Below are 72,089 nucleotides of genomic sequence, written 5' to 3'. Positions count from 1 at the left end.
TAAATGTGATTTTCCCTTAACAAATCTGTGCTGGTTTTCCTTGATTAAGCTGCATTTGTCCATGTAGCTATTAATCTTGACCTACATTATTTTTTTCTAGAATTTTCCGCACTGCTAAAGTTACACTGATTGGCCTGGAGTGGCTTATCTTTACACCCTTTTTTGAACAAGTGTGTAACATTTGTTTTTATTCATTTACAGGATGTAAATGCCAGCACTTATTGCCCATCCCCAACTGCCCTTGGAAAGGTGGTGATGAGCTGCCTTCTTGAACCGCTGCAGTCCATGTGGTGTAAGTACACCCTCAGTGCAGTTAGGGCAGGAATTCCAGGATTTTGACCCAGTGACAGTAAAGGAACAGCAATATATTTCCAAGTCAAGATAGTGAGTGACTTGGAGGGGAACTTCCAGGTGGTGATGTTCCCATGTATCCACTGCCCTTGTCCTTTTAGATGACAGTAGTCGTGGATTTGAAAGGTGCTGCCTAAGGAGCCTTGGTGAGTTTCTCCAGCACAACTTTTAGATGGTACACACTGCTGCCCCCATTTGCCGGTGGTGGAGGGAGTGAATATTTGTGGATATGGTGCCAATCAAGCAGGCTGCTTTGTCCTAAATGGTGTCAAGCTTCTTGAGTGTAGTTGGAGCTACACTCATCTAGGCAAGTGGAGAGTATTCCATCACACTCCTGACTTGTGCCTTGTAGATGGTGGGCAGGCTTTGGCGAGTCAGGAAGTGAGTTACTTGCCACAGGATTCCTAGCCTTTGATCTGCTCTTGTAGCCTAAGTATTTATATGGCTAGTCCAGTTCAGTTTCTGATCAATGGTAACCCCCCCACAGAACGTTGAAATTGGGGGATTCAGCAATGGTAATTCCATTGAATGTCAAGGGGTGATGGTTAGATTCTCTTTTGTTGGAGATGGTTATTGCCATCTTATGTGGCGTGAATGTTGCTCAGCATTTGTCAACCCAAGCCTGGATATTGTTCAGATCTTGCTGCATTGGGACATGGACTACTTCAGTATCTGAGGAGTCATGAATAATGCGAACCTGGCGCAATCATCAGTGAACATCCCAACTTCTGACCTTACAATGGAAGGAAGGTCGTTGATGAAGCAGCTGAAGATGGTTGGGCCTAGGACACTACCCTGAGGAACTCCTGCACTGATGTCCTGGAACTGAGATGATTGACATCCAACAACCACAGCTATATTCCTTTGTGCTAGGTGTGACTCCAACGAGCAGGGAATTTTCCCCTTGATTCCCATTAACTCCAGTTTTGCTAGGGCTCCTTGATGCCACACTCGGCCAAATGCTGCCTTGATATCAAGGGCAGTCACTCTCACCTCACCTCTTGAATTCAGCTCTCTTGTTCATGTTTGAACCAAGGCTGTAATGAGGTCAGGAGCTGAATGATCCTGCAGAACCCAAACTGAGCATCAGTGAGCAGGTTATTGCTAAGCAAATGCCGCTTGATAGCACTATTGATGACCCCTTCCATCACTTTACTGACCATCGAGAAGTGTGTGCTAGGGGCGGTAATTGACCGGGTTGGATTTGTCCTGCTTTTTGTGTATAGTTCATTCCTGTGCAATTTTCCACATTGCTAGGTAGATGCAATTCTCTAGTCCTCTGTCACCACCCCTGAGTCCAAGGAAGACTGGAAAATTATGGTTAGTGCCTCTGCTATTTGCACTCTCACTTCCCTCAGTATCCTTGAAAGCATCTCATCCAGACTTGGTGTCTTATCAACTTTAAATATAGGCAGCTTATTTATACCTCCTTATCATTTCTAAACCCTTCTAGTGTATTAATTACCTTCTCTTTCACTGTGGTCAGGCTAGCATCTTCTTCCTTTTTAAAGAGAGATGCAAAGTACTCATATAATATCTTAGCTATTCCATCTGCCTCCATCTGTAAATCCCCTTTTTGTCCCTAATTGTCCACACTCCTTTTACCACCATTTTACTATTTATAAGCCTCTGGAACACTTTGGGATTCCTTTTTATGTTATCTGCCAGTCTCTTTGCATACTTATTTCTCTTATTTGCTTTTGCACTTTCCCTCCAAACCTTCTATATTCAGCATGGTTCTCTATTGTATTATCCACCTGACATCTGACATAAGCATACTTTTTCTTCTTCATTCTAATCTCTATCCCTTCTTTGATCCAGGGTGCTCTGGATTTGTTTACCTTACCTTTCCTTTTCGAGGGAATATACCATCACTGTGCCTCAATTATCCCTTCTTTCAAGGTAGCCCAATGTTCAGTTACTGTTTTTCCTGCCATTCTTTGATTCCAATTTATTTGGCCCAGATCCATTCCTATTGTAAAAACAAAAAAACTGCGCATGCTGGAAATCCAAAACAAAAACATAATTACCTGGAAAAACTCAGCAGGTCTGGCAGCATCAGCGGAGAAGAAAAAAGTTGACGTTTCGAGTCCTCATGACTCTTCGACAGAACTTGAGTTCGAGTCCAAGACAGAGTTGAAATATAAGCTGGTTTAAGGTGTGTGTGTGTGTGTGTGTGTGTGTGGGGGGGGGGGGGGTGCGGGGGAGAGAGAGAGAGAGAGAGAAGTGGAGGGGGTTGGTGTGGTTGTAGGGACAAACAAGCAGTGATAGAAGCAGATCATCAAAAGATGTCAACAACAATAGAACAAAAGAACACATAGGTGTTAAAGTTGGTGATATTATCTAAATGAATGTGCTAATTAAGAATGGATGGTAGGGCACTCAAGGTATAGCTCTAGTGGGGGTGGGGAGAGCATAAAAGATTTAAAAATATTTAAAAATAATGGAAATAGGTGGGAAAAGAAAAATCTATATAATTTATTGGGAAAAAAAGGAAGGGGGAAACAGAAAGGGGGTGGGGATGGGGGAGGGGGGAGCTCACGACCTAAAGTTGTTGAATTCAATATTCAGTCCGGAAGGCTGTAAAGTGCCTAGTCGGAAGATGAGCTGTTGTTCCTCCAGTTTGCGTTGGGCTTCACTGGAACAATGCAGCAAGCCAAGGACAGACATGTGGGCAAGAGAGCAGGGTGGAGTGTTAAAATGGCAAGCGACAGGGAGGTTTGGGTCATTCTTGCGGACAGACCGCAGGTGTTCTGCAAAGCGGTCGCCCAGTTTACGTTTGGTCGCTCCAATGTAGAGGAGACCACATTGGGAGCAACGAATGCAGTAGACTAAGTAGGGGGTAATGCAAAAGATGTAACACCTGCCCCTTCACTTCCTCTCTCCTCACCGTCCAAGGGCCCAAACACTCCTTTCAAGTGAAGCAGCATTTCACTTGCATTTCCCCCAACTTAGCCTACTGCATTCGTTGCTCCCAATGTGGTCTCCTCTACATTGGAGAGACCAAAGGTAAACTGGGCGACCGCTTTGCAGAACACCTGCGGTCTGTCTGCAAGAATGACCCAAACCTCCCTGTCACTTGCCATTTTAACACTCCACCCTGCTCCCAGCTTATATTTCAACTCTTTCTTGGACTCGAACTTGGAGTTCCCCACTCGAACTCAAGTTCTGTCGAAGGGTCATGAGGACTCGAAACGTCAACTCTTTTCTTCTCCGCCGATGCTGCCAGACCTGCTGAGTTTTTCCAGGTAATTCTGTTTTTGTTTTGGATTTCCAGCATCCGCAGTTTTTTTGTTTTTACAGCACACAATAATGTCGAGCGGCTGCGGACTGGTGGAGGGCAGCCCCACCTTCTCATCAACACCAGATATGAGCAGGAGGGTCTCAAGCTGGAGAGGCTCCATGCGCCCAGATCAAGGGGCCGCAGTGAGGTTGGGGTGCCACTGGGAGGTAAGCGTGCAGTGCACTGACGTCACAATGTCTGTCAGTGCAAACCTTCCACTGTTGACTGTTTATTGATTTTAGCCTCCAACATGGGATCCCATTGATAATGGAAGGAGGAGCATATCCTGATCTGGGTGCCAGGCATGTACATTAACAGTGTAACGACTTCTACTAATCAAAAGTCCTTGTTCTTCCTTTCAGCCTCACCAGAGCAGGCCCGGACTCAGGAGGCTGAGGGAGCACCGCTGACCCCTGAGGGCACAGAAGACATTAACGCACCAGCATCACATCCTCTCAGCCAGGCAGAGCATCTGTTTCTACATGAGGACAGACCGAAACTGTTCCACAAAGCAGTCGCCCAGTCTGCGTTTGGTCTCTCCGATGTAGGGGAAACCACATTGGGAGCAGCGAATGCAGTAGACTAAATTGAGGGAATTACAAGTGAAATGCTGCTTCACTTGAAAGGAGTGTTTGGGCCCTTGGACGGTGAGGAGAGGGGAAGTAAAGGGGCAGGTGTTGCACCTTCTGCGGTTGCATGGGAAGGTGCCATGGGAGGGGGTTGAGTTGTAGAGGGTGATGGAGGAGTGGACCAGAGAGTCTCGGAGGGAACGATCCCTGTGGAATGCCACCGGGGGGGTGAAGGGAAGATGTGTTTGGTGGTGGCATCATGCTGGATTGGCGGAAATGGCGGAGGATGATCCTTTGAATGCGGAGGCTGATGGGGTGAAAAGTGAGGATAAGGGGGACCCTATCATGGTTCTTGGAGGGAGAGAAAGGTATGAGCGTTACCCAGACCTCCCTGTCGCTTGCCATTTCAACACTGCACCCTGCTCTCATGCCCACATGTCCATCCTTGGCCTGCTGCATTGTTCCAGTGAAGCTCAATGCAAACTGGAGGAACAGCACCTCATCTTCCGACTAGGCACTTTCCAGCCTTCCGGGCTGAATATTGAGTTCAACAATCTTAGATCATGAACTCTCTCCTCCATCCCCGCCCCCTTTCTGATCCCCCTTTTTTCTAATAATTTATATCAATTTTTCTTTTCCCACCTATTTCCATTATTTTTAAATGTATTTCCATCCATTGTTTTATCCCCACCTTTTAGCCCATTTCGATCCCTTCCCCCCACCCCATCCCCACTAGGGCTATCTGTACCTTGCTCGTCCTCCTTTCTACCCTTAATGTCACATATTAGCACATTCCTTAGATAATATCACCACCTTCAACACCGCTTTGTCCTTTTGTCTATGACATCTTTTGGTTATCTCCACCTATCACTGGTCCTCTATCCAGCTCTACCTATCTCACCCCCCCTTAAACCAGCTTATATTTCACTTCTTTTCTATTTTTCCTTAGTTCTGTTGAAGAGTCATACGGATTCGAAACATTAACTGTGTTCCTCTCCGCAGATGCTGTCAGACCTGCTGAGTTTTTCCAGGTATTTTTATTTTTGTTTTGGATTTACAGCATCCGCAGTTTTTTGCTTTTATCATTCCTGGTATTAGTCTAGTAAACCTTCTCTGAACTGTTTCTAACATATTTACATGTTTCCTTAAATAAGGAGATCAATACTGTACACACTACTCTTGATGTGGTCTCACTAGTGCCCTGTACAACTGAAGCATAACCTCCCTACTTTTTTATCTAATTCCCCTCCCAATAAATGATAACATTCTATTAGCTTTCCTAATTACTTGCTGTAGCTGCATACTAGCCTTTTGTGATTTACACACTCGGGCACCCAGATCCCTCTGAATCTCAGAGCTCTGCAATCTCTCACCATTTAGATAATAAGCTTTTTTTCTCTTCTTCCTGCCAAAATGGATAATTTCATATTTGCCCAAATTATACTCCATTTGCCAGGTCTTTGCCCACTCACTTAACCTACCTATATCACTTTGTGGGCTCTTTACTTCCTTTTTACAATTTACTTTCCTACCTATCTTTGTGTCATCAGCAAATTTACCAACTATACCACGTGTTCCTTCATCCAAATCATTTGTAAATAGTTGGGGCCCCTGTACTGATCCTTATGGCACACCACTTGTTGCATCCCGTCAACCAGAAAAAGACCCATTTATGACTCCCTCTGTTTCCTGTTAGGTCAGCAATCTTCTATCCATGCCCATATGTTATCCTCTACACCATGAGCTTTCATTTTCCGCAATAACCTTTGATGTGGCACCTTATCAAATGCCTTCTGGATATCTAATTACATTACATCCACTGTCTGTCTCCTGTCTCCAGTCTCTCCAAAGCCTGTCCAATGCCTACAAAGCACAAGTCAGGAGTTTGATGGAATACTCTCCACATTCCTGGATGGGTGCTGCTCCAACAATACTCAAGCATTTCCACACAATCCAGGACAAAGCAGCCCACTTGATCGGCACCTCATCCACCACCTTAAACATTAATTCCCTCACCATCAACACACAATGGCAGCAGCATGTACCATATACAAGATGCGCTGCAGCATCTCACCAAGTCTCCTTCAACAGCACCTACCAAACCACAAATTCTACCACCAAGAAAGACAAGGGCAGCAGATTCATGGGAATAACACTTCCTTCAAGTTGCCTCCAAGCCACACACAGAATCACAGAATCATACAGAAGAGGCCCTTCGGCCCATCAAGTCTGCACCAACATGTGAGAAACACCTGACCTACCTACCTAATCCCATTTACCAGCATTTGGCCCATAGCCTTGTATGTTATGAATTGCCAAGTGCTTATCCAGGTACTTTTTAAAGGATGTGAGGCAACCCACCTCCACCACCCTCCCAGGCAGCGCATTCCAGACGTTCACCACCCTCTGGGTAAAAAAAAATTTTTTCACATCTCCCCTAAACCTCCTGCCCCTCACCTTGAACTTATGTCCCATCATGATTGACCCTTCAACTAAGGGGAACAGCTGCTCCCTATCCACCCTAGCAATGCCCCTCATAATCTTGTACACCTCGATCAGGTCGCCCCTCAGTCTTCTCTGCTCCAACGAAAACAACCCAAGTCTATCCAACCTCTCTTCATAATTTAAATGTTTCATGCCAGGCAACATCCTGGTGAATCTCCTCTGCACCCCCTCCAGTGCAATCACATCCTTCCTATAATGTGGTGACCAGAACTGCACACAATCTTCCTCATCAAGGTTCTATACAACTCCAACATGACCTCCCTACTTTTGAAATCTATGCCTCGATTGATAAAGGCAAGTATCCCATTTGCCTTTTTCAACACCCCACTAACATGCCCCTCCGCCTTCAGAGATCTATGGACACACGCGCCAAGGTCCCTTTGTTCCTCGGAGCTTCCTAGTGTCATGCCATTAATTGAATACTTCCTTGTCAAATTACTCCTTCCAAAATGTATCACCTCACACTTTTCAGGGTTAAATTCCATCTGCCACTTATCTGCCCATTTGCCCATCCCGTCTATATCTTCCTGTAGCCCAAGACACTCAACCTCACTGTTAACAACCCGGCCAATCTTTGTGTCATCCGCAAACTTACTAATCCTACCTCCCACATAGTCATCTATGTCATTTATATAAATGACGAATAATAGGGGACCCAGCACAGATCCCTGTGGTATGCCACTGGACACTGGCTTCCAGACACTAAAGCATCCTTCGGTCATCACCCTCTGTCTCCTACAATTATGCCATCCTGACTTGGAATTATATCACTATCCCTTTACTGTCACTGGGTCAAAATTCTGGAACTCTGTCCCGAACAGCACTGTAGGTGTACTTTCGCCCCATGGATTGCAATATGGTACAAAAAGAAAGCTCATCACCTTCTCAAGTATAATTATGGATGAGTAATAAATACTGGCCTTGCCAATGATGCACATATCCCCAGAGTTCATCGATTAAAAAATATTCCCAGTGCAAATTAATTTTTATTATTTCTTTCACACAGTTAGCAAGTTTCATTACCATGGGTTATGTACTGATTCATACATCTTGTGAAATTATTTTTCACTGCATTTCCAGAGAGGTATTACCCTCTTTGCAAAATTTTTTTCTAATACTACACAAAGGGATTTCAGATGAAAGCATTAACCAATGTGCCAGCAGAGAAAATTAACCCCTGAAAACCATTGCCATTTACTAGATAATAGTCATGAATACCTTAGGGTGCGTTTATGCAGTGAGAGATAAATCAACATTAAAACTATGTCGTACGGTAAATCTGTGAGTAAAAGCAAAACACTGCTTCCTTCAAAAAATCTGAAACAAAAGCGAAATGATGCTGGAGTTCTTCAACAGGTCAGGCAGGATTTGTGCAAAGAGAGACAGATTTAACTCTTCAGGTTGATAAACCTGGAATTAGGACTAACCAGATACTGAAGTGAAGCAGAATAAGACTCCTTGGATGAGAGAGTTCAGAAATTGTGGGCCAGTATGTATGAAACATATTAGAAGCTTGCAACTTAATCTTTTGTAACTTTGTTCCAGAATCAAGATTGCCCTTGGCTCAGAATATTTTATTTGACTACTTAGCATTCACTTTACCATTATAACATGAGAGCATCCTTAAGGAAATTGTTTTCAGCCTCTTGTCAACAGATTTCAATCTCACCTAGCTGTAAAGTCATAAAGAAAATTCAAACTGTTAATTTAAGAGGTTATTTCATCTTGAGTACAGTTATCTCAGAGGCTTGTGTGGTCGGAGGAGGGGCAAGGCCATGGAGGGATTTGAAAACGAAGATAAGAATTTTAAAATCAAAGCATTGCTTAGCTGGAAACCAATGTAGGTCAGCATGCACAGGAACACAAGTTAATGGGATTTGGTGTGTTAGGACAGGGACAGTGGAGTTTTGGGTGATCTCAACTTTACAAAGTGTAGAATGTAGGAGGGGGTAGTTGGGTGGGGGGGTTGGGGGGGGCAGGGTGGGGGGGGTGGGGGAGCGGGGGGGGTGGTGTGGTGAGGCGGTAGTCAGTGTAGGTGGATATGATGCCCCAGAGCTCAGAAGTTATGGGCCAGCATGTTTGAAACATATTAGAAGCTTGCAACTTATGGAGTCATATTTTAAAATACTTTAAAGTTTGGTTATATGCAACTTATTTCTCCATCACAAACTGAACCTTTTTATTTTACCCTTGAAGATTGGAACTCCTGGTACTGTCTGATCATTAGTTCACTATAGGTTGGCATTGGCTTATCTTCTGTGAATGCAATGAGCTTAATCTGCATCTGAAGATCACAGCAGGTACAACGCTGTGCACTGCTGGATAATCCTCTCCACCAAATCATGAAGAAATGTGAATGTTCCTGTCCCAATTCATGGAATTCTCTATTGGATCATTTTGCATGATTGATGATTACTGCCCCTTTGTGATTGTGAAATAAACAACACAGTTAAAGGATGAATTCAAAGTATTTCTGCATCATAGCAGGTTTAATCCATTTTACTAGGTGTGATACTCTTAATAGGAACTTCTGTACTGGATATTGCTTTTGCCTTAAGCAACAATAACATAGTCATTGTAGTAAGATGTACCAAGGCACTTCATAGGAAGGTTCTGAAAAAAATTGAATTAGTGAAATTCTGGTCACTTAAAAATGCTGACAGCAGAAGGTGATAGCAAGGAATATTTTTTTTTAAATTAAGTACTGATTATTTTTGTATGAAATTGATTAGAAGTGAAAATATATCAATTTAGCAATCAATTGTCAGCTTTTATATTGACAAGCTGTACCAATTGACCAGAAGCAGCACTAAACCCATCAGCCATTTTAAACCAAAGCAGTCATGAAGAAGAAAATTATTTGTAGCAAGATGTAGTTCAGTAAAAAAATTTACTCTCGTTCATCAAACACTTCTGTACAACCATTCAATCGGGAAAGATGTGTTATCTGATAATCACATACGCACCTGCTTCAATCAGCACAATTTCCCATGTCCCCATCATTCTTTTTCACTTCCTTACACCAGTCCGTTGCTTTCTTTCTATTTACTGTTTCCTTCTACTTTCTCTATTTAATCACTATTCTATTTCAAGCCGTCTTCCTTATGTAGTCAACATTATTTTCTATTTTTTTTAACCTCTCTTTTCTCTCCTCTATTTCCTATTATTTAGTACAATTGACACGGTTTTCCCATTTCCCATGAAACATCGCATATGGGCCTCTTGGGAAGTTTCTTTCACTGAACACTTGAAGTAACTGGTGTAAAAAGATCATAAATCATAAAGCAATATCATTTCACTTACCAGCTGCTTAATGAGATTTGTTTGGCCTGTTAGACACTGTTAGACTGCAGTTGTAAACCTTTAAACTACCGTTAGAGGAGAAGTGGCTCCCGTTACCTATAAAATTAACCAAAGTATTACAGGTTACGAAAGATGCTACCAAATAAATAACAAACAAATGCAATCTACGAAATGGTCAATAGTTAGTAAAATTAACAAACATACGATGGAATGAAAATCATTTTAGCTGTTATACAGTGAATATAATGGGAAACCCAATGTAGTTTCTCCAATGTGTTGACGTGTTCCAAATGGGGGCACCAGTAATACCTCAATGGAAATTAAGCACAACTATCTGGCCATATTTGTTTCCGTCCTATGTTTCATAACTGAAAAAAATTTGGGTATGGTTTTCCATCCATAATAAAAGGAATACTGTGAGAAGTATGTACTGTACCCAAATTCCTGATATACAAGCAAAGCTGTGCATGCAAATTCATAGTATCTCCCATTCTGTGTTTTTTAAATTTACTGATCTATCTACCACATTCAAAAACAGCAAAAAAAAACAACTTGCATTCATATAGTATCTTTAATGCAATAAAATGTCCCATGTGCTTTACAGGAGTATTATCAAAAAAATTGACACTGAGCCACTTAAGGAGAAATTAGGATAGAAGACCAAAACTTGGTCAGAAAGATAGGTTTTCTGGTGTGTCTTAAAGGAGGAGAGAGAGAGGGAGGTAGGGGGCAATGATGTTCCAGGAAAGAATTTCCAAGTTTTGGGCCTTGGCAGCTGAAGGAACAACCGTCAATAACAAAGCAAAAAAAATCAGGAAAGTGCAAGAGGCCAGAATGGAGGAGTGGAGAAATCTTGGAGTTTTGTAGGGCTGAAGATGGTTACATGGGAGAGGTGATACCATGAGAGGATAAGAAAATAAAGATGAGAATTTTATAATAGAGGTGTTGCTGGACTGGGAGCTTATATAGGTCAGTGAGCAGAGAGAGTGATGAGTGAATGGGACTTGGTGAAAGTTAGGATATGGACAGCTGTGTTTAGATGCAGGTACATTTTCCTCTATTAATATTTATCCATTTTTCTTCATGATTATAACCCTCCCATCAAACAGGTCAGTGTGTCTAGACTTCCCATCAATTGGATTTATAATTTCAATAACCTCACGCAACAGAACCAGACAATCAACACATGGCTGCACTGACTTTCATTTTCACACTTCTTAAACAGTTGATAAGATGTTAGTCATCAGCACTTCCACATAAGCCAGAAATTCAGCTGTGTATTGAGGAATTCAGAGTGCTCAAGAAACTGTAGCCTGCATTTTTCACCAATCGCAATTTTCTATGATATCACTGTCACCCTTGAAAGGATCTATGAAAAGCAAGATCATCTTTTTGGGGCCAGGCAAAGTTGGCCAATGGTTGAATATTGAGTCTCGCAATGCTACGCCAGAAGCCAAACATCCAGGAAGGATGATCATTTGAGTCTACTTGAGTTTTTTAGTGATTCTCTCAGGGGAGAATTTTCCCCATATCAGGTGGGGTGTGCAGATGCAGGGAAAGGACACACCAGGCATATTAGTGTGAGTGCTAGCCACCAGCGGGGGAAGGATGCACTTATCATTTACCATTGCAATTTTTTCATTTGCAGGAGAAGAATTCTTATAATAGCGCCGGGTGGCTGAGGACTGGCAGTGGGCCAGCCCAGATATTGATGCTCAGCCGCTTTGAGCAGGACGCACAGGACCTGGAGAGGCAGCTCCAGGGACAGGATCAGGGGTTCTGGACCACTCATCTGGTCAGTGCTCGTGTGGGCGGTGGTTTGGCCACCAGGTATCCCACCTCGGTGCCCAGCCATCTACGGTGAGCAGTGAGGGCCAAATGGACCTCATGTCGGCGGAGCAGCTGCCTGCCATCTCTGCTGGTGCCTCTCAGGGCACTCCGGATGAGGGCAGCAGTTCCTCCACCCCTCTGCCAGTGACCGAGGCACCCAATGAGGCTGAGACGACTGGGGAGATGCCAGCTGCGGGGCTGGCAGCTCCCTCCTATGCGGGCCCATCACAGGCTCCACAGGCCAGAGGACGTCCGCCAAGATCATCGAGGTCAACAGGACATCAGAGGCAGCAGGCTGTCTCAGATGCCACTGCCAGCGGCTAGGCACCACAAAGGCGTAGCACCCGCAAACAAAAGACGAAGGCACCTTAGGCACACCCCGGATTCATCGCTGGTGGTTTTCTGTTGGCACCTCTCCACCGCCCCCCGCCCAAGAGTTGAGCAGAACTTTGTGTGAAGTCCAACACATTTTTATTTCTGTAATTTGACGAGACTTTGGTAACAATATTAAATTAATGTTGTCCCAAATCGTGGTGGGTGCCTCTTTATGTGCGTGGATTTCTGAGATTTGATGACTGATTTGTGTGTCTTTTAGATTTATTCACAGCGCCCAGCGCCTATCCTCCTATTCATACAGATGAGGTCTCCAGCCTGGAGGATATATGCCTGGCTTGTGTTGCAGATCCATATGTGCTGTGCTAGTTAAAGGCTCTTTGAATTAGAGCATCCCAGGTATCCCTGCCTCCCTGGAGCATGCCCGGGTCAGCCTGTGCCCCCTCAGCATTTCCCTGTGCGTGCTTATCGTTGAACTCACTGCTGGACTCATCGTGCTCATCCCCAGCCACTCTGTCTACATCTTCTCCTTCCAAAGCGTCCCCCCTTTGCAGAGCTAGATTATGCAGAACGCAGCGTACAACCACTATAAACGACACTCGATCTGGGTGGTACTGGAGTGCACCCCCCGAACGGTCCAGGCATCTGAAGTGCATTTTCAGAAGACCAATGGCTCTCTCCACCACGGCCCTTGTGGAGGCATGGGTCCTATTATACCGCTGCTCAGCTTCTGCTCTTGGATGGCAGAGAGGCAAAATGAGCCACCTTCTGAGGGGATAGCGCTTGTCACCCAGCAGCCAACCACCCAGCTGGGCTGGAGCACTGAAAAGCCTCAGCACCTGGGAGTGTCTGAGGATGTAGGCGTCGTGGGAGGTGCCTGGGTACCTTGCACAGACTTGCAGAATCTGCATCCTGTGATCACACACTATCTGCACGTTCATGGAGTGGAAGCCCTTCCTGTTGACGAAGGCACCGGGCTCACCTGCTGGCGCCTTGATAGCCACATGTGTACAGTCTATTGCACCCTGGACGCGGGGGATACCTCTCCCCCGCCCGCCCCCACACCCCTGTATCCCAGGGTACACCTTCCTCTCCCACTCTCAGCTGGACCTTCCTTTCCCTGCCCCCGCTGATCATCCATAACTGCCCATGTCCAAGATTGTGATGTTCCATAGCAGACCCCAGACATCAAAGGAGACCCCTGGTCTCTGGCTCGCTCTGTCTGGCTTGCCTTGTCCCAGCGACTGTGGATGAGGGTCAATGCATACCTGAACAGAGCGTTTGTCACCTGCTGTCACACAAAGTGTGGACAGCTGATTGGGAGACACTGCAGAGATCATCCACCAAGCCCTGGAAAGAGCCGGAGGCATGGAAGTTGAGGGCAGCTATGACCTTTAGCAAGACGGGCATGGGTTGTCCACCCACTCAGTTAGCTGATATCTCTGGACCAATCATCTGACAGGTAATGTTGACTGTCTCCCTTGACAGATGGAGCCTCCTTCGGCACTGCACCTCAGGCATATTGAGGTAGGTAGTTCGCACTCTGTATACCCTGGCAGCAGGATAGTGGCGTCTTCTGCGGCCCCTTGCGCCTTGGACTACCTCTTGGCCCTGTACCCCTTGTGCCTGTGCCTGTCCTCCTGAAGGTGGCTCCCCTGGAGGCTAAATGTGCACTCCTCACCTCTTCCCCATTCTAGCCCTCCCTTCCTCCTCAGATGAGGTGCCTCCAGTGGAGAGATCACCTCCCATTCCCAGGCTAAGGGAGGCTTCCAGAAACCTACAAGCCCCAAAACAAATCCTCACTGAAAAGTGCTGACCTGAAGGTAATGAGTGCAGTCCAAGCAGCTGGTACGCGTTTGAGACTTCTCCACCTCACACATGCAACTTCTAAGTGCTAACTGTTAAACGTCTGGATTCGCAAAAACAATGATCCCTCTTTCCTGCCCGTGGATGAGGATCATTAAAGTTTCAGATAGCCGCAAGCCCGTTGCACCTGTGCGATGAGCCGAGTATCGCACGGGCACCTTAAACCCAGGACAATTGAAGCCATAACTACCTTAATTGACCCGGTAATGAATGGCGGCCGTGCAACGGACATCATCACAGTCCCGCCCAGCGAAATATCGCGATGGCGCAGGGTGATGTCAGGACGCTCACCCGACTTCACCGCGCATCATTTTACACGTCCCGCCCCCTGTGCACACTGACGGAAAAATTCTGCCCTCAGTTTCTAAGCGATATGTAACTATGGCTAGAATTTTCTAGCCCCATTGGTTTCGGGCATAGTGGTAGGTGGGGCACGGGGCGGGGGCACAATATGGCAAGAAGGCTAAAAATTGGTTTCCCACAAGTGTGAAAGCACAGCTGGATCATCCAATGGTGCCTGCCATGGCAGAGCGCCAATCCTGCTGGAGGCCGCTTTGCATCCTGCTAATGGGATGCAAAGTAAGGCCCGACTGGAATCGTACCCCCACGCCAGATTTACTGTTATGCCGGTGGCAAAACACGCAGGCCCAGAACATGTCTGGACAAGTGTGACGTGCAGAGGTCGGGGCTTACCATTAGGGCGCTGCATAGAACACGGACATCCAAGGGGAAGAAGATGCTGGAGCCCTTAAGCTACCAGTCCCTGGAGGAACACACACATTGCATGCTGGGTGGATTCTTATGGACATGCCTCTGTGGGAGGTCTCCTTTGACGTCTGGGGCCTGCTATGGAACATCACAATCTTGGACATGGGCAGTTATGGATGATCAGCAGGGGCAGGGAGAGGAAGATCCAGCTGAGAGTGTGAGGGGAAGATGAACCAGCAAGGGGTGGGGGCTGTCATGGGAGAGGAAGGTCTAGGTTTGACTGGGAGAGGGAGGTGTATTTGGGGTGGAGTGGGTGTTGGGGTGTGAGGTTGGGAGGGGGGACAAAGGTGTTGTGGATGTGAGGTTGGGAGGAGGCAGTAGAGAATGCAGCAAGCGGGGAGGTAGGTGGAAGGAGGGAGGAAATTGTAAGGGAAGAAGTTCAGAAGGGCGAAGGAGCTTAGTGGGGGAAGGAGTCCAGAAGGAGGAAGGAGTCTGAGGTGGAGGTAAGGAGTCTGGGAAGGGGGGAAGGAGTTCAGAAGGAGGAATGAGTCTGAGGTGGAGGTAAGGAGTCTGGGAAGGGGGGAAGGAGTTCAGAAGGAGGAAGGAGTCTGAGGTGGAGGTAAGGAATCTGAGAAGGGGGGAAGGAGTTCAGAGGGAGGAAGAAGTAAAGGGGAGGAAGGAATAAGGGTGGAGGAGGGAGTAAGGATGAGGAGAGAGTAACGGGGGGGATGTCCAGGTGAATGTGCAAGGGAGGTGTCTGTGGAGTCAATGGCTGCCTCTTAGGGACCAAACTCTGGGTGGGCATGGTCGGAGGCAATGATGAGTATGAAAGGGGGCAGAGTGAGCCCATAGAGTGGGAGAGTGAGGGTGTGTCGGTAGCAGTAGAAGGCATGGCAAGGGTGTTTGATGGAGACTTGGAGGCAGACACAGACCCTGGGACTGGGAAGGAGGAGGTTGGGGAGGTTAATGTGGATGGGGTGTGATTCTGAGGAAGGTAGGGAACATGCACATTCACCTGGACATCCTGGAAAGTCAAGGGTTTGGGTTGGTAGGTGACAGTGGGCAGTTGGAAGGTGACGCCGGGGGTGTTAATGCTGGGGGGAAAGGACATGTGTGATTGAGGGAGGGGAAGGACAGGGAAGCTGATCAGAAACTTCACAATAACCTTTGGCTGTCGAAATCAAAAGTGAGCAGAGCTTCGTGTTGGACGGGCACAGCTGCTACATGGGAGTGTGATCTATGGGTGGGCGGAGATGCAGCTCAGCTCAGATAGACAACTGAAAGAGAACCCCAGCAGGTAGCATTGAAAATGCTCAGGACATTGAGATGAGTTTGATGGAGGAAGGCTCTGTGTGCGTGGGAGAGTGCTTGCACGAGGCTCTGAAGGGCCCTGCCACACACACACTTCTCCCTCCAGAATCACTCATGATTCAGCTGCGTGCAGCTGAACTGTTCATGGGGGGATGTAGTCAGAGGAGTTGCAAAGCCTGTAAATGAAGCTGAAAGACAACATTACACATTATTCAGTGAAAGTGAATATGTTTTTAGATTATAAAGTTACAAAGTATGTCCACCGGTGCAACCACTTTTGATCATAGTTTCTTAACTTTTCCAGGCCTACCACTTCTTCTAGGTGCTACCCTGACATCCACTGCAAGGGTGAGGACAGCCTGTTCAATGTTTTGACCTGTTGATTCTGATGACTCCAGTGTACATCCTCTGGAGAGCCGAGGCCTTGCTTTGGCTGTCCTCCTGTGGGCCAACTGTTCCCTCTGCAGTGACTGAGGACAAGGTAGAGGGGTCACAGGAAAAGGCGCTAGGAGGGAGAGGACAGCCTCTGAGATTCCTGGGTGGATAAGCCAAGGGTATCCAGCTGCTGCTCCTCCTCCATTCAGGTGCCTGGAGACCTTGAGGGGAAGGAGCACATGAAGGGACATTAGGGTGGCTAAATTCTCTCTCGTGTTGCCACTGCAGGAGCTCACCCATGGATACCGTGATAGAGTGCAGGTCTGCACACATCTCCGCCTTCTGCTGGACCAGGGTTCCATGGCATCCGCCATCCTTCCCACGGAGACATCCAAACATGCACATGTGGGCACCACTTCATCAGACAGCAGGCAGACGCATTCCTTCAACTCGTGTGCCACTCTGTTGAGGGCTTCCAACAGCTCTGCACGGTGCTCCCCCGCCTTCAGCTGAATCTCCAGGATGAGTTGGAAATCCAAATCCAGAGGTTCGTTATCTGACTCAGACCTCACAGATACCTCGTCCCTAGCAGTCCTCCACCTGCCGGGGAGCTTGCACAAACCTGCCTCCTCCTGCTGCGGACACGTGTCCATGCGGTAACCACCAGATTTTGAACCCGAGCCTGCTCAGGATCTAGGTTGCACCGAGGTGTGTGTCTTGTGTCTCTGCGCTGGTGAAGGGTGTGTGTTAACGCTGTATCAAGTCTTCCAGGCTGCTTATTTCCAGCTCTTCAATGGAGGAGAAGTTCTTTTGGCTGGACGTGAGGACCTGGATGGAGTTGAAGGACCGGCTGACTGAGGGTGTCGGTCCCTTTGCGGAGCTCCCTGTGAACCAAAGTAGAGATAATTAGTGAAAGGCAGCAGAGTTAAAAGCAGGAGAGAGAGCACTCACAGTTGCATTGAGAGGGATGATGTGGTGCACATCCTCTTGTGGGTGCTTGCTGCCAATCTCACTGTTGCTGCAGACACGGTCCACATCCTCACCAGCCAGTGTGATGGCACATTCCTCAAAGTGAGTGAGAGGCCTAATGTGGGCCAGTCCACCTCCAGTCTGGGAGATATCTCTGTTGTTGTGAGCCAGCTTCTCCTGCATGAAAACAGCTGGAGAGGGTGTGAGCCGGACACATGGCACTGCATGGAATGTTTGTTTGGTGAGCGGAGCCATGGACGGGATGAGGATGTGGGCTCCAGAGGAGATGAGTCTAATGGCGATGTGAGGGTGTGCGTGAGAGTTAGTGGTGTTGTCCCTCGAGGTGTGAGATCGCTATGGATGTGATGGGTTTTTGAGTATGAGAGTTGAGAGTGATGAGGTAGTTCACTTACCCTGGCAGAACAGATGAGAGCATCCATCCTCTTCCTGCACTGGATGGCTGACCTCCTCTTTGCTCTGGTGTCACCAACCACCACTGCCACCACCTCCCAGGCTGGATTGGTGACTCTGGTGGACCTCCTGCGCCCAGAGCGGTGGTAGAGGGCATTGCGGTAGCGTTCCATTGCGTCCAGCAGGTGCCCCAGAGAGGCATCACCAATTTTGGGGGCTGCCATCTTCTTTGTTTTTGGTGCCATCTGTCGCTTCAAGCAGTCCTGGTCTGAAGACATGAAGTAGGCTGCGCTCTAGTGCGCTTTAAATATGGTGCCTGGAGTGAGGAAGCGCTGAGGTCATGGCATGGCAGGCCAATCTGAGACCGCCTGCCAGCGATCTGGCATCTTTCCCATGAAGGAATTTTCATGAGGAGGGAGGCATTGGGAATGAGAGGATAGGGCATGAAAACCCGCCATTGTGACCAATGGGTAAAACGTCCTTTTTCCTGCCCGCTAGCTCACTTTGTGCAAATCTGGGACAACTCTGCCCTATGTGTTATGATCAAGGCTTAGCTGAAGGACCCAGCCTGCTGCTTTGATCCTGGCTGTCCTAATTACTATCCAAAAGGCATCTATGACTGTGAATGCCACACACTAACACATTTGATCGTGAATGTTAGCCTTTCCTCAGTGAAGGCTGCTTGCTATCATTTCATTGCTGTCACATTCAAAGTAGTTGAGTGCCCAAGTAAAATGTAACAAAAGAAATGGGGGCTGGCACAGGGCCAAACTCAGCTTAAATTGACTTCATTAAATGTCACCACGATATGCCAAGACCCCAGAAGCATGGCCAGAATAGTGCCGTCCAATGCCCCAGCTGTTTGTAGACTCCCAAATCCCCAAACTTAGGGCTGAATTTTCGATACTGAGGTGGGTAGCTCAAGACAGGAAATTTCACAATTCACTGGAGCTGCCTTGGTGGAAAGGCTGCCAAATGTCACAACCTTCACACCGGGGCAAGGCCGAGTGCGGGACAGCATCAGTCCTGCGGGCCCCACAAGCTGGGTCTTCAAAGAAGTGGCTGTAGAGACAGCATTGGTTATGGTCTTCCCAAATTGCCTAGATCCTGGAAAGGTCCCAGCAGATTGGAAAATCACAGATGTAACACCCCTATTCGAGAAAAGAGCGAGACAGAAAGCAGGAAACTAAAGGCCACTTAGCCCAATATCCATTATAGGGAAAATGCTTAAATCTATTATTAAGGAGGTAATAGCAGGACATTAGACAATTATTCTATAATTAGGCAGAGTCAGTATGATTTTGTGAAAGGGAAATCATGTTTAACTAATTTGTTAAAGTTCTTTGAGGAATTAGCAAGCAACATGGATAATGGGGAACAAGTATATGTGGTGGATTTGGATTTCCAAAAGGCATTCAATAAGGTGCCACATAAAAGAAGATGACACAAGAAAAGGGTTCATGGTGTTGAGGGTAACAGATTAGCATGAATAGAGGATTGGTTAGCTGACAGGAAGCAGAGAGTTGGGATAAATGGATCTTTTTCTGTTTGGCATGCCACAGGGATCGGTGCTGGGCCCTCAACTATTTATATTAATGACTTGGATGAAGGGACTGAGTGTATGGTTGCGAAATTTGCTGGTGACACAAAGCTAGAAAGGAGAGTAAGTTGTGAAGAGGATATAGGGAGTCTGTAAAGGGATATAGATAGATTAAGTGAATGGGCAAAAATTCAACAGATGGAGTATAATGTGGGAAAATATGAGGCTGCCCACTTTGGCAGGAAGAATAGAAAATCAGAATATTATGCCAAGGGCGAGAGACTGCAGAAATCTATGGCACAGAAGAATCTGAGTGTCCTGGTACATGAATCACAAAAAGCTAACATGCAAGTATAGCAAGTGATTGGGAAGGCAAGTGGAATGTTGATCTTCATTGCAAGGGAAATGGAGTATAAAAGTAGGGAAATGTTGCTACAGCTGTACAGGGCCTCAGTGAGACCAGAGCTAGAGTACTGTGTACAGTTTTGTTCCCTTAGTTTAATGAATGATCACAGAGTCACAGAATTTTAATAGCACAGATGGAGGCCATTCAGCCCATCGTGTCTGCACTGGCTCTCCAAATGAGCATTGTGACCTAGTGCCATTGCCCTGCCTTTGCATCACAGACAGTTCAGAGAAGGTTCAATAGGCTGATTCCTGGTTTGAAAGGGTTTTCTTATCAGAAAAGACTGAACAGGTTAGGCCTATAATCATTGGAGTTTAGAACAATGAGAGGTGATTTTATTGAAGCATATAGAGTTTTGAAAGTCTTGACAGGGTGGGTGCTAGGAGAATGTTTCCCATTGTGGGGGCCATTTAGAACTAGGGGGCACAGTTTCAACATAAGGGGTCTCCCATTTAAGACAGAGATGGGGAGGATTTTTTTCACTGAGGGAGGCTTGTTAGACTTTGGAATTCTCTTCCCCAGGTGGCAGTGGAGACTGGGTCATTGAATATAATCAAGGCTGAGTTAGATAGGTCTTTGACTGACAACAGCGTCAAAGGTTATGGGAACAGGCAAGAAAGCGTAATAGGGCCTGAATGGCGGAGCAGGCTTGAGGGGCCGAATGGCCTACTCCTGCTCCAATTTCTTATTGTCTTCTTACAATCAAGACTGTAAAGAAAGATTTAAAGACATAGGACGTTAAATTGATTAAAGCCAAAAATGGATGCAGGGATTGCGAGGTGCAATTAACCCCAGGCGTAGTGGGAATGTGTGCTGCCTGATTATTGTAACAATTTCAGTGTCCATCCTGTTAATTGGCTACACATATCAGAGGTGGCCACAATATGACTGCTAAGTTGCACTAATTAAAGCTAGTCTGCGCTATTTAAAGCTAGCTTGCACCCCTTAAAGGAGAGGTGCATTGTAGCAAGAGCAGATGCTGTGAGAGAGGTCAAGGCCAGTGAATGCATCTTTAAATGCCATATCCTTCCTACTGTGCTATAAGCCACAGCTACTGCTCAATTCACCACACTCCGATCACTCGCCAACCAAAAGTCTCTATCAATCAGGGCACAACCCTACAACTCATATGCTTTGCCCCACCCTCACAGACTTAGCACTGTTACAAGCCTCTTACAGAACCTCATAGCACTCAAAAAACAGGCATCACTGAGCCCAATTTTCTCCCCATAAATAGGTAAATGGAGACAGGAGGCAGAAGAGATTTAAGGAAAGAGTGTGAGAGAGGCAGAATAAGAGTTAGAAGCAAAGACAAAGGGCTGGATTTTACCATTAACAAGCGGGGGCGGGGCCCGCTTGCCGACGTGTAAAATGACACGCGGTGATGTCGGGCAGAACTCCTGACATCCCCATGTCCCATTTAAATTTTCAGGAAGGCTGGGGCACAGCAAAATCAGCGGCGGCCCCACCGACCTGTCAATGGCCAATTGAGGCCATTGACAGATCAATTAAAGTAATTAGTGGACCTGCCCGTCCAACCTTAAGGTGGGCGGGCAGGCCAGGAGCCCCGGCGGGAAGTAGAAAAAACATGAAACCTCACCCACAGGTGGGATGAGGTTTCATGTAGGGTTTTAAAAATTTTAATAAAGTTGTTTTGGAAATTATGAACATGTCCCAACTCATGTGACATTGTCACATGAGGGGACATGTAAGGGAATTTTTATTTTTCTATTTTTAATATTGTTGAAAGTAGAGGCGATCCCCCTGAGGCAGCACTTAGCCTCAGGGAGATGAGTGCACTCTTTCATGCGCATGCGCAAAAAAGTGCATTCTCGATTTTAGGCATTCCCCCCGCCCACACAGGGAGGGCACAGCATCTTGCAGATACAGGTTCGGCACTGTAAAGATACCATTATGGTGGAGAGTTTTCAAAAGGTTCATTCTTTCTCTGCCAACTTCCCCCTTAATCTCTTTCATTTCTTTTCTTTAGTAGAATGCACCATCCTAACCCAGAATGCTGACATTTTAAAGAAAAAGGCATTGATACAACAGGAAGAAAATAAAGAAATATTTTCCTCTGCTCTAAGTTGCTCCCATCCATTGACAAATAATGAAACTGAAACATGAGGACAGCCCATTCAACTCAATAAATCATTCACACTGCCTGCAAATCCCTTTAACCCCTTTCCTTCAGCTACCTATCAAGCTTATTCTTAAATGTTGACATAGTTCCTTCTTCAATCACTGCCTATATAAAAATATTTATTTTGCTCTCCATACAAAATCTCTTACTTTCAATCTTATATCTATGTCCTCTTGTTTTAGACTCCTTAGCCACTGGAAAAAGTTAGGCCTCAATTTTAACAACCATTCTGGAGAAAGTCATGGGGCGGGGGAGTGCGAGCATGTTTGGGTTGGGTGTGATGTTAAAATCAACCCAACTCCATTCCCACCTGTTCAAATTTTAAAAAAGCACAACTCTGGCAGCCAATCTGGCCTGCTCTCAGATGAAAGTTACCCCAGCATTATTTCAATGAGGGCCTCTACATCCTTGGCCTTGCATGGTTCTTTTTCTCCTACTGGGCTTTCCACAAACCTGTTAACAACAGGGCTTCTTTTTAAATCTATCTTGTCCTTTGTAATTGTAAGCACCTCTCTCAAATCACCCTACAGTATCCTTTGTTCTGATGAAAGTAGCCCCAATTTTTCAAGCCTTTCATCATATTTGCATTTTTTTCACCCAGATATCATCCTGATGATTCTACACTGTGCCTTTTTATTGCTTCCTATAAAGTGAAGCCCAAAATTGCACACACTACCCCAACTATGATCTCACTAAGTTTTTATATAGATTCACTGTTACATCCCAACTTTTATATTCTATACTCCATACTTCCTGCAAGAAAACACAGTATCTGCTAGCTTTTATGTTATGGTTGCACCCACTTGATGTGTTGCTCTTATTGTCTTAGGAATCTGAATCCCCAAATCTCCCTGCTTTTCCACATTACTCAAACTTTCCCCTTTACTGACACTGAATTCCAATTGCTACATTTTTTGTCGATTCCATCATTATATGAATAACTCTTCCCTGCTGTCCCCAGTCCTCAGGATTATTTACCATGTCTTCTATTTTAGTATCACCTAAAAATTTAGGCACCCCTCTGTCTGGCCCTGTAACCAAGGTGGGTGAAGAATGGCAGTCTCAGAACAGAGACCTGTAAGACATCATTACCGACTTTCAAACAGTCTGAGAAATTGGCCTTAATTTCTACTGTCAGTTTTGTCCTTACAAATCAGTTTTTAATCAACTTTTCTCCCCTTCTTCTAATTCCATAATCTTCCCCAATAATGGTGCCAAACTATGAAGTAGACAGTCATAGCATCCTTCAGGAGAGCTGCAGGGTCTTACACTAAACTCTGTTGCTAAATCATGCTCAATCTTTGGCATAGTTGCAAAAGTGTAGTTAAATTTCAGTCTGAGTTATTAATCAGTCATGTACAAATGCCAAATAGTTTCTTGCAAAATATTTGAAAATCATAGCAGATTATATTTTCCATCTGTGTATTGAATAAATGGGATCTGTACATCAAGCAGAACATGCAGATTTTGATGATTTGTGGATATTACTGAGAGATAAAGTAATAGCATTTCCAAGGGCAAAGTAGGTGAATGTGATCACTGCTAGAATGTGTTTAAGAGTAAATTATCACGTAGAGTATATTACTAACCCACACAGAACCAGGACAGATACTGTTGCAGGCACGAGTGTAGAAATTATATTTGCTTCATTTTAAATATTTGATATTTTAAAGATTTAAATGTGGATAAAAAATAAACAGGATAATTTGTCTGATGGGGAAGTTTATTCATGTTTGGCAATCTAGGAAATGGACTTTAAACTGAACTACATTTAGTGAAACAATACAACTAGTGGAGAAGAGATGTTGAATAATTAGTTTTGTGTCACAGCTGAAGTTGTTGACTTATCAGGCTTACAGAGTTTGTGTTAAAGCATAATGGCCCAGATCTTCTGATCAGGATCAGAAACCCTGGGTTGAATAATACTCTGGGTTGGGTGGCTGGTGGGGGGGGGGGTCGGTGGGGGGAGCAGATAGCTCACACCATCCCCCTACCATCCCCTGGAAGCAAAGGTGGGGTGGAGCTGAGGTGCTGGGGATGGGCTAAATGAGGGCCAAGTGAAACTTTCACCCCTCACTGGGGAGGATGTCCCGTTCTCTGGTACTGCCAGCTAATCCAATTAGGTGGCAGCTCCATCAGTCTCGGCAGTGCCAAGAGTGCATTAGTGGTGGTCTCCTGGACTACAGGAAAAGCAGGAATAAGGCTCATTGATCCCCAGAGCAGGTCAGTCCAGGGCAAGGAGGGTTTGGGTAGGTCAGTGAAAGGGCGAGGGGGTGGAGGGGATCGAGGGGATGGGTTTAAGGCTGTAGGCAGGTAGGAAAGAAGGGGAGGTTTCATCTTAGGGTCCGCCCCGTGATCGTTAAAAAGCCACCCCCAAATTGCGAAGCTCCAGTTCATTCCCGCCCTTTGAAGAACCTTTCAAAAATTGGGCTGTCCATTCCCACCCAACTGCCCATGCCAAATATTGTATGGTGCGGGCAGCGCATTATCAGGGTCAATTCACTTGGTAACAAGCCTAACTGGCCCTTGATTACTTTATTGAATATCTTGGGCAGGCTGTCGATTTTGGCGCCTGCCCATCCGACACATTGCTGGAGGGGTGGTGTGTGAGCTCGGAGGTGGGCGTCCAAAACAGACCCAGCAGAGGGACGTAAAATACACCCGCACCGCCCCCACCCCCCCCCCCACCACCACCTATTTCTGATCCCGATCAGACAAAAATTTTCCTCCCTCTGATTTTTCTGAGCAATCTTCCGATTGAGGATTCTCACATCTGACCCAGTGCTGCAAACATCATAGGGGGCAACAGAGGGAATCGACACAGGGGCCATGCCCCCTTTTTATGGTACTAGCTACTGTATTCCAGTATGTAAAGAGTTTAAAAACCCCAAAGCCACTTTAAAACAGCTACGAGGGCAAGGTAAGTATGTAAAGCGGTAGGGTGGTTAAGGGGGTAGCATGGGTAAGGTGGGTAGGTAATGTCATGATAAAAAACAAAAACAGAATTACCTGGAAAAACTCAGCAGGTCTGGCAGCATCGACGGAGAAGAAAAGAGTTGACGTTTTGAGTCCTCATGACCCTTCGACAGAACTTGAGTTCGAGTCCCCCACTCGAACTCAAGTTCTGTCGAAGGGTCATGAGGACTCGAAACGTCAACTCTTTTCTTCTTCGCCGATGCTGCCAGACCTGCTGAGTTTTTCCAGGTAATTCTGTTTTTGTTTTGGATTTCCAGCATCCGCAGTTTTTTTGTTTTTAATGTCATGATAATAGCTGTTTGTGGTTGTGGACTTCAGTATTGGATACTATACGGTACTCTGTACTATATACAGGGTCACCTGACTTGGGGGTTGAAGGTTAAATAACATGTTGGAGCCTGAGTTGATAGAGTTTAGATACTGCAGATATATGTTCATGTTAGGAAAATGTGTTATCAATAAAGTTATCTCAGCTACAATGTCAATGGCCTGTGTGCATTATTTAAAAAAGAAGCAAGAAATAAGACAGGTAAGAGGATCGGGTAACAGATGGGTAGGTTGGGAAGTGGTTAGGATGGCAAGTGGATAGGGCAGCAGTTGGGTAGGTTGGCAGCTTAGTAGGTGGGTGAAGTAGGTATGGTGGGTATGTGAGTGAGGTGGGTAGAGTGTGGACAGTTGGGTATGTGGGTGAGTGGGTAGGGAGTAAGGGGAGAATTGGGTCGTGGGCTAGTGAGGCTGGGGGCTAGTCTGGTCGGGTTGGGGAGAGTCGGGGGTGTCAGGGAGGTGTTGGGTAGTGGGGGATAGTTAGGTCAAATCAGGGGCAGAATCACGGGGTCAAGAGGCTAGTCAGGAAGCTAATTGGGGGGGGGTGTTAAGGGGCTACTGAGGGGGTCAGGGATAGTCCAGGGAGGTTAGTGTGAGTGACCAGGGGTCAATTCTATAGTCACTCAGGTATTAGACTGCGGGTAGAATTGTTTGGCCCTGCCAGTGGCGGGAGTCATGGCAGGCAGAGGCACAAAATCTGGAGTGATGGCAAAAAGTCCCTTTTCCGCTGGCGGTAAAATAAGTTGGAGCTTTCCCCTCTGGACTCTCATGACAAGTCAAGTTTCCTGCTGCTCCATGTCGGGAACTGCATTTGCATCCCTTTGAATCTCATGAATGCTCTTTAAAAACCTAGCTCACTGGAATCACGTTCACACCCCAAGGGGACAATTTTCTCCCAATCGGGCGGGCCGGTCAGGAGCGGGCGCAGAGCCAATCGCTGCCCGCTCCATGCCAGCTCTCCCCACAACCCCGCCCCCGCCAACCCCAGACAAGCATCTGCTTTCTGGTCTTGCCTGAGTAGCCTTGGCAGGGAGTCGGAGCAGCTGCGAGAGCAGTGCAGTGAAAGGTAGATGGGCAATGCATGTTCAAACCTTGAAGTCACAAGTGAAGTGCAAGTCGCCAGGTGCACGCTGCTTATATCCAGTTGTGAATCAGACGGGTCTAATTATCCACTAGCGGGGCAATTAGATTTGGGGCAGCATTTTCTGTCCCGACGTCACCACGCATCATTCCAATCCTCTGTTCGGCAGGCACATGCCAGAGGCGGCTGCGCGTCTGCCGAACTGTCAAAGGTCTGTTAAGGCCATTAATTAACCACTTAACCAATTTAAGGTTGGTGGGCAGGCAAAGAGCCCAGGCGGCCTTCACATTTTTCATGAAACTTCATCCACGGGCGGGATGAGATTTCATGAAGGGTTTATTAAAATAATAAATATTTTTTAAACATTTCATAAACATGTCCCAGCTCATGTGATGCTGTCACATGAGGGGACATGTGTAAATGATCTTTAACTTTGTTTATTTTAAATTTTGAAACTGAATTTAATCTCCCTGAGACATGGAGCTGCCTCAGGGAGATTGCTCTGCTCTTTCGAACACATGCACGGTACAGCACAGGCCCCTCCTCCCCCTCCTCCCCTCGCCCACACAGGTAGTGCTGAGCACTTCCAGGTGCACATCACACTTAATTGGCCTGCCTACGTAAAATGGCAGCGCGCAGTCGATCACGATCATCAGAGAGCAGCCCCCGAATTGCAAAACCCCCCTTCAGTCCCGTCCTTTGAAGAACCTTTCAAAAATTGGGCTGTCCGCTCCTGCATGGAAGGCAGATGTGTGACTGGTGTGGGGGTAACTGGACAGAGGAAAGGGAAGAGGTGGACAGGTGGACACATGACTGAGGTATTGGGTTTTAAAGGAAGGGGAGGGATTAGTGTTAATTGGTCCTGAAGAAGTGCGCAGCACAGTGTCGGGGTCAGAATTCAAAGGCAGTCCTGGGGCAGTGCAGACCATGCTACAGGGCTATGCCTGTCATGCACGTCTTTGTCCAGGGAGGGGAAGGGCCTGTCTGTACAGTGTCGGTCGTGCACAGCATGGTGTACAAGGTGTTGTCTGTCCCTCACGTGGTTGCATTCTGGTGATTGGTGGCTTGATACTGGGCAGCAGATGGCACAGTCGCAGTCAGGGGTGGCAACATCAGCCTGTAAATGGGGAACTGGTAAATAATGTGGGGGTAGTCGATGGTCTCGTTTGGGGGCCCCGGTAGGTCACTGTGTATAGAGGGCCTCAAGATGGTGAGGAGTGAGCTCGAGATGGGGTGTGAGGACATCGACAGAAAAGGGTTCAGGAGGGAGATGGGGAGCTTAGAAGAGGATAGTGGGGTCTTGGATGGTGACAGGGGGGCATTGAAAGCTGATCTCGAAATGGAATCGGAGCAGCACCATCCCTAAAGACAATGAAGCGACGCAGTTGAAAAATGACCTTGGGAAAAATTCGCCAGGGGAGAGCTCTGACGGCTTGTGGGAGGAGTTGAGGACTACTACACTTTTGGGCCAATTGAGGGGCACCGTAATAATTATCAGCCCAAGACATGCAGAGCAAGGCTTAGCTGAGACATGTTAGGAAGACTCAAATGTCAACTGAAGGATTCAGGCACTTTAACTCATGGTGCACATTCTTGCGAGCACTCAGTAGGGTTTAGGAAAAATGTAGATTTGCTATGATTGACATTTGTCCCCCACAGAAGAATATGAAAATGTCAAAAGGATCAAACTATTAAGTGGGCACAGCTACAGTAGATATGAAACATGCTCCAGACAACCCTACACATTGCAGTTGAGAGGTTTAGGGTTTACATGGCTCAACAATTGCTGTCATTAAATGAACTCAAGGCTGGGCTCTAGTCTACTCTAAAGGAAGCAGCCTGACAGAGCCCCAACTGATGTTGATAGCACGTGGCTGTACTCATCCAGATCCACCCCCTTTGTAAAGGTGCTGTCATGTGGGGGGTGCTCAGCTGCCTGCGATGCTTCAGGATGTGCTTCAGCCGCAAGGGAGGGCCAGGGGGTGGAACGTCTGGAACAAGGACAGCCTGAGGGCTTTACAATTACTCCTTAGCTTGGCGATGGAAGGGGATCATTGCAGGGTAAGGTACAATCATGTCTCTCATCTATTCTTCCACAGACACAAGGAGGAGTGCAGGATGCAAGCAACACTGCCCTCTTCATGGCTTTGATGCAACTGAAAAGGGGAAGAAGAGCCCATCGTCACCTGGCAGGGCTACAGGAAGAACCTCACCCTGAGGCACATGGAGCTCCATGATGACCCAGAAGCTAAGGAAGAGAGACCAATTCCACGGTGGTGTTTGGCGTGACCCAGGGTGAAACGAGTGAGAGACAATGTCATTGTCAAGGGGTGTTGCCACGTCCTTTGGGAGGATTTGATATCGCAGGGATCGGGAATACATGCATTGCCAATGGCTCTAAAGATGACAGCCGCACTCAACTTTTTTTTCAAGCGGCTCATTCCAGGACTGCACTGGGGATCTCTGCAGAATATCGCAATACTCCACTCATAAATGCATAAGGATTACACCGATGCACTTTTCAATATGACACACATTATATTCAGTTCTCCCTAGATGAAGCCAGCCAGGCTGCCAAAGCAGTGGGATTTGCAGTGATCTCCAGCTTTCTGCAGGTGCAGATTTCCATCAACTGCACACATGCAGCCTTAACAGCTCCCTAGAAGCAGCCACTAGGATTTATCAATACAAAAGGCTTCCACTCTCTCAACTTGCAGCTGATCTGTAATTACTAAAAGCAGATTACTCAAGTCTGTGCAAGATAACCTGGGAGGTCGCATGACTCTTACATCTTGAGTCAGTCACAGGTTCCACAGATCTTTGAGGACCCTGAGAGCTCTCAGGGTTGGCAAATCGGTGATAAAGACTACATGCAAAAGACATGGCTAATGACACCAATTTGGCAGTAACGGACTGCATCTGAGGAGAGGTATAACATGGCTCAATCTGCAACACGCTGCTTGATTGAGTAGACCACTGGCACCTTGATCATGCGTTTCAGATGCCTGGACCGATCAGGTGGTGCTCTTCAGTAGAGCGTATCCCACATCATCATGGTTAACTGCGCTCTACACAACCTGATGCTCCAAAAGGAGGAAAGAGTTGCCAAATGGAGAGATGAAGGAGTTATACATCTTCTCCAATGAGAAGGATGTCAAAAGGGATGACATCAAAGAGGGCAAGGATGATGATGATGCCCCACAGGAAGAGGCCATTACATGGGCCAGACTTGGCAGACATGCCCATGAAACCCTTATAGCGACAAGAAGACTGGCTCATACGAATCCTTTTCAACTGTCCCTTTGATGCAGGGTAGCTGTTGACACCTTTGTTATCCTCGATGTCTCAATGATGCATGTCAGTCTCTGAATGAGTAGTCATAACCTTGTGTAATAATGGCCTCGTCCTTAGAAGGCTAGGAACACAGCAACATAGGAACATAGGAACAGGAGTAGGCATTCAGCCCTTCAAGTCTGATCCACCATTTAATTAGATCATGGCTGACCATTTACCTCAAAGCCACTTTACGGTGCTATCTCCATATCACTTGACGTCATTAGCTTCCAGAAATCTAGAATTCCTCTTCTGAACATGCTCAATGATTCAGCTTCCACAATCTTCTGAAGGTAGAGAATTCCAAAGATTTGCCACCCCCTAAGTGAAAAAATTCCCCCTAATCTCAGTCTTAAATGGCCTACCCCTCATCCTGAGATTAGGTCCCCTGGTTTTAGATTCACTAGCCAGGGGAAACATCTTATCTACATCCACCCTGTCACACCCTGTAAGAACATTGTAAGTTTCAATGAGGTCACCCTCATTCTTTGAAACTCTAGGGACTCAGTCTCCTCAATCTCCCCTCATAAAATAATTCTGCCAACCCAGGGATTAATCTGGTGAACCTCCATTGCACTTCCTCTATGATAAGTATATCCTTCCTTAGATAAGAGGGCCAAAACTGTAAACAATACTCCAGGTGAGGTCTCACTAAGGCTCTATACAACTGCAACAAACCATCTTTACTCCTGTACTCAAAGCCCCTCACGATGAAGGCCAACATACCATTTGCCTTCCTAATTGCTTATTGCAGCTGTATGCTAACATTTAGTAACTCATGAACAAGGACACCCACTTTGGACACCTGCACTTCCCAACCAATCACCATTTAAGAAATCTTCTGCCTTTCTGTTTTTTCTACTAAAGTGAATAACTTCAGACTTATTCACATTATATTCCATCTGCCATGTTCTATCCCAGTCACTTAACCTGTCCAAGTCCTCTTGAAGCCTCCTTGCATCCTCGCAACTTACATTTCCACCCAGTTTGGTGTCATCAGCAAATTTGGAAATATTACAATTAGTCCCCACATCCAAATCATTTATATAGATAGTGATTAGCTGTGAACCTAGCACTGATCCTTGCAGTACTCCAATAGCATTCTCATCCTGAGAATAATCCATTTATTCTACTCTCTGCCTTTTGTCTATTAACCAATTCTCAATCCATACAATTATATTTTCCCCAATCCCATGCATTCTCATTTTATTTACTAACCTCCTATGTGGGACCTTATCAAAAGCCTTCTGAAAATCCAAATCCATCATATCCACTGGTTCTCCTTTATCAATATCCTCAAAAGGCTCCAACAATTTGTCAAACATAATTTCCCTTTCATAAATCCATGTTGATTCTGCCCAATTTTACCATTCTTTTCTAAATGTTCAGTTGTCACATCCTTTATAATAGATTTTAACATTTTCCTTGACATCAAACTAACAGGTTTGTAGTTCTCCATTATCCCGCTTCCTCCTTTCTTAAATAATGGGCTTACATTTGCCACTTCCCAGTCTGTAGGAACTTTTCCAAGACCTATAGAATTTTGAATGTATCCATCATCTCTCTAGCCATCTCTTTTAATACTTTGGGATGAAGCTCATCTGGTCCAGGGGATTTATCAACTTCAATCCAGTTAACATTTCAAGTACTAACTCTTTACTCGTACTAATTTCTTTTCTTTCCTCAGTTTCACTAGTCCCTTGGTCACCTAGGGGCAGAATTCTGCCCTCGTCGGCGGGCTTGGCGGGGGCAGTCGGGAAGCTGACCGCCACCCACAATCGAGGCCAGAAGGTGATCTCACGCTGGCAGGCCAATTAAGGCCTGCCCAGCATGAAAAATGAGTGGCAGCGCTCAGTGCTACCTGTGTGGGTGGGGAGAGGAGGACAAGTGGTGCGAGCACAATCTTCGCGCACATGTGCAAGTGCACGCTTAATAATCTCCCTGAGGCACAGAGCTGCCTCAGGGAGATGAAGAGTTTTTTAAAAAAATAAAGAAATGAAAAACGTTATAAAACATGTCCCCTCACGTGACTCCATCACATGAGCAGGAGCATGTTATTTATTCAGTTTTAAATTTTTTATTTTCTTTTTATTTGCTTTAGGAAACCTCATCCTGCCCGTGGATGAGGTTTCCTAAAAAGTGCAAAGGCAGCTTGGCCTTTTTGCCTGCCTGCCAATCGTAAGGTTGGGCAGATAGCAAAAAAATGTCTTTTAAATATCTTGCTAATGGCCTTAATAGGCCTTTTAATTGTCGGCAGGTGCACTACCGACTCTGGTGCACGGCCACCAACCAAAATACCGCGCAACTCCGTATTGATGTCCGGACGTTTGCCCAATGTCAATGAGTGTCATTTTACATCGAGCGGGTCAGGCACATGCCCGCCTGCCGAGGTAAAAATTCTGCATCTCGTATTTCTGGAGATTTTCCTTATCTTCTTCCATGAAGACAGACGGAAAGTAACTGTTTAGTTTCTCTGCCATTTCCCTGTTCTCCACTATAAATTCTCTTGTCCCCACCTGCAATGGGCTCACATTTGTCCTTGCTAATATTTGCCTTTTTACATATCTAAAGAAGCTTTTACAGTCTGCCTTTCTGTACCTTGCTAGTTTGAATTCATATTCTCTTTTCCCTTTTCTAAATTGCTCTCAATCCTCAGGCTTACCACTTTTTTTGGCATCCTTATAAGCCACTTCCTTTTACCTAATGCAATCTTTAATTTATTTCATTAGCCATGATTTCTCTTTGGATGTTTGTGCCTTAGAGACCATAAGACCATAAGACATAGGAGCAGAAATTAGGCCATTTGGCCCATCGAGTCTGCTCCGCCATTCAATCATGGCTGATAAGTTTCTCAACTCCATTCTCCTGCCTTCTCCCCGTAGCCTTTGATTCCCTTACCAATCAAGAACCTATCTATCTCGGTCTTAAATACACTCAATGACCTGGCATCCACAGCCTTCTGTGGCAATGAATTCCATAGATTCACCACTCTCTGGCTAAAGAAATTTTTCCTCATCTCTGTTCTAAAAGGTCTTCCCTTTACTCTGAAGCTGTGCCCTTGGGTCCTAGTCTCTCCTGCTGATGGAAACATTTTCCCCACGTCCACTCTATCCAGGCCTTTCAGTATTCTGTAAGGTTCAATCAGATCCCTCCTCATCCTTCTAAACTCCATCGAGTATCGACCCAGAGTCCTCAAATGTTCCTCATATGTTAAGCCTTTCAGTCCTGGGATCATTCTCGTGAACCTCCTCTGGACCCTCTCCAGGGCCAGCACATCCTTCCTGAGATATGGGGCCCAAAATTGCTCACGATATTCTAAATGTGGTCTGACCAGAGCCTTATAAAGCCTCAGTAGCACATCCCTGCTTTTATATTCTAGTCCTCCCGAAATAAATGCCAACATTGCATTTGCCTTCCTAACTACTGACTCAACTTGCAAGTTAACCTTAAGAGAATCCTGGACTAGGACTCCCAAGTCCCTTTGCACTCCAGACTTCTGAATTCTCTCTCCATTTAGAAAATAGTTCCCACTCTCCATCTGCATGATGTAGAGCAATGCTCACTTGATGACACCTGAAAAGTCTGCTCTACTATGTGATGTTCTAGTTGTATGTCTAGACTCATGATGCTGGCCTAATACACGTGAGGATGCTTGTTTCCACCGGAAGGTCTGGCTAGCGTGGCTTGACATAATCCCTCAGACAGAGGGCTTGTTTCTTTCTGGGGACTATCAATTGCCACACCAAATCCTGGGCTGCAGAGGGTGAATGTGTGTGTGGGTACCATTTAAATATGGCAACCGGATGTTCAACTCCATGAGTTGACAGCGGGGTGAACGAGTCCTGGCCCGCTCCGCCATGAGATTCAATGAGCTCCTCATCGATGCATAAATAATGAGCTGAAAAGCAGACCACTATCTGGCGCGAGAACCTGCCCCGGTGTCCAGCGGGAATCATACCGACTTTCCCGCCTGCCATCGCACATAGTCTCCAGGGTGGAAAATTCCAACTTAGGTCTTTTTCCTGTCTAACTTCCTGGGTAACTATTCAGAAAGTAAGTCAGGGTCGTTCAAAGTTTCCGACTTTCACTCAGAGTTGGAGACTTTTTCAGAGGGTAATGGGGAGCAGGGGAATTGTCCATTTGGAAAGTTGGAAGTTCAAACTTCTCACGCAATTCCCAGGGAGTCATTGTGTTGGGACCTCCGAGAGGTCCTATAATGCATCTTCCAGGGTATATCTGGTCTCCGACTATCCGAAGATTGGAAGATCTGGGCAAATATTATGTAAGTGAAGAGAGACAAAGTTCCTTGTTGTCTGCATTTAATATAGGGATTTTTAAAGGACGGGAGATATTAGCCAGTGGATTATATGCTTTGAGAAAAGCAATACTGGCCAAGGTAATAGGACAAATGAATTTAGATGCACTGATAATTTTGGATACTGTTTGAGATAGAGGATGTGGAGAGAACAGTGGATTTGATGCTTGTACAACAGTAGCGGGGTGATCATAGATTTGGATGGAGATCATAAAGCATTATTTTTGGACAACAAGAAAATAATGAAGCAAGAAGCAATACTCAGAAACGTATCTGACTGGAAGCAAATCTTATTCATGGGACCTTGTTAGGAGAGGAAGAAACATTAAGGAGAGTTGACAGGGTGATGTGGTGTTACTGATCAATTATATTCTTCCTAGACACAAAGTGGGTGTACATCACTTTAGAAGAACAGCATCTTGCATTGTGGGAGCAACTGATTATAAATAAAGGCCTTAAGGAATATCAGTGTTTTGGACAGAGTTTGATGTCATACCCAGAGTGACGTTATCAACAGCACCCGCACAAATGCTTCAAAGCACTCACCAAAAAAAACCTCAATTTCTTCAACAGGTAAAGCCACGTATACAAACTGAATATATTACTGTGCTGTATAACATGATTATTTCTGGTATTGTGTAATAAATGAATTGCATGCTCTTAAACATGCTCTCCAGACCTGAGTCCATCACTTCCATTTCCACTCTTCTTTCTCCCCGTTTTTGCTTCTTTTCTTTCTACCCCTTCTAAACCCTTCTCACTTGTCATCGTGCATCCTTCTTTCATTCCTCCCCTGTCAGGTGTTCGTCCCTCCCAAATTGCAACCCATTAGCCCTTCAATGTTCCTCAAATTTCCTATCCTCTCCTGCTGCCATTCCAGGCTTGACTCCCTCTTAGATAAGCCTTTCCTAGCATCCTCTGAAAGACTTATCAAAACATCCGTCAATGCCTCCTTCTGAACACCAGCCCCAACTGTCCCATCGTACTCATACTAACCTTGTCACCCAATGCACCAGCTAGGGGCTGATCTTATCAATCTCCTCTTGGTCTATCTCGATCTTCCCAGTGCTGATCCTTTGGATCTGCTGGCGGATCAGCAAACACTGCTTCTCTCTGCACCTCCCTCCAGAATGCTCGTTCACTTGTTAAAAACGCATCAACATTGTGGTGTTGATGGAAATCCGGCTAAGGTGTGTTGACATCTTCCCTCTAAGTGATGCCTTAATGCCCTGTTATATATTCCACCTCTTCCTCAACCTTTGTTATGGTGATGTGGCTCATCACCAAATTATTCCTTGGTTTGTCCCATTACTCCTCTAGCACTTTCTCTTCCTTTGAGTATTTCATTTTGTTCCATCTCTCTCACCTTTCATTTAAAATCCTTGTTGTCTGATGCCCAACTAAGTCTCGTGCCAATTTTCTCACCGATTTACTTTCACTGCTTTCCTCCCTCAGCATCTGCACTGAGTATCTTCTCATACGAGGTGATTTCAACCTCCGCCTCAAGTCACCATGATTATTCTCCTCTGAGTTCATTGCCTTCTTGTCCTCCCTTAACCTCAACCTCCATGTAAATCCCATATTCACGGCCACCCCATTGACCTCACCATCTCACGTAGCCTCGTTACTCCCATAGTATCAGTCACAAATAAAGCCATCTCGGATCACTTCTTTGTATCGCTCTCCACCCACATCCTGCTTTCCCCTCCAAATCCTACTTACTTCTGTTTCAGCGGGGTCGGTGCGGTGGTGGGGGGGTGGGGGTGGGGTGGGGGAGGCATGTATATATGTAGTGTAAACTCACATTATTTGCACACTGCCCCACTTCTTCCTTATATCCATTCTTCCAAGAGTTAACCGGGTAACATTGACACTGCCATTTTAGCTTGATGAACAGCTTTGAGCATTTGTCATCCTTGTTTTCCAAAATGCCATCTGTAGTTAACCGAAGTTACCAACACAATTGTTGGTGCTGAAACAGCACTATTATATAATACCATAAGACATAGGAGCAGAAATTAGGCCATTTGGCCCATTGAGTCTGCTCCGCCATTCAATTATGGCTGATAGGTTTCTCAACCTCATTCTCCCACCTTCCCCTAGTAATCTTTGATCCCCTTACCAATCAAGAACCTATCTATCTCACTCTTAAATACACTCAATGACCTGTCCTCCACAGCCTGCTTTGGCAATGAATTCCATAGATTCACCACTCTCTGGCTAAAGAAGTTTCTCCTCATCTCTGTTCTAAAAGGTCTTCCCTTTAATCTGAGGCTGTGCCTTCAGGTCCTAGTCTCTCCTACTAATGGAAACATCTTCCCCACATCCACTATTGTATTATCATTATTATTATTATTATTGTTAGTAGTATTATAAGAACTGGGTGTATCATTGTGTTCATTAAACCAAATCCATACAACAACTTCCGCCAGCTCACATGGGACACTTTCAATTTAACCATGCAATGGTTAATGTCCACAACAATCAACTGATTCAAAAACTGGAGCAGCTGGAACCTTGTACTCCATTTCCGCAACTCCTTCCTCCAAATAGTGACATAATTAAAATTGAAGTAGGATTGCTACAAATGCAGATTCTCAGGGTGCCATTTAAAGTATGTTGGTGTAATGACTTGAGGTACCAGACAGGTTTCAACAAGAAACTGATAAACTTTATTACAGAGAGCTTTTCAGATGCTACGTGCTTGAATGGGATCCTCAGCAGGAAGCCGCACCCTGCTTTACCTGCGCTTAGGGCTCATTGGTCAGAGCCTCTAAGAACAGCACATAACCCCTGATAGATAGTACGAGAGGCTATACCTTCAATTACTACATTTCCTCCCCCTTTCTTTTTTTACAGTTTCTATTCACAGAGAACATTTGAACATAAAACAACATATACATATATACAACTCATGTGATTAAAGATTAAGCCTCTGAGGTGGTTTCCTTATCCGGTTAGAGCGGCATAGCTCTACCACTTAAGTTTCTTCCAGTGGATCGACATGATCAGGAACTGCAGCACCAGATACAGCATTAGCAGTTCAGTATTTGGCAACCCTACAGAGACATCAAGCTATCTATTCTAGATTGATCTGTCACCTCAGAGATTAAAAGTTTGGCATTAATCATAGGCGGAATAGTAGGTTGTTGGAATGTCTCTCTATCCTGAAGACGTTTCACGTGTTTTTGAAAAATTCTGTCTTCCACTTTCACCTGGAAGGATAAGGGACCAGTCTCTGAGACAATGGTTCCAGGAACCCAACAAGGTCCACTTCCAAAATTCCGCATGAATACTTTGTCTTCTACTGTGAATCTCCGAGTTTTGCTATATCATGATTCAATTTTTGATTGCTCTGATTCCTTTCTAACTTCCCCTCTAAGTTTAGAAACACCAGACTTAACCTTGTGCATAGGTGGCATTTGATCAATAATTCACAGCATTGAACCCATAATTGAATGAGGCATTGTATAATAACTGAGAAGAAAACTGGAAAGTCAAGTTTCTAGAGCCCCTTCTGATAACGTCTTCATTCCTGATTTGAAAGTTTTGCACAGCTCTCTCGGCTAAAACATTTGATGACGGATGCTATGGTGTTGTTTTAATATACCTGTTTAATATGTCCATTTAAACTCATGAATCTCTGAAACTCTGTACTGGTAAGGACTGTACCGTTATCAGAAACGATTGATTTCTGGTAGGCCATGTATGCTAAAACAGTGATGCAGCTTTCCAATAGTTGCACTCCATGTCAGTGATCTGAATTCATACACATCCATCCGTTTAGAATGTGCATTGACGATCAATGAAAACATAGTACCTAAGAATGGTCCTACATAATCAATATGTAGTCTAACCCAGGGTTGACCAGGCCACTCCCACGGATGCAATGGAACTGAAACAGGCAACTTCTGTTGTTGCTGACAATGGAAGCAGTGCTTGACCACGCTTTCAATGTCACTGTCAATGCCTGGCCACTAGACATAGCTTCGTGCAAGCATTTTCATCTTTGATATGCCTGGATGCACACTATGAAGCTCTGTCAAGAGTGGTTCCCTTCCTTGCAAAGGAATGACAACTCTTGATCTCTACAACAAGATACCATCTTGACAACTTAACTCTGTTTTTTGGGCATGGAATGGTCTCATCTCTTCAGACACTGGTAAATTTGGCCACCCTTGCAATGCAAGTTCTCTGACTTTCGACAAAACTGGACCTCTGTTCATCCAATTTCTAATTTGCTTTGCACACAAAGAATCCAAGAAATTCAGTACAAACACAACTTCTTGTGGAACAGGAGCATGTACAATGTGACCCGGTAATGGGAGATGGTTGAGTGCATCTGCATTTGCAATATGCAAGCCAGATGGTGCATAAAGATATACTCATACGCAAATAATATCAAAGCCCAATGTTAAATTTTTGCTGATGCTATTGGCAGAATGGCCTTATCGCCACTGAATAAACCCATTAATGGATTATGATCGGATACAATGGTGAAATATCATCCATGCAGGTACTGGTGGAATTTCTTCACTCTGAATAACACCGATAAACCCTCATTTTCTAGTTGGGAATAATGCTTCTCGGCTACAGAGAGGTTCCTCAGGACATAACCAATGGTTTCCGATCCATCTTCCATTCTATGTGACAACACAGCTCCTGCACCATAAGGAGGAGCATCACATATAAATACCAATTGTTTCAATTGGTCGTAGTGTACCAATAGACATAATGAATGTAATAGTTTTGTTATTTTCACAAAGGCTTCTTCCTGTTGTGAATTCTATGAACAACAGTAATTCTTTTTTAAGAGCAAGTGTAATGGTGATAACACTGTTGATGAGGTTAGCAAGAAGTGGTTATAATAGTTGATCATACCCAGGAAAGGCTTAAGTTTGGTTACACTGGATGGAGAGGGTGCATCTTTGATTTTTTTTTAAATTCATGGGGTGTGAGCTTCGCTGGCTGGGCCAGCATTTATTGCCCATCCCTACTTGCCCATGAGAAGGTGGTCGTGAGCTGCCTTCTTGAACTGCTGCAGTTGATGTGGTGTACGTGCACCCACAGTGCTGTTAGGAAGGGAGTTCCCAGGATCTTGACCCAGTGACAGTGAAGGAACAGCGATATATTTTCAAGTCAGGATGGGGAGTAATTGCCCTAACTTTCTCTTCTATCGAATGCAAACCCAGGTAAGTAACTTCTGGTGCTTGGAATGAACATTTCTCTTTCTTTAATCATATACCGGCTTCCAAGAATCTTCTTTGCACCTCTTCCAGGTTGGCCAAGTCTTTGGTCTCAGGTAACCCTGTGATCATAACATCATCTAGGTATACAGCCACTCAGGGAAGTCCCTGCAAAAGACTCTCCATTGTCCTTTGGAAGATTGCACAAGCAGATGATACTCCAAAGGGTAGGCAAGTGTATTGATAAAGACCCTTGCTTGTGTTGATAGTCACATACCCTCTAGATGTGCTATCCAGCTCTAATTGTTGGTAAGCATTGCTCATATCCAGTTTTGTATAGGATTTGCCTTCAGCTAGTTTTGTATATAAGTCGTCTATTCTCAGAATAGAATACTTATCTAGTTTGGCTGCCTTGTTCACGGTTAATTTATCGTCTCTACAAATGCGCATAGCATAGCCAGGCTTAACCACTGGGACTATGGGCGCTGCCCATTCCGAAAATTGGACAGATTGGATGATGCCCAGCTTTTCTACCTTGCACAATTCTTCCTTAGGGCATAAGACACAGGTCTGGCCTTAAAGAAATGGGGTGTCGCCTAAGAATCCACATATATTTTTGCTTGCAAGCCTTTTAACTGCCCTAATTCATCACAAAATAAGCTGTCGTATTTCCTTAACAGTTCAGGAACTGCTCCTGTTCTCAAGTGAAATATTTCAGACCAGTCAAGCTTGCATTTTTGTAACCAGTCTCGGCCCAGAAGACTAGGTCCTTCCACTGTCACTATTATCACTGAAGGCAAGGCTGTCTGTTGCCTATGAGACACAGGTACTGTGGCGATGCACTTTACCTGTATGGATTCTCCAGTGTGTGTCTTCAATTTAACGGTTGTCTGCTCCAGATTCAGTGGCTGGGCACCTTCATTTAGGTGTTTAAATGTGTGCCCTCCCACCACTGTGATTGAGGCTCCCGTATCTACCTCCATGATTAGTGGCTTCCCATTCACTTGGATTGTGACAGTGATAGGTTCGGTTTTTACCGCTGTGACACTGTACAGGGACTAGATGTCGGTATCGGCAGCTTCAGGTTCTATTGTAACTTTCAGTTCAATCATGCTGATTTTCTACTTTATGGGCTGTTTCAACTTTGTCCTGCATTGCATTACTACGTGAGCTTTCTTATGGCAGTAATGGCATTCTGCCTCCTTGAATCTGCAGGTGCCCGGTCCATGGTCACCTCCTAACCTATAACAAATTAATCCTGGAGTTGCTGCTGAAGTGTTTCTACTAGGTCTTTTTATGTTTCTAACAGTGGACATTGCCTCTTGCTTTGCTGCTGTGTCTCTGGTTTTTGTGCCACACCTGGCAGTATGTTCCCGCCCCACATGAAGAACAGTGCCATGTTGTATGTGTTGTAGAGCCTGCGAGTCTCTCGCAGCACTCTCCATGGATAGTGCTATTTCTATGATGCACTTTAAATCAATGTCTAGCTCTGCGTGTAAATGGTGCTGAATGGCATTGTCATGAACTCCAAAAACTAATTGGTTCTGCAGCATATTATTTAATGTGTCTCTGAAGTCTCAGTGTTCAGTCAACTGTTTCAACTTCGCTACATAGGTTGTGATGTACTCTTCCGGAGCCCTCACTCTGGAATTAAACTTAAACCTCTGCATTATTATGGATGGCTTCAGCTGGAAATGCATTTTCACAAGGTCCACTAATTCATTAAAGGACTTCGAATTGGGCACGTTCGAGGCTGTCAGGTTGCAGGTGAGATTGCATGTCTTGCTACCAAACACACTCAAAAGGATTGCTTTCTGCTTCTCCTCTGCAGTAATTTCATTCCCTACAAAATAAAAGCCAGTTTTACCTTTTGCTGTGGGCCTTTACTTAACTCTTCTCCTCCTAATCCTTTTCTCCAACCCAGGCTTTATTGGGATTCTTTTACAAAATCTGAATGCTGTACATCAGGCTTGTCCAACCTCTAACCCACGGGCCACACACAGACGCATTCACTTGTACACACACAGACTCCCTCACTCGTACACACACAGACTCATTCACTCGTACACACTCAGATTCACTCACTCGTACACACACAGACTCATTCACTCGTACACACTCAGATTCACTCACTCGTACACACACAGACTCATTCACTCGTACACACTCAGATTCACTCACTCGTACACACACAGACTCATTCACTCGTACATACACAGACTCAATCACTCATACACACACAGACTCATTCACTCGTACACACTCAGATTCACTCACTCGTACACACACAGACTCATTCACTCGTACACACACAGCATAATGTGCGACTCCCAAGGATAGCCGGAGCATTGGGAGTGCACGGTCCAATGACGACCCGGCGGCCTGTTTATCTGAAGCGCTGGCAGCCTTTGCAAGGCTGCTCACAATGGCAAGTGGAAGGGCTCACCAGAGGGCTTCTGGTGAGCATGCCAGTTCGGAGGGTAGGCCAGAGGAGCAAGCCAGGCCGGCGGGGGACCAGTGTGCCCCTCATTTTTCGAATGACTGCCTTGCTGCCCTCCTCGAGGAGGTGGCATCACGGCGGGAGGTGCTGGTTCCCCAGGATGGGAGGAGGAGGCCCCCCCCACCACATGACGAAACCTGCATGGGAGGAGGTGGCGGAGGTGGTGAGCTCCCGCGACTTGGTGCGGCGCACCTGGATCCAGGGTCGCAAGTGCTTTAATGACCTGTTGCACTTTGGCAGGGTGAGGACAATATTGGCTTTGGTCACTGAACCCTGCAGGTCGGCTTTCCCCACTGCTGCCTCCCCCACTCCCCTGCAAAGTAGTGACTGTATCGAATCATCGTCGGCATGTGTCCTTTGCTGGGCGGGACAGCAGATATTGCCCATGCTGAGGTCAGCCTGAGAGGGTGGTGAAGAGATGTGATTTGCCCCCCGCAGCATGTGTTACACTGAGTCCCACATGACTGGTTTGGGAACAACCTGGAGGAGCTGCACCTAGGTGCAGTGCTGGAACTCCAGGACATGTCCAAGTCAGGGTGATGAGATGATGGGAGAGGAGCTTCAAGGTAGCGTGGCAGCGAACCATCTGCTGCCCTCTGTGCTCCATGTGCTTGTGCCTCCTTACAATGGAAGGATATACCGTGCGGTGCCTAATGTGATGTAGGCAGCATGTAGCTAATGGGGGGGGTGGGGGGGATGGAGATGGGGGACAGGCCTAGCATCTTTGTGTGAGTGTTCAGCAGGAACAGGGTGAGGAGGCACTGGAGCCCTGCAATGTCCCACTCTGGCTGGGGAGGGCCATCCGTAAAGAGAGTCCAGATGCAATTTGCACTAATTTTGCTCTTCTCTCATTTTCAGGAGAAGAATGCTCATCACGTGGCAGAGCGTGCGAGGGCTGGCAGTGGCCAGGTGCAGATCACCATTCTTAGCCACTTCGAGCAGAAGGCCCTGGATCTGGAGAGGCGCCATGTGCCCAGGTCTCCTGGTATCGGTGAGGGTGTAGTGCCACTGCCAAGTATTTATGCCCAACAGTGAGGTCAGCATTGTTCTCCCAACAGCTATAGCAGTGCTGAATCTTACTTGATTTAATTTTGCAACATGGCTTAACCATTGGTTATGGAAGGATAAGCGCATAATAATCCGGGGGACAAGGATGCACATTGACATTGTCTCTACGTTAACTAGTCCACTGTCTTTGTTCTTCCTTTCAGCATCAGTGGAGCAGGGCCAGGAGGAGCAGCAGAGGCCCCCTCTCACACCTGTGGGTCTGAAGTCTCACCAACACCACATAATTTCTGCGAGGCAGGCTCCAGTTCAGATACTAGCAACTCAGTGGAATTCGAACATCGCCTTGTGTCCCGGGGCACAGTGGTGAGGGCACTTCACATTTGCTAGAGGATCTGGCAGAGACAGAGAGTGCCCATGGTGCCAGCAGTCAGAGGACTGCATTGGGCCAGGCACATGCTCAGTTGGTGCTGATGATGTGCCTCTGGAATTGTCTGCGACGCAGCAAGCGCAGAAAATGCGGCCGAGTGTGCGGGAGCATCTGGGGGAGATACATGAGGCTATGCTCGGATTGGTCTCCATGGTAGAGGAGTCTACGCGGACTATCACTGAAGCAATGAGCCACATGTCCGAGCGCCATGCGTTCTCTATGGAGAGAGCGGTGGCTCTTGAGGACAGCCTACTCCAGAAGACCCGTCAGGGCTTCTTGGGGATGCGCTCTGACCAGCAAGCCCTCACATCGGCATTGACCTCAGCTGGTCATTGCCAGCGTGGGAGATGGTTTGGGCATCAACTTTCCCAGCTCGGTGCCCATCCATCCACGATAAGCAGGGATGTCTGAAGCGACCTCACGTTGGTGCAGCAGCTGCCTGTTGTCTCTGTGGGCACCTCTCAGGACGCTCTGGATTATGGCAGCAGCTCCTCTGCCCCTCTCCCAGCGACTGTAACATCCGTTGCGGCTGCGACAACTGAGGTAATGCCAGCTGTGGATCTGGCAGCTCCCTCCCAGGAGGAGCCAGAACTGGCTCCACGGGCCAGAGGACGACCACCAAGGTCATCGAGGCCAACAGGACAGCAGAGTCAGCAGGCTGTCTCAGATGCCACTCCCAGCGATGGGGCAGCACCAAGGCGTAGCACCCGGAAATGAAAGCAAAAGGTACCTTAGACACACAGTGAGTTTTTTATTGGTGCTTTTGTGTTGGTCCAAGATGAGGTCCTTATGATTTGTTTTGTTTCGTAACACTATTGTCTTTTTATTGGAATAAATTGGTTTGCTTGACATATTAAATTCAGACATGTCACCATGGCTGAGTATGCCTCTTTTCTTCTTACTGTGTCTGGTTTCCAAAAATGTTAGGAGTGCTTTGTGGGACATTCAGTTTTATTAGCAAGGCCCTTAGGTATCGAGTATGGAGCCTACAGCCCAGGCTTGTCCTGGTGGTCCATATGTGGTGTGCTAACTGAAGGTTCATTGGATTAAAGCATTCCAGGTGTCCCTGCCTCCCTGGAGTATGCCTAGGTCAGCATCTACTCCCTCAGCATTTCCCTGTGCATGCTCATCCTCGGACTCACTGCTGGACACATCGTGTACAGCCGCAGCCACTGCGTCGAATTCTTCATTGTCCACTGCATCCCCCGTTTCCAGCGCAAGATTGTGGAGAGTGCAGCATGCAACCACTATCACCGAGACACGATCTGGGGGGTACCGGAGTGCACCCCCTGAGCAGCCCAGGCATCGGAAGCACATCTTGAGAAGACCGATGGTTCTCGCCACCACAGCCCTTGTGGAAGCGTAGCTCCTATTTTACCATTCAGCTTCTGTTCTTGGATGGCAGAGAGACATCATGAGCCACTTTCAGAGGGAATAGCCCTTGTCACCCAGCAGCCATCCATCAAGCCAGGCTGGAGCTCTGAAGAGCCCCGGCACGTGGGAGTGTCTGAGGATGTAGGCATCGTGGGAGCTGCCTGGGTACCTTGCACAGACTTGTAGAATCAGCATCCTGTGATCACACACTATCTGCACGTTCATGGAGTGGAAGCCCTTCCTATTGACGAAGGCACCGGGCTCACCTGCTGGTGCCTTGATGGCTACATGTGTACAGTCTGTTGCACCCTGGACACGGGGGAAGCCAGCAATGGCCGCGAAGCCTCTGGCTCGCTGTGCCTGGCTTGCCTGGTCCCAATGGTAGTGGATGAAGGACAAAGCATGCCAGAACAGAGCGTCTGTAACCTGCTTGACGCAAGTGTGGACAGCTGATTAGGAGACACCACAAAAATCACCCACTGACCTCTGGGGTATGGAAGTTGAGGGCAGCTGTGACCTTCAGAGCGACTGGCATGGGGTGTCCATCCACACAGTTAGCAGAGATCTCAGGCCCTATCATCTGACTGATATAGTTGACTGTCTCCCTTGAGAAACGGAGCCTCCTGCGGCACTGCACCTCAGACCTATTGAGGTAGCTGCTTCGCCACCTGTATATCCTGGCAGCAGGATAGTGGCATATTCTGTGGCCGCTCCCGCATTGGGCTACCTCTTGGCCCTGCACCCCTTGTGCCTGCTCCTGTCCTCCCAAAGGTGGCTCCCCTGGAGGCTGAATATGCACTCCTGGCCTCCTCCGCCTTCTAGCCCTCCCTTTCCCCTCAGAGGAGCTGCCTCCAGTGGACAGTTCAGCTCCCATTCCCAGGCTAAGGGAAGGCTTCCTGAAACCTTTAGGCCCAGAAAAGATTGCTCACTGCAGAGTGCTGACCTGGAGGTTAATAGTCCAGAAAAAGCAGCTGTTTTGCGTTTTGAAGTATTACAGATCACACAGGCAAGTTTCAAAAACTTTCAAAAATAAATACTTGATTGTCCACACTCACAACCCCAGTGAGTCCTTTTATCCCACCCGTGGATGAGATTAATACAAGTGTGTCCTCCTTACTTGCCCGTTGCACCCGTTGCGCCCGTGTGCTGACCCGAAGATTGCACGGGCGCCATAGTATCAGCGTCAATTGGTGAGTAAGGGCCTTAAGTGGCCCATTAATTAATGGCGGGTGCGTGTCAGACATCATCGCGCTCCCGCCCAGCGAAATATCACGATACCGCACGTCATTTTATGTATGGACATGTGGGGCCTGCCCCCGCACAGCAGTGGGAAAATTCTGCCCAGTGTGTAAGTGAATCTGTGTGTGTGTGAGTGAGTGAATGTGTGTGTGTGTGTGAGTGAGTATATGTGTGTGTGTGTGTCAGTGAGTGAATGTGTGTGTGTGCTAGTGAGTGAGTCTGTGTGTGCAAGTGAGTGAATCTGTGTGTGTGAGTGCTAGTGAGTGAATCTGTGTGTGCGAATGAGTGAATCTGTGTGTGTGAGAGTGAGTGAATCTGTGTGTGTGTGAGTGAGTGAGTCTGTGTGTGCTAGTGAGTGAGTCTGTGTGTGCAAGTGAGTGAATCTGTGTGTGTGTGAGTGAGTGAATCTGTGTGTGTGTGAGTGAGTGAGTCTGTGTGTGCTAGTGAGTGAATCTGTGAGTGCGAGTGAGTGAATCTGTGTGTGCGAATGAGTGAATCAGTGTGTGTGTGAGTGAGTGAATCTGTGTGTGCAAGTGAGTGAACCTGTGTGTGCGAATGAGTGAATCTGTGTGTGTGTGAGTGAGTGAATCTGTGTGTGCAAGTGAGTGAATCTGTGTGTGAGTGCCAGTGAGTGAATCTGTGTGTGCGAATGAGTGAATCTGTGTGTGTGTGAGTGAGTGAATCTGTGTGTGCTAGTGAGTGAGTGAGTCTGTGTGTGCAAGTGAGTGAATCTGTGTGTGTGTGAGTGAGTGAGTCTGTGTGTGCTAGTGAGTGAATCTGTGAGTGCAAGTGAGTGAATCTGTGTGTGCGAATGAATGTGTGTGTGAGTGAGTGAATCTGTGTGTGCTAGTGAGTGAGTGAGTCTGTGTGTGCAAGTGAGTGAATCTGTGCGTGTGTGTGAGTGAATCTGTGTGTGTATGAGTGAGTGAGTCTGTGCTAGTGAGTGAATCTGTGAGTGAAAGTGAGTGAATCTGTGTGTGTGAATGAGTGAGTCTGTGTGTGTGTGAGTGAGTGAGTCTGTGTGTGTGTGAGTGAGTGAGTCTGTGTGTGCTAGTGAGCGAATCTGTGTGTGCAAGTGAGTGAATCTGTATGTGCAAGTGAGTGAATCTGTGTGTGTGTGAGTGAATCTGTGTGTGTGTGAATGAGTGAGTCTGTGTGTGTGTGAGTGAGTGAGTTTGTGTGTGCTAGTGAGCGAATCTGTGTGTGCAAGTGAGTGAATCTGTATGTGCAAGTGAGTGAATCTGTGTGTGTGTGAATGAGTGAGTCTGTGTGTGTGTGAGTGAGTGAGTCTGTGTGTGTGTATGAGTGAATCTGTGTGTGCAAGTGAGTGAATCTGTATGTGCAAGTGAGTGAATCTGTGTATGTGTGAGTGAGTGAATCTGTGTGTGTGTGAGTGAGTGAATCTGTGTGTGCAAGTGAGTGAATCTGTGTGTGTGTGAGTGAGTGAATCTGTGTGTGTGTGTGAGTCTGTGTGTGTGTGAGTGAGTGAATCTGTGTGTGTGTGTCTGTGTGTGTGTGTGAGTGAATCTGTGTGTGCAAGTGAGTGAATCTGTGTGTGCAAGTGAGTGAGTGAATCTGTGTGTGCAAGTGAGTGAATCTGTGTGTGCAAGTGAGTGAGTGAATCTGTGTGTGCAAGTGAGTGAATCTGTGTGTGCAAGTGAGTGAGTGAATCTGTGTGTGCAAGTGAGTGAATCTGTGTATGCAAGTGAGTGAATCTGTGTGTGCTAGTGAGTGAGTGAATCTGTGTGTGCTAGTGAGTGAGTGAATCTGTGTGTGTGAGTGAGTGAATCTGTGTGTGTGTGAGTGAGTGAGTCTGTGTGTGTGCATGAGTGAATCTGTGTGTGCAAGTGAGTGAATCTGTGTGTGTAAGTGAGTGAGTGAATCTGTGTGTGCAAGTGAGTGAATCTGTGTGTGCTAGTGAGTGAATCTGTGCGTGTGTGCTAGTGAGTGAATCTGTGTGTGTGTGAGTGAGTGAGTCTGTGTGTGCGAATGAGTGAATCTGTGTGTGCTAGTGAGTGAATCTGTGTGTGCAAGTGAGTGAATGAATCTGTGTGTGCAAGTGAGTGAATCTGTGTGTGCAAGTGAGTGAGTGAATCTGTGTGTGCAAGTGAGTGAATCTGTGTGTGCAAGTGAGTGAATGAATCTGTGTGTGCAAGTGAGTGAATCTGTGTGTGCAAGTGAGTGAGTGAATCTGTGTGTGCAAGTGAGTGAGTGAATCTGTTTGTGCAAGTGAGTGAATCTGTGTGTGCAAGTGAGTGAGTGAGTCTGTGTGTGCAAGTGAGTGAATCTGTGTGTGCAAGTGAGTGAGTGAATCTGTGTGTGTGAATGAGTGAATCTGTGTGTGCAAGTGAGTGATTGAGTCTGTGTGTGCAAGTGAGTGAGTGAATCTGTGTGTGCGAATGAGTGAAGGTGTGTGTGCAAGTGAGTGAGTGAATCTGTGTGTGTGTGCGAGTGAGTGAATCTGTGTGTGCGAATGAGTGAATGTGTGTATGCAAGTGAATGAGTGCGTCTGTGTGTCCGCGAGTGATGAGTGAGTGACTGAGATTTTGAGTGAGTGAACCTGAGTGAGTATGTGTGTGTATGAGTGAGTGAGTGAGTGTGTGTGAGTGAATGAGCCTGTACATGAGTGAGTGAGTCTGTTTGAGTGAGTGAGTTTGTGCATGTGAGTGAGTCTGTGTGTGTGTTAGTGAATAAGTTTGTATGTGAGTAAGTCTGTGTGTGAGTAAGTGGGTCTGTGTGTGTGAGTGAGTCTGTGTGTGCAAGTGAGTGAGTGAGCCTGTGTGTGTGTGTGTGTATGAAGAGTGAATGAGTCTGTGTGTGTGAGTGAATGAGTCTGTATGTGAGTGATTGAGTCTGTGTGTGAGTCTATATGTGAGTGAGTGAGCCTGTGTGTGTGAGTCTGTGTGAGAGTGAGTTCGTGCATGTGAGTCTGTGTGTGTGAATGAGTGAGTTTGTGCATGAGTGAGTCAGTTTGTGTGTGAGAGTGAGTTTGTGCGTGTGTGAGTCTGTGTGTGTGTGAGTCTGTGTGTGTGTGTGTCTGTGTGTGTGAGAGTCTGCGTGTGTGTGAGTATGTGTGTGTGAGTCTGTATGTGAATGAGTGAGTTTGCATGTGTGTGTGCCTGCATGTCTGTTTGTGTGTGTGTGTGTGTGTGTGTGTGTGTGTGTGTGTATGAGTGAATGAGTCTGTGTGTGAGTAAGTGAGTTTGGGTGTGTGAGTGAGTCTTTGTGAGTGTGAATCTGTGCAAGTGAGTGAGTGAGTCCAAGTAAGTGTGTCTGTGTAAAATATTGAGTGAGTCTGGGTAAGTGAGTGAGTTTGAGAGCCTGGTGAGTGAGTGAACCTGTATGAATGAGTGAATCTGAGGGAATGAGTGAGTGAGTCTGAGTGAGTGAATCTGAATGAGTGAGTCTGGGTGAGTGAGTCTGGGTGAGTCTGGGTGAGTGAGTGAGTCCAAGTGAGTGCATCAGTGTGAAATATTGAGTGAGTCTGGGTGAGTGAGTGAGTCTGGGTGAGTGAGTGAAGAAGACCATGATCCCTGAGATTGCAAGTGAGCTGGGGACACACACATTGTGCCCTCCTCCTCCTTCCTCTCCAAAAACCTGATTACAACCCAGGCCAGGAGAGGAGAAACCCTATGCTGAAAGGCGGCCCGCTTCCAATCTCTGCTTTCATATGAATTCCTCTGAGGCCAGCACGGAGTGGGTGCCACCAGAGGCATAGGCAAGGTCAGTGTTACTTAAGCCCAACACCTTAGCTAGGACCCGGCCCCCACCCCTCTCCTGGTGACCAGGACTCGGGGCCTAGTCTGTCTCTCTTTAGCTCTGCAATATAATAACACTCACAAATTTTTGAAACGCTCAGGAGATTAAAATAAACTCTCAAACATTCAAAATCTCCTTGAAAAACATCACCGATCCTACAAGCTCATAAAACAGTCAACCAAACACAGCCATCCATACTCCCATTGGGGGAAAAAACTTTAATCCACTTAACACCTCTTAATCTTGTCCAAATAAACAAACAGGCATTGAAAGACCACTTCGAAATTTATTACCAGCTCACAAAACTATTAATCAAGTAAAGCTAGCAGTCCCCTTTGCAGTTGTGTAGACATTGTCTACAGTGCTAAATCCATAAGTGAATCTTGGAGCTCAGTCAGGCATTCATAAGATTAGGCCATTTGGCAAAACAGATGCCTGCTCATATTTTTAGCCTGCTTTGTTGAAACAATTGTGGGATGGATTCTCAGCAATCTCATTCACACAGATAGCTAATATCTCATACCTGTTAATCAAAGTCAAGGGCCAACGCTCCTTCATCACTTCATCCTGGATCCTCATAACTCCCTAACTCACAGTCACAGCCTCCTGTCCCTGACCATTAACCAACTCTAAAGTTCTACTTCACCTAAATGTGACTGCCTCCTGGAACAAAGTACCTAGGTAACTCGCCCCCCTCCCTGATGCCCTGCAAGGTCTGCTGCTTAGACTTCAGCTCAACAATGAGCTAATGTCGCTAAAGCTGCAGACACTTCCCATAGATACATTTGTCTGAGAATGCAATACATTCCACAAATTCCCACACTGCACTTACAGCACACCACCTGCCCTGCCATTTCTCTCAAACCTTATTAATTTATTTGATTAGTTAATTAGTTACCAATTTAGTGAAGTTAAGACAAGTCACAGTTTCCTGGCTTGGAGACGAAGGTTTTAAAAAAAAAATAAAAAGCAACATCTCCTTCCACTTAGCACTCAGCTAAAGTACCCCGCTCCCCAGTCATTCTGTGCTCAGTTATATTAATCAAACTGCATCCTGTTACCACTCTTTAATATACCAAAGAACCTTATTTTAAAGCAAACAGTTTTATTTAAATCACTTTCTAAAATGTTGCCTGATTGCATAGGTTCATGGGAGGGTTTATATTTGGTGATGTGAAATTGAGTTTGAGTGGAAACCTAAGAAAAATAGTCACATTTCCACCGCAGTATGAAAATAGGTGGGCTAGTGAGCCATCGGTTACCTATGCGAATAAAAAGCTCAGAGAGGGATTCCTTTTTGTTTTCAAGTGAAATTTGAATAAGTCCATTCATAGTCACAATTTAGTTCATGTTTGTTGGTTTCCATGCCTTATAGCATGTTGAACAGTCAACTGTTGACAAAATAAAATTTGGGGGTGGTGTTATTATGTTAGAAGTGCTATACAAATTCAGGTTGTTACTTGTATTGCTGATGGGTGTAATGAAATCAAATTCATTGGGATTGGTGAAAATGAGTTCATGTTGTCCACCTAAACAGTGAATTCAAATAATTCCTTAACCGCGGTCCCAAATTGCAAAGAGAAGTGACTTCAGTATTTAGGGGAGAAGGGGAATGAAATTGAACTCTTGAATGGGCATCCGTCAATCCGAGCACTGCTGGTTAAAACAACGTCCAATCCTTTCCTTTGCTCTGTCCTGTACAGGGCATAAATATTAGGATGCATTGTGCCTGAGCCAGTGCCAAAGCCTACGACTGTTTGGCACTGTTAAATCACAGACTTAAATCCTTTTTGAAAATGCCTACTTACATCTGGAACTTCCATCAGTCTCCCACCAGAATTACAATGGGAGGCCAGTAGGGCTAGATTATTAGCAACTTTGTTCTTTTTCTCTCTGGGCGGGATTTTCCACACCCACCCTCCACCGCGATCTTCCGATCCCACCGCAAGTTAATGGGCTTCTGGCTGGGGCGCCGCCTCGCCCGCGACAGGGCTGGAAAATCCCGGCCGCTATCCTTTTCATCCTTTTCTAAGATTACTTTTATGTGTTTCTTTTTACATTTTTCTTTTTTCTTCCTTTCTTAGCATAGATGCACACAAGTGATGTTTATCTTGAAATAAGCGCAGTTAATCATCTGCAAAATCACCAATGCAGTAATCTTACTCGGAGCATTTGTAGGAAAGAGAACAGCAATCCCAGAAGATGATTTAAAGAATAGGGAGTTATGAAAATGGAATCCTACATCATAGGCTCTCATCACAGCTCAGGGAACAACAAAGCATCTAACTGCAGGCTACTCAGTAAGTAACCGGTTAGTCAGTCAATTTAAAATTAATAATTGAAGCTACTTTTAAAGTACCCATTTCACAGCATTTCATTATTATAATGGTACATGACTGAAATAGCACAAGATAAAAGAAGGCACGCTAAGGAGGGCAGCCAACACCAGAGCGGATTGCCTACCCCTGCCATGGTATCACTAAGCTGGCATATCTGCTTGGCAATGACTGAGAGGGACCTCCTCTTCATAGGATTCCAGTCCGCAGAGAGATAGTCAGCGGAGATGGGCCATCTGCTGCAAGAATACATTCAGCTGATCTTTTGTATAAGAAAGGCAATGCCAAGACAGTTACAAATTCTAACCTATTATTTCTGACAATATGCCAATCTTTACTATGTCTGTAACCTTTATCTTAAATTTGAGCCTATTTAAAGGCGTCATTATTCTTAAGTTCTGGTAAGATGTTTATTTGTGGAAAAGTGATGCATTCTTAAGCATGATTTGCAGGTGTACGAAATTGATTCTAGGGTGCTCATAGGCATAGAATATTCATAATTTAAAACCATTTCTGTTTTAATCCTTAAGGTAAGTTTATTTTTAAAGTGTTTAGAATGCAGGATGAAAAATTCAGCTCCTTAGTGCCTAATTTTTTGGCACTATGAGTGTTGTTTTGATTCCAAAATGGTGCTCCTGGTGCTAGCTGCATCAGACACCAATTTGATGAAGACATTAACATACAGGGAGCATCCACTGGAAGTATGCAGTCTAGGCAGATTAACTATCAGATTTTGTCCCCACAGTATTTGATAGCATGGGCAGTACAAGATGAAAGTAGAATAACGATGATCAGAAGATCCCAGGCCATTTTGCAGGCATTGCCTGAGCACAACTGAGGTCGTGAACATCTTGTTCAATTGTTCCTATAAATCGGCAAGAAGCCAGATGTAGAGTTTTGCCATTTCCCTACACAGCTGGTACATTTCAACTTTTATTCTTCTAACTCATTCGTGGTATGTCACTCCAATATTAGCTCATGTGTTACTCACAGATCAGACCAATGCATGATGCATCGATCAGCATGGCCTAAGCTCTCTCTCACTGATGAGCATGACGCATATAGGCAAAGTTAACATGTTGTTCCTTTGTCCCAAAATACACAAGGTCAAGGATAAATGGCTAATACCCAAATTGAAACTCACCCTGGGTATCAAGAGATGACTATGTTTGTGATGCTGTGGTTTGAGACATAAAAACTTTGAAATATGAGTGTGAAAGGCTTGTTGCAGGTTGCTGACATATGGGTGTGCATGAGATGCAATGAAAGGGATATGTTGTAGTATGTCTTTAAGTGGGTATATCTATAATCTGTATACATCATCAGATAGGATATGATGTCATCTGTCACATGAAACAGATTTGGACTATGTTGTTGAATATGTTGTTGACCAAAGAAGATGTGCTAGTAACTAGTCTCCAGCAAGGTGTATAGACTACTGTAAAAAAAACTCACTATACAGTTTACCAGTCCTACCTGATTGATTGGAGAGTTTGTGTTTGAAGGATAGAAGGAAACACAAAATCACAGAATTGTTACGATGTAGAAGGAGGCCATTCAGCACATCGTGTCTGCACCGGCTCTCTGAGCATTTTAACATAGTGCCAATCTTCTGACTTTCCCCCATAACCCTGCACATTGTTTCTATTTAAATAGTCATCTAATGCCCTCTAGGATGCTTCAATTGAACTAGCCTCCACCAAATTTCCAGGTAGTGCATTCCAAACCCTAACTACTTGCTGTGTGAAAAAGTTTTTTCTCACCTCCCATTTGTTCCTTTTGCAAAACACTTTAAAACTGTGCCCTCTGATTCTCGATCAATTTACGAGCGGGAACAGTTTCTCCCTATCTACTCTGTCCAGACCTCTCATGATTTTGAAAACTTCTATCAAGTTTCCTCTTAGCCTTCTTCTCTCCAAGGAAAGCAGTCTCAACTTCTCCAGTCTTTGATCATAACTGAAATATCTCATCCCTGGAATCCTTCTCATAAATCTCTTCATTCACATCCTCCCTATAGCGTAGCACCCAGAACTGTACACAACACTCCAGCTGAGGTCTAACAAGTCTTATACAAGTTCATCATAACCTCCCTGCTCTTGTACTCTATGCCCCTATTAAGGAAGCCTGGAATACTGTATGTTTTGAAACAGTTCTCTCTACCTGTCCTATCACCTTTAATGACTTATGTATTATATACACCCAGGTCCATCTGCTCCCACGCACCCTTTAGAATAGTATCCTTTATTTTACACTGTCTCTCCATGTTCTTTGCACCAAAGTGTATCAGCTCACACTTCTCCACATTGAACTTCATCTCCCACACATCTGCCAACTTCACCAATGTGCCAATGTCCTTTTGAAGTTCTACACTGACCTCCTCGCAGTTCACCATTCTCCCAAGTTTTGTGTCGTGCACAAACTTTTAAATTGTTCCCTTCACACCAAGATCTAGATCATTTATTTATATCAGGAAAAGCAAAGGTCCCAATACTGATGCCTGGGGAACTCCACTACAAATCTTCTTCCAGCCTGAGAAATACCCATTTAACCACTATTCCCTGTTTCCTATCCCTTGGCCAGTTTTGTATCCACGTTGCTTCTGTCCCTTTTATTCCATGACCTATAACTTTGTTCATAAGTCTGTTGTGTAGCACTGTATCGAACACCTTTTGGAAGTCCATACACATCACATCAATGGCCTTGCCTTCATCAACAATCTCTGTTACCTCTTCAAAAAATTCCAGCCGGCTGGTTAGACACGACTTCCCTTTAACAAATTCATGCTGACTCTTCTGAATGAATCCACATTTTTCCATGAGACTATTAATTCTAACCCAAATAATTGTTTCTAGAAGTTTCCCCACCACCAAAGTTAAACTGATTGGGTTGAAATTGCAGGGCAGATCGTTATGCCTTTTTTGAACAAGGGCATAATGTTTGCAATTCTCCAGTCCTCCGGCACCTCCTCTGAATCCAGGGAACATTGAAAGATTATTGCCAGTGCCGCTGCAATTTCTACTCTCACGTCCTTCAATATTCTTGGATGCATTATCAACTTTAAGTACCAACAGCTTATCCAATCCTTCCTCCTTATCAATTTTAAACCCTTCTAATGACTGAGTTTCCTCCTCTGTCACCACCGCCTGGGCAGCATTTGCCTTATAGGTGAAGACAGATGCAAATTATTCATTTAACGCCTCAGCCGTGCATCTTGCCTCTATGAATAAATCCCCTTTTTGGTCCCTAATCAGCCCTACTCCTCCTTTTACCACCCTTTTACTATTGATGTGCTCATAGAATATTTTGGGGTTTCGTCTTATGTTAGCTGCTAGTCTTTTTTCATAATCCCTATTTGCTTCTCATAGTTGCTTTCTCATGTCCCTCCTGAACCTTCTGTATCCAGTTTGGTTCTCAGTTGTATTTGCTACCTGACACTTATTGTAAGCACACTTTTTCTTCTTTAACTTAATTTCTATCTCCTTTGTTATCCAGGGAGCTCTGGATTTGTTTGCCCTACCCTTCGCTTTTGAGGGAATATATCTTGGACTGTGCCCAAACCATCTCCTCCTTGAAGGTAGCCCATTGTCCAGCTACTGTTTTTCCCGCCAACCTTTGGTTCTAGTCTATCCAGTGGCAGCTGATTGGATTTTGAAGATTTTGAGCTTTGAAGGCATACAATATTTGGCTGTAGCAACATTCAGGGATTTAAAATTTTGAAAAACTCAGGCTTCACAGACAAAGCATTTTTGTAGATTTAAGTCTCTACATGTTTGAAGATCACCACGTGCAGCACAATAACAGAGCATCGAGTTTAGAAAATCAGAAAGCATGCAGCTTTTCAAAGTTGGGAATGTGGAAGAAGTTGGTGGTGTACAGTTTCTTTGAGGTTTTTAAAAATTTTTCTTTGACCACTTTTGTTCATTACTTATAAAAATATTGCGGCTGTGAAAAGGCTATGTGACAGTGCAAGGCTGCTGGAAGTGGGAAGTCAGGTAATAAAACCTCAGGAATATGTCCAACCAACATTGCCTGCCCTAAATATATCATCCACCTTCACCTTTATGTGGCTAGCCACATGGAAGCATTGGCAGGGGCTAAAAACCAGGGCACCAACACATCTCTAGGATTGAAAAGATGGGAAAAAGTTAAATTCTGAGCTGGGAGAAGAAAACTGATTTGCTTTGTTTCTCCTGGAATCTCCTTGTTTCTGTTGCTGCTATTACACCTGGAACACTAAGATTGCAGATCCCGGTGTCATATTCAAGCAATGTTGCCTAATTAGCAGCAGTATGGATTTATACTTGTTTGCAGTCACAGTTCTTTCATTTCCTTCCCAAACTGGGAGGACTACTATTCATCATCATCATACTATTCACTATTTCATCAGGCCTTGCAGACCTAGCTGTACAAAATGACAGGATCAATTTGTCATTGCATTGCCAAATTGCTACATCTGGGAAGGCCTATTGCAAGTGCCTGAAATCAGCCTAGTAGGCTTGTACCAGTGAGTACATTTCAGTACATGTGGCCAGGTGATGTGCGCAGAAAAACAGCCCAAAAGTAGAAGTACAAACCAAAAACACAGGGGTTCCGTGAAACAGACAGGTACTATATTAATCGCCATTTGGTAGCATAGGACTTGAGTATTGCAAGATGAAAAGCTTCAGCACGTCTCTTTTTTCAGCAATACTCAGATACTATTTTCACTGACTGATACAACACACCACAGAAATATTTGGATCATGCCATCTCAGAGTTGGAAAAAAACATGTTTAATGCATTTTAATATTTTCCTTTCACTTTTCAGTTCTTTGATTGGTAAACTACAGAGTGCAAAAATAAAAGCTTTTATGTTCAATGTTTCTATTCGTTTTCACAAACTATTACCCTCACCCCAACCCACCCCCTTACTATTTTCCAGGTGCGCGGCATTCATTTTTTAAATTGGAAAATCCTATTTGTTTGCAATAGCGTACATCCACATTCCTGACAGTCCTCAAAATAGATTTAAAAGTAAAGATTGGAAGGCAGGCAAAATTAGGTTTGCAGTAAACGTAGTGGATTTCATTCTTAGAATGTCAATGGGCTATGCTCATGCTGAGCGTGCAACTGGTTTCATAATATAATCATTCAGCTAAATGGTCTGGGACCAATTTTTTGCATTCAGTTCCCAACACTCCCTCAGATAAAGCTGCAATAACGGCATATTTTAATAATTTACCTAAACGTTTGTCTACATTTCCATACCTGGGACTGATTGGTATTGGAATATACATGTACATCATAAATAGTCAGTGTAGTCGATAATTCAAGCATGAAGTTTTGGTTTCTGTTACTAGCAGATAGTGACCATGCTGTGTGCCAGCACTGATAAAATGCATTAATAAGCTAATATTTAGAGAGCCAAAAAGTAAAAGATTAGTCACTATAAATGTGTCGTACCATTTTTTGGGGCTCAGGATTCGCAATCTGCCCACATTGGATTCATTGGAGATGGACAGCATGCTAATTTGCTGCCCCCACCTCATTACTATGATTGCAATATAGGACTGAGCTGCTGGCTTCATCTGCATTCAGCAGGGTTGTGTGGGGTGTCAATAAGTGTTGTCCTGAGAATATGTGGTGTAGCTAGCCTACTCCTCTTAAAAGCAGTCTGTCCATCTTAAAGGGAAGGTGCATGGAATAAAGTTGCTGGAATTTACAACAGAACACCAGGACAGAGAGAATGTTTCCGGGTGATGAATGTGACACTAGAGGCATTAGTAACGGAGGTTGGCAATTGGAGAGACTCCATGGTTCTGCAGAGGTCAGGAGACCCTCAAGCTCCACCCTCAGAAGGGAGCGGTAGTAGTTGACCAGGGAAGTCAAGTCCCAGAGTCTGAACTCAAGGACTTGGCAGCAGTGCCTCAAAAAGACAAATTGCCTCATGCAGGCGATCAAGGTCAGTGAACACATCTTCACATGTAACATGAAACCACACACCAGCCTCTAATACTGCCTAATGCACCACACTCTCATCTTTCAACCAGAAAACCTCCCTGCCCCTCAAGACACACACTTAACACCCGGATATTCCACCACACCCTTGCACATTTACCAATGCTGCTAGCTTCACACATCTCACTGCCTCCACATACCTCCAGCTACTGATTTATGGCAGGAACATCAATCAAACGCAGCACTACACAATCACTGACACTTTTCCCTCTCTGATACAGGACAAGATGACACACAGTAGAAGGGAGCAGATCAGAATTGGTGGGAGGCAAGGACTTCTACATCTCCTGATCCCTGTGGAGGAGATGGCTCTTGGTATTATAAGGCTGGTTGTGATGGACCCTGTGTCATCCACCATCACTGAGAACATTGAGGGTTGATGGTTTGTTCCTGCCTCATGTCCTTCCTCAACTTCTAGCTCACCCTCCTCCTGATATCTGGCATGTGGAGCAAGCTGCAGATGGTGTGACCATGGACCTCTTACTCGCCACCTCAACCCCCTTCCCTCATCCTACACTTTCCCTTCTGAGTTCCCAGAAACTGCCACCTGCCCAGCCTTAACAACCCAGGGGGGAAGAAAAAGAAACAGCAATGGCACAGTACTAATGAGGAGGCCCTGCCATTTGGTTGGACACCGGCAACTGTCAGATCAGAAACTCACACTGCATGTACCTTGGAGGCTACTGTAGAGTGGGGATCAACATATGGTGAGTCACCAAGCATGAGGGCTACAGCCAGGGAGAAGGGATGGTTCATTTGCCAGCTCACTGGAGGGAGAGGTCCCAAACAGATTCTGCTGCAATAGACTTAAGTGAGAACATCAATTGGGTGGCATACATGGCGGATAATTATACACACAAAGATGCTGAATGTACTGGCCTTCCAGGCAGCCTGCTGTCACTGCCATGAAGCAGAGAGGAGCATGGCTCCAGGTAGCAGAGGGCGTTGCACAGAACTTCCTCTCTCTGCAGCCTCTGCTCTATCTTCCTATTGCATTGCAGACACAGAGTCACTGCCAAAACAAAAACAGAATTACCTGGAAAAACTCAGCAGGTCTGGCAGCATCGGCGGAGAAGCAAAGAATTGACATTTCGAGTCCTCATGACCCTTCGACAGAACTTGAGTGAGTCTGAGAAAGGGGTGAAATATAAGCTGGTTTAAGGTGTGTTGGGGCGGGGGGGTTTGGGTGGGGGGAGAGAGAGAGAAGTGGAGGGGGTTGGTGTGGCTGTGGGTACAAACAAGCAGTAATAGAAGCAGATCATCAAAAGATGTCACAAACAACAGAACAAAAGAACACATAGGTGTTAAAATTGGTGATATTATCTAAACGAATGTGCTAATTAAGAATGGATGGTAAGGCACTCAAGGTATAGCTCTAGTGGGGGTGGGGGGAGCATAAAAGATTTAAAAATATTTAAAAATAATGGAAATAGGTTGGAAAAGAAAAATCTATATAATTTATTGGGAAAAACAAAAGGAAGGGGGAAACAGAAAGGGGGTGGGGATGGGGGAGGGAGCTCAAGACCTAAAGTTGTTGAATTCAATATTCAGTCCCTCCTCAATATTTGAGCTCCCCCCTCCATCCCCACCCCCTTTCTGTTTCCCCCTTCCTTTTGTTTTTCCCAATAAATTATATAGATTTTTCTTTTCCAATCTATTTCCATTATTTTTAAATATTTTTAAATCTTTTATGCTCCCCCCACCCCCACTAGAGCTATACCTTGAGTGCCCTACCATCCATTCTTAATTAGCACATTCGTTTAGATAATATCACCAACTTTAACACCTATGTGTTCTTTTGTTCTGTTGTTTGTGACATCTTTTGATGATCTGCTTCTATTACTGCTTGTTTGTACCTACAACCGCACCAACCCCCTCCACTTCTCTCTCTCTCCCCCCACCCAAACTGCTCCCCAACTCCCCCCCCAACCCGGCCCACCACCACCACCCACCCCCCACCACCCACCCCCCACCCACCCCCCACCACCCCCCACCCCCTCCCCGCCCCAACACACCTTAAACCAGCTTATATTTCACCCCTTTCTCGGACTCGCTCAAGTTCTGTCGAAGGGTCATGAGGACTCGAAACGTCAACTCTTTTCTTCTCCGCCGATGCTGCCAGACCTGCTGAGTTTTTCCAGGTAATTCTGTTTTTGTTTTGGATTTCCAGCATCCGCAGTTTTTTTGTTTTTATCACAGAGTCACTGCCACTGCTTTCTCCCATCACTGTTGCTGCATGTGTGTTGGCAGGTCACCTACTCCTGGGCCCTGTGAGGATGCAGCAACACACCGTGATAAATACTGGAACTCGCCACAATGCCGCCAAAGACACTCCAGAGTACTTTCAGACCCTTTGCCATAGCAGGAATTCTTTAAAAAAAATCAACTTGCCTGCTATTTAGGTTCCTTGTCCTTTAAGAAACACAAGCATGGAACGTATTTTGCAGCTCAGCACGTGCTGTTTGAAGAATGCTGCACAAAGTCATTGCTTGGAACTTTGCGTTCCAAATCATTTTGTGAGCTCAGGATACCATGCCTTCACAGGCTTCTTCACACTGGGGACACCATGCTGATGCCCTTCATGCGGTCCGTGCTGGAACTGGCTGGCAGCTCTCCAGCAAAACAGCACTAGGCCTCCATGCTATAGAAATGAACGTCATGCTCTTAAAGTGTAAACTAACTCAATAACAGGTTGGCAAAGTATTTAGCTTTAGTAACTAATTTGCCACGATGTTTTACCTTAACCTCATTGGTAATGTTTTCAGGATCATCTACCGCGATATGCGAGCTACCTAGTGTGAAAAGAGGGAAGTTATTAAAAGAATCCTCTATCTGTACAATAGGCTGGATTGAAAGCCATGTTATAGTAATAAAGTAAACTTTCTCCTATTATTGTGAGCATTGAGTAACAGGGTTGGTGGAACAATGCACCATAGGTAAGGGGTTTGAATGCTGGCAGGGTTCATTCAGCCTTTTCAACACAAAGGATGGTAGTAGCCTCTCTAACAAAAGGCTGTCGATAACGGGACATTTGAGCTCCCAACACCATAGATTGATGGTATTCATTGGTGGAAGACGCATAAGCCAGAGGACATTGTTTTAAGGTAATTAGCAAAAGAACCAGAGAAAACATGAAGAAAAATGTATTTATACAGGGAATGGTTAGGATCTTGAATGCATTGCCTGAGAGTGCAGTGGATTCAGCTGTGACCTTTAAAAGGGAATTAGATAAACTAAGAGAAAAAAAATTGCAGTGCGACAGGGAAAAGTCAGGGGAGTCGGACTGACTGAGTAGCTCCTGGAGAGAGCCAGCATGGACAAGATGGTATGAATGGCCTCCTTCTGTGCTGTAATCAAACAATGATTCTATTTAAGGGATATAAAGCCACTCCAGGTGAATGGAGTTGAGACACAGATCCGTCTCGAAAATACTTCTTCATATTCGAAAAATGATTTTTTAACAATGTTCAAGTGACTGGAAATTAGGTACTTTAACAAATGAGACAGCAAACTGCTTTAAAATGCAAGGCCAGCTTCTAAGTTAAAGGTGAGAAAGGCAAATAAGAACCCCCCTCTAAAAGAAAGTATGAAGAGAGAGACATTTCAAAGTGTAGTAATTGAAGGTATAGCCTCTCCTACTGTCTATCAGGGATCACATGTCTGTTCTTGAAGGCTCTGACCAATGAGCCCTAAATGCAGGAAATCCGAGGAGGGGTGGGTGGGGGTGGGGCTTTTCTTGTTGAGGGCTTGGTTCAAGCATATAGCATCTGAAAAGCTCTCTGTAATAAAGTTATCAGTTCCTAGTTGAAACCTGTCCGTTACGTCAAGTCGTTACGTTTGGTGATGAGGGTAAAATAGCTCTGACGCTGCACCTCACCTTGTTAACGTGAATACACTAAAGTTTAAGTAAAAAGAAAAGACTACTCACCAGTCATGCTGCTCTTTTGCAGAATTAATCCTTATGATGCAACTATGGAAGTCTGGAGCCACTATGTAGACCACCTTGGTTTTTATTACAACGCATACAACATGGCATGGTTCTTCATGTGGGTTGGGAGCCTACCGCTGGGTGAGGCACAAAAGCCAGAGACACAGCAGTGAAACAAGAAGCTTCCGCTGTTAGAAAAATGAAAAGGCTGAGTAGAAACATTTCAGAAACAACTCCAAAGTGTGGGGGTGGCCAAGTACCGGGCACCTGAAGATTTAAGGCGGTAGGTTGCCATTACTACCATAAGAAAGGTCACATAATGAAGCAATGCAGAGTGAAATTGAAGCAGCCCAAAAGGCAGAAAGCCCCTGATTGAATTGCATAATACAGCAGAACCTGAAGCTGCCGATGCCAACATCTACTCCCTGTACAACGTCACAGCAGTAAAAACCGAACCTATCACTGTCACAATCCAAGTGAATGGGAAGCCACTAATAATGGAGCTAGATACGAGAGCCTCAATCACAGTGGTGGGAGGGCACACATTTAAATACCTAAATGAAGGTGCCCAGCCACTGAATCTGGAGCAAACAATGGCTCAATTGAAGTCATACACTGGAGAATCCATGCAGGTAAAGGGCATTGCCACAGCACCTGTGTCCTATAGGCAACAAACAACCCAGCTTCCAGTGATCATTGTGACAGGAGAAGGACCTAGTCTTCTGGGTCAAGACTGGTTACAAAAAGTCAAGCCCAACTGATCTGAAATATTTCACATGAGAAGAGGAGGAGTTCCTGAACTGCTAAGGAAATATGACAACGTATTTCGTGAAAAATTAGAGAAGTTAAAAGATTTGCAAGCAAAAAATATATGTGGATTCTCAGGCAACACTCTGTTTCTTTAAGGCCTAATCTGTGCCTTGGGCCCTAAAGGAGAGGGTGGATGCAGAATTGTCTCAGTTAGAACAGCTGGGCATCATCCAACCTGTCCAATTTTCAGAATGGGCAGCGCCCATAGTCCCAGTGGTGAAACCTGACCAAACTATACACATTTGTGGGGACTATAAATTGACCTTGAACAAGGCTTAAATCCAAAGCTAGCTGGAGGCAAATCCTATACAAAACTGGACATGAGACATGCTTACCTACAGTAAAAGCTTGATAGAATGTCTAGAGGGTATGTAAGAATCAACACCTTTGGAGTATTGTCTGCGTATGTAATCTTCCAAAGGACAACGGAGAGTTTTTAGCAAGGACTTTGTTGTGGTAGAATACCTAGATGAGGTTCTGATTACAGGGTCAACAGAAACTGAACATTTAGCCAACCTGGAAGAGGTGCGAAGAAGATTCTTGGAAGCCGGCATATGATTAAAGAAAGAGAAATGTACATTCCAAGCACCAGACGTTACTTACCTGGGTCACAGGGTAGATGCCATGGGTTTACATTCGGTAGAAGAGAAATTTAGGGCAATCACTCAGCATCCTGACTTGGAAATATATCGCTGCTCCTTCACTGTCACTGGGTTAAAATCGTGGAACTCCCTTCCTAACAGCACTTACCGAGATGTACCGAGACCACATTGACTGCAGTGGTTCAAGAAGGCTGCTCACTACCAACTTCTCAAGGTCAACTAGGGATGGGCAATAAATGCTGGCCCAGCCAGCTAAGCTCACATCCCATGAATGATTTTTTTAAAAAAACCAAAGATGCACCCTCTCCATCCAGTGTAACCAAACTGAAGACTTTCCTGGGTATGATCAGGTATTATAGCCACTTCTTGCTAAACTTATCAACAGTGTTAGCACCATTATACTTGTTAAAAAAGAATCATGAAATTCACAACAGGAAGAAACCTTTGTGAAAGTTAAAAAAAAACTATTACATTCATCATGTTTATTGGTATACTATGACCCCTCGAAATAATTGGTATTAACATGTGATGCATCTCCATATGGTGTGGGACTGTGTTATCACATGGGATGGGAGACAGATCAGAAAGGCCAACTGGCTATGTCTCAAGAACCCTCTCTGCACCGAGGAGGGTTATTTCCAACTAGAAAAGGAAGGTTTATTGGCGGTATTTGGAGTGAAGAAATTTCACCAATGCCTGCATGGATGACATTTCACCATTGTGTCAGACCATAAACCACTAATGGTTCAGTGAGGATAGAGCCATTCCACCAATAGCATCAGCAAGAATTCAGCATTGGGCTTTGATATTATTTGTGTATGAGTACATCTTTATGTACAGTTCTAGCTTGCATATTGCAAATGCAGACACACTCGGTCGCCTCCCATTCCAGATAGCTTTGTACATGCTCCAGTGGCCACAAGCAGTTGTGCTTTACTGAATTTCTTCGATCCTTCGCCTGTGTGTACAAAACAAATTAGAAATTGGATGAACAGAGATCCAATTTTGTCAAAGGCAGAGACCTTGTATTACAAGGATGGTCAAATTCACCAGTGTCTGAAGAGATGAGACCATTCCATGCTCAAAAAATAGTTATATTCTCAAGATGGTATCTTGTTTTAGGGATCAAGAGTTGTCGTCCCTTCGCAAGGAAGAGAGCCACTCTCGACGAAGCTTCACAGTGTGCATCCAGGCATATCGAAGATGAAAATGCTTGCACAAAGCTATGTCTTGTGGTCAGACATTGATAGTGACATTGAAAGCATGGTCAAGCACTGTCTCCAGTGTCAGCAACAACATAAGTTGCCTGTTTCAACTCCACTACATTCATGGGAGTAGCCTGGTCGATCCTGGGTTAGACTACATATTGATTATATAGGACCATCCTTAGGTACCATGTTTTTATTGATCATACATGGCTATTCTAAATGGATAGATATGTATGAAGTCAGATTACTGACATTGAGGGCAACCATCAAAAAGCTGCATTGATGTTTTAGGGTACATCGCCTACAGGAAATCATTGTTTTTGGAAACGGTACAGTCCTTAGCAGCAGAGAATTTCAGAGATTCATAAGTTTAAATGGAATCAGACATATTAAAACAGCACTTTATCATCCCTCATCGAATGGTTTAGCTGAAAGAGCTGTGCAAACTTTCAAATCAGGAACGAAGAGGTCATCAGAAGCTACTCTAGAAACTCGACTTTCCCACTTTCTTCTCAATTATTGCACAGTGCCTCATTCAACTAAGGGTTCAACACCGTCTGAATTATTGATGAAACGCTGCCTACATACAAGGTTAAGTCTGGTGTTTCCAAACTTAGAGGGGAAGGTAGAGAAAAATCAGAGTAATCAAAAATTGAATCATGATACTCGTAGCAAAGCTCACAGATTCACTGTAGGAGATAGTTTTGGTGTGGAATTTTGGAAGTGGATCTTGCTGGGTTCCTGGTACAATTGTCTCAGAAACTGGTCCCTTGACCTTCCAGGCGGAAGTGGAAAATCGAATTGTTCAAAAATATGTGGATCATCTTAGGAGTAGAGAGACATTCCAACAACCAGCTATTCCACCTGTGATTAATGTTGAACCATTACTCCCTAAAATGACAGATCAATCTAGAATAGGCATGCCCGATGTCTCTGTAGAGTTGCCAAACCCTAAACTGCCACTTTCTAATGATATAACTGGAACTGCAGTTCCTGATCATGTTGATCAAGTGGAAGAACCTCAAGTGGTAGAGCTATGCTGCTTTACCAAATAAGGAAACCACCTCAGAGACTTAAATCTTTAACCACCTGAGTTGTAGATATGTATATGTTGTTGGATATTCAAATGTGCTCTGTAAATAGAAGCTGTTAAAAGGGGAGGAAATGTAGCAATTGAAGCTATAGCCTCCCCTACTGTCTATCAGGGGTAATGTGGTTGTCCTTGAAGGTTCCGACCAATGAGCCCTAAACGCAGATAATCTGGGGGGCGGGGCTTTTCTTGTTGAAGACCTCGTTCAGACATGTAACATCTGAAAAGCTCTCCGTAATAAAGTTATCTGTTTCACATAGAAACCTGTCTGGTACATCACGTCATCATACAAAGGAAACGTACAAAACCCAACAGTCTAAGGAAGAGATTTAAAATGCAAAGCGCTGCATTTTAATCAACAGTAAAGACAATGGCTAGGGCAAAGAGCTATCTGGTGTAAGAATAGTGAAGTAGGGGAAAGTCAGTTTCAATACAATAGGAATGGAATTACCTGGAAAAACTCAGCAGGTCTGGCAGCATCGGCGGAGAAGAAAAGAGTTGACGTTTCGAGTCCTCATGACCCTTCGACAGAACTTGAGTTCGAGTCCAAGAAAGAGTTGAAATATAAGCTGGTTTAAGGTGTGTGGGGGGGGCGGAGAGAGAGAGAGAGAGAGAGAGAAGTGGAGGGGGTTGGTGGGGTTGTAGGGACAAACAAGCAGTGATAGAAGCAGATCATCAAAAGATGTCAACAACAATAGAACAAAAGAACACATAGGTGTTAAAGTTAAAGTTGGTGATATTATCTAAACGAATGTGCTAATTAAGAATGGATGGTAGGGCACTCAAGGTATAGCTCTAATGGGGGTGGGGAGAGCATAAAAGATTTTAAAATATTTAAAAATAATGGAAATAAGTGGGAAAAGAAAAATCTATATAATTTATTGGAAAAAAAAGGAAGGGGGAAACAGAAAGGGGGTGGGGATGGGGGAGGGGGGAGCTCACGACCTAAAGTTGTTGAATTCAATATTCAGTCCGGAAGGCTGTAAAGTGCCTAGTCGGAAGATGAGGTGTTGTTCCTCCAGTTTGCGTTGGGCTTCACTGGAACAATGCAGCAAGCCAAGGACAGACATGTGGGCAAGAGGGCAGGGTGGAGTGTTAAAATGGCAAGTGACAGGGAGGTTTGGGTCATTCTTGCGGACAGACCGTAGGTGTTCTGCAAAGCGGTCGCCCAGTTTACGTTTGGTCTCTCCAATGTAGAGGAGACCACATTGGGAGCAACGAATGCAGTAGACTAAGTTGGGGGAAATGCAAGTGAAATGCTGCTTCACTTGAAAGGAGTGTTTGGGCCCTTGGACGGTGAGGAGAGAGGAAGTGAAGGGGCAGGTGTTGCATCTTTTGCGTGGGCATGGGGTGGTGCCATAGGAGGGGGTTGAGGAGTAGGGGGTGATGGAGGAGTGGACCAGGGTGTCCCGGAGGGAGCGATCCCTACGGAATGCCGATAGGGGGGGGTGAAGGGAAGATGTGTTTGGTGGTGGCATCATGCTGGAGTTGGCGGAAATGGCGAAGGATGATCCTTTGAATGCAAAGGCTGGTGGGGTGATAAGTGAGGACAAGGGGGACCCTATCATGTTTCTGGGAGGGAGGAGAAGGTGTGAGGGCGGATGCGCGGGAGATGGGCTGGACACGGTTGAGGGCCCTGTCAACGACCGTGGGTGGAAAACCTCGGTTAAGGAAGAAGGAGGACATGTCAGAGGAACTGTTTTTGAAGGTAGCATCATCGGAACAGATGCGACGGAGGCAAAGGAACTGAGTGAATGGGATGGAGTCCTTACAGGAAGCGGGGTGTGAGGAGCTGTAGTCGAGGTAGCTGTGGGAGTCGGTGGGTTTGTAATGGATATTGGTGGACAGTCTACCACCAGAGATTCAGACAGAGAGGCCAAGGAAGGGAAGGGAAGTGTCAGAGATGGACCACGTGAAAATGATGGAGGGGTGGAGATTGGAAGCAAAATTAATAAATTTTTCCAAGTCCCGACGAGAGCATGAAGCAACACCGAAGTAATCATCGATGTACCGGAGAAAAAGTTGTGGAAGGGGACCGGAGTAGGACTGGAACAAGGAATGTTCCACATACCCCATAAAGAGACAGGCATAGCTGGGGCACATGAGGGTACCCATAGCCACACCTTTTATTTGGAGGAAGTGAGAGGAGTTGAAAGAGAAATTGTTCAGCGTGAGAACAAGTTCAGCCATGCTCTCCCCACCCCTACTAGAGCTATACCTTGAGTGCCCTACCATCCATTCTTAATTAGCACATTCGTTTAGATAATATCACCAACTTTAACTTTAACACCTATGTGTTCTTTTGTTCTATTGTTGTTGACATCTTTTGATGATCTGCTTCTATCACTGCTTGTTTGTCCCTACAACCCCACCAACCCCCTCCACTTCTCTCTCTCTCTCTCTCTCTCCGCCCCCCCCACACACCTTAAACCAGCTTATATTTCAACTCTTTCTTGGACTCGATCTCAAGTTCTGTCGAAGGGTCATGAGGACTCGAAACGTCAACTCTTTTCTTCTCCGCCGATGCTGCCAGACCTGCTGAGTTTTTCCAGGTAATTCTGATTTTGTTTTGTTTATTGTGTGCTGTCTTCTCCTGAAAGGAGAGAGGAGCATTGATTAGTCCACCCTCTATCTGCATTGCCATTGCAGCCTGGCCAACCCCACCTGAGTGAAACATTGCAAGACTCATCCAATTTGTGACGCTAGAGCTGCTATACACTCATTCCAAGCAGCCAGGGTTGACCCCTTGCCCAGATTCTATCTCCATCATATTTGCCACTCACACTCTAAGACCTTCCAAACCCATGAGCACCACCACCTAGAAGAACAAGGGCGCAGGTGGATGGCTGCCCTACAACCTGGAATTTCCCCTCCAAGTCACTCAGCATCCTGACTTTGAAATGTTTCGGCGCTCCATCACTGTCGCTGAGTCAAAATCCTGGAACTCGCCCCCCAAACACCACTGTGGTTGTAATTGCACCACATGTAGCAGATACAGCTCAGCACCACCCTCAGGGGCAACTGGGGATGGGCAATAAATGCTGGGGAAGGCCACATGCCGTGAATGACTGAATGCAAAAACAAAATTCTGAGTTGGGGATGGGGGCCAGGGAGGGGGCCAGTCTAACTGCTGTGCTAAGTGACCCACACCAACACAGTACTCACCTTTCCCGATCACAGGAGTTCAGTAAACCGCTTGCGGCACTGCACCCAGGTGTGTCTCACTACGTTATGGGAGCGGATCCTTTTTGCCGCCTCCTCCCAGGCACATTTTGTTAGGTGTGGGGGGGGCCTCCTCCTCCCGGCCCTTGGCACTGGGATGTCATGCCGTGCTGCCACCACCTCAAGGAGGGCAGCGAGACACTCATCCAAAAATCTCAAGGCACACTGCCCCTCCGACCTGCCCTCCTGCCTGGCCTGAGAGCGCTGTCTGACATCCTCCTGTGCAACATCGGTGACAGCCTTTGGAAGGCTTCCTGCGCCATTTTTGAATAGGCCGCCAGGTCGCCATTGGACCCAGCAGTCAATGGCCTCCTGCCGCTGCCCGCCTCTTCCCGCTGCTCTCAGGAGCTGTGATTCATGCTGGGCAAGCCTTCATTGGCCCCCCCGCATAAAATCGCAGGCGGCGATCGGCTCCGCGTCCGCCGGTGCCCGTTCTCGCCCAGCCCGCCGGCCATCAGTAAAATCCTGGCCACCGTATCCAGGTTATTCTCCCATTCCCTGATGTGTCGCAGTGGAATTTTGGCCTGTATTACTTGGGAGTTGGAGTATTAAAATAGGGAAGTCTTGTTACAACTGTACAGAGTGTTGGTGAGGCAGCACCTGAAGTACTGTGTGCAGATTTGGTCCCCGTATTTAAGAAAGGATATACTGGCATTGGAGGTGGTTCAAAAGAGATGGACAAGGCAGATTCCTGGGATGAAGGATGACTTATCAAGAACAGCTAAACAGGTTAGGCCTTTATTCATTAGAGTTTAGAAGAATGAGGGGTGATCATATTGAAACGTACAAGAGTCTGAAGGGGCTTGACAGGTTGGTGTTGAGAAGATGTTTTCACTAGTGAGGCGATCTCGAATGAGGGGACATAGTTACAGAATAAAGGGGCACTCATTTAAAACTGGGATGCGAAGGAATTTCTTCTCTCAGAGGGTAGTGAGTGTCTGGAATTCTCTACCCTAGATAGAGTTGTGGGGTCTAGATCTCTGAGAGTATTTAAAGAGGAGGTAGATAGATTTTTGAAATATTGGGGAGTTGAGAGCTATGGGGAGCTGACACGAAAGAGGAGTTGAGGTCTGGGGCAGATCAGCCATGATCCTATTGAAGGGCGGAGTAGATTTGAGGGGCTGAATGGCCTACCCCTGCTCCTATTTCTTATGTTCTAATAATCCTTGCAAAAAATGACTGGTCATATCCTGCCAATTAGTGTACTTGTCCATTTTCCTGATTCTCTGGACAGAATCTCCCAGCAGCAGCAGGGTTGTCAGTGGCAGGACTGGATGTGCACTGCACTTCCACTTGTAATTGGGAAGTCTGGCCACATGAAATTACTTGGCAGTCAGCCAATTACGTATTCATGTGTGAGGAGTGCAGTGAATTATGCGATGTGGCAGATAGGATGTTACTTCATGGGATTGAAGGTGCAGACGGCATACTTAAAGGCCGCCCAGACCGCGATTCATTCCCTTCAAGCCAGGAGTATTACTCTCCCTTCCTGAGAGGAGGTTTTGGGAATTGCAACTAGTGCCACCCCCTCATCAACAGCCACCTGGATCCCTAAAAACTGGAAGCCATCAATGTACACCTCCCTCAACCATCTTTGACCTTCTCTCCATTACCCTTGACCTTCACTCCATCACCCTTGCCTTGCTTCTGTGACCTTTGACCCACCACCCCATCACCCTTGACCAGCTATAATTGACCATCAAACTTCACCCCAGCACAATGGAACTGACCCCCATTACCCTTGGCCTATCATCTGTCATTCTCAACCCTCCAGCTATCATCCTTGACCTTCCCTCTGTTGTCCTTAACTCTCAGCATTTCACCATTGACTATCCCTGTGTAAAATTGATCTCCCTACAATCATGCTTGGCCTACTCGCTTTCGATATTGACCTTCCCTGTGTCATCCATCTTCCTCTCTCTGGCCCCTATGAAACTTCATAGGGCTGCCACCTCTCTCCCTCCCTTGGTCAGCCATGCCCGTTCCCCTTTGACTGCCGTCATCCGATCTCAATCATAAAAGCCTCCTCTCCCGTTGTTTAACAAAACTCCCCGTACAATAGAAAGCAGCCCCTACGCACTCCAAACCTACCAGGGAGACTGCTTCGCCTGCTGCACGCCATGCTTAAGCACTCATGAATCTGAAGGTATGTGTTAATTCTGGTGAGACTGCCTTTTAATGAGAATGCATGGTGTGAAAATTGATTTAAAAGAAGTTCCCAGTGCTTGCTGTCAGGAAGCTTGATCCATGCCTTCAATCTGCCACCAACTTAATACTGTTGGAAAGCTGACTTCTGGCCTTCCGGTCAATTAAGTGACCCGCTTGTCTCATTTCCCACCCCTGGGAACTTCACAAGATTCTGCCCTCTGTCTCCTGCTGCCAAGCCATTTTTCTAACCAGGTCAATAATTTGTCTTCACTTCCATTACCTGCAACTTTAGCTACCAGTCTAGATGCAATCTATCTTAATTTTCAAAAGGCCTTTGATAAGGTTCTCCATAATGGACTAATGAATAAGATCAGAGAATGTGGAGTCAGAGGATAAGTTGCAGAATGGATTGCTAGCTGATTTCAAGACAGAAAGCCGAGAGTGGGAATAAAGGGTGTAACTCAGAGTGGCAGAAGGTAGGAAGTGGTTTTCCACATGGATCAGTGCTGGGTCCTCTGTTGTTCACAATTTACATTAACAGTTTAGACATTAGAATCAAAAACATAATTTCTAAATTTGCAGTGACATTAAACTGCTGAGGATAGTCATACCAAGGAGCACTACAACAAATTTCAGGAGTACATTATGAAACTTGCAGTATGGGCAAATAATTGACAAATGAAGTTCAGCACAGATGTGAGGTGGTGCATTTTGGTAGGAAGAATAGAGCAGTCACCTATTAATTGGAAGGTGCAAGTCTAGGTGTGGTAGATGGACAAAGGGATCTTGGAGTACATATTAATTAATAAAAATTCCACCACAGATTAGCAAGGCCAAAAAAAATCAAACTAAGCACTAGGTTTTGTTTCTAAAGGGATGGAATTGAAAAGTAGGCAAGTTATTGCTAATCTTGGTTGGCTCACACTGAGAGGACTGTATTGAATTTTGGTTGCTATGTTATAAGAAGGGTATTAGAGGCACTGGAGAAGGTACAGAGAAGATACCACAAATGATGATACTAGAAATGCATGGAAATACTTGTCAGGAGAGGATTGACAAGGTGGGTTTCTTCTCTCTTGAAAAAACGCTTAAGGAGTAACTATTACAATTCCTGTAGAGGCTGACAACTTTTAAAAAATGATATGAATTCCCAGTGATTGATGGAAAGAATCACACAACATAATTTCACATTTTAAGACTTTTACTGTACCCAACAAACTGACTCTGCAAGACGGTTGTTTGTTATGGGGAATCAGTTATTCTTCCTCAAATTCCAAACACGAGTGTTAGAAGAACTGCACCTCAATCACATGGAAATCGTCC

Source organism: Carcharodon carcharias, chromosome 6, assembly GCF_017639515.1.
Source record: "Carcharodon carcharias isolate sCarCar2 chromosome 6, sCarCar2.pri, whole genome shotgun sequence".
In the NCBI taxonomy this organism is placed as follows: Eukaryota; Metazoa; Chordata; class Chondrichthyes; order Lamniformes; family Lamnidae; genus Carcharodon; species Carcharodon carcharias.
Note: the sequence above shows the minus strand (reverse complement) of the source record.